This window comes from Artemia sp. Qi Xiang Cuo, chromosome 14 (genome assembly GCF_049724085.1).
Source record: "Artemia sp. Qi Xiang Cuo chromosome 14, ASM4972408v1, whole genome shotgun sequence".
Lineage (NCBI taxonomy): Eukaryota > Metazoa > Arthropoda > Branchiopoda > Anostraca > Artemiidae > Artemia > Artemia sp. Qi Xiang Cuo.
The window spans coordinates 67,879,561-67,950,267 of record NC_142807.1 but is presented as its reverse complement, the minus strand read 5'-3'; the positions used below and the strand labels follow the sequence as shown (position 1 = coordinate 67,950,267).

Below are 70,707 nucleotides of genomic sequence, written 5' to 3'. Positions count from 1 at the left end.
GTTTCTGTGTGTGTGTGTCTGTGTGTGTGTGTCTTTGTGTCTGTGTCTCCGTGTGTGTGTCTCTGTGTGTGTGTCTCGCTTTGTGTGTCTATCTGTCTGTGTCTCTGTGTGTTTTTCTATTCGTTTGTGTCTCCGTGTTTGTTTGTCTCTTTGGGTCTGGGGGTGGTTTGCTCTCTGTGTGTGTGTCTGGCTGTGTTTGTCTCTCTGTTTTGCTGTCTGTGTGTGTGTCTCTGTGTTTGTGTGTCTCTGTTTGTGTCTCTGTGTGTGAGTCTCTCGGTGTGTGTCTATATGGGTGTGTGTCGTCTCTATGCGTGTGTGTTTGTGTCTCTGCGTGTGTGTCTCTCTGTGTGTGTCTCTGTGTGTGTGTCTATGATGGTGTTTCTATGTGTGTGTGTCTCTTTTTTTGTGTCTCTGTGTGTGTGTCTGTGTGGGTGTGTCTCTGTGTGTGTGTCTCTGTGTTTGTGTCTCTCTGTGTGTGTCTCTCTGTGTGTTTCTCTGTGTGTGTGTCTCTCTGTGTTTGTATCTCTGTGTGTGTCTGTATGTGTGTGTGTCTCTCTGTGTGTGTGTCTGTGTGTGTGTGTCTCTGTGTGTGTGTCTCTGTGTGTTTGTCTTTGTTTGTGTGTCTGTGTGTGTGTGTCTGTGTTTGTGTGTCTCTCTGTGTGTGTCTCTGTGTGTGTGTGTGTCTCTGTGTGTGTGTCTCTGTGTGTGTGTCTCTGTGTGTGTGTCTCTGTGTCTGTGTCTCTGTGTATGTGTCTCTGTGTGTGTGTGTCTCTCTGTGTGTGTGTCTCTGTGTGTGTGTCTCTCTGTGTGTGTGTCTCTGTGTGCGTGTCTCTGTGTTTGTGTCTCTGTGTGTGTGTCTCTGTGTGTGTGTCTCTGTGTGTGTGTCTCTGTTTGTGTGTCTATGTGTGTGTGTCTCTGTGTGTGTGTCTCTGTGTGTCTCTGTGTGAGTGTCTCTGTGTGTGTGTCTCTGTATGTGTGTCTCTATGTGTATGTCTCTGTGTGTGTGTCTCTAAGTGTGTGTCTGTGTGTGTGTGTCTCTGTGTGTGTGTGTCTCTGTGTGTGTGTCTCTTTGTGTGTGTCTCTGTGTGTGTGTCTCTCTGTGTGTGTCTCTGTGTGTGTTTATGTGTGTGTGTGTCTGTGTGTTTGTGTGTGTGTCTGTGTTTGTGTGTCTCTGTGTGTGTGTGTCTGTTTGTGTGTGTCTGTGTGTGTGTGTCTGTGTGTGTGTGTGTCTCTGTGTGTGTGTCTCTGTTTGTGTGTCTCTGTGTGTGTGTCTCTGTGTGAGTGTCTGTGTGTGTGTCTCTGTGTGTGTGTCTCTGTGTGTGTGTGTGTGTCTCTGTGTCTGTGTCTCTGTGTGTGTCTCTGTGTGTGTCTCTGTGTGTGTGTCTCTGTGTGTGTGTCTCTGTGTGTGTGTCTCTGTGTGTCTGTCTCTGTGTCTGTCTCTGTGTGTCTCTGTGTGTGTGTGTGTCTGTGTGTTTCTCTCTGTGTGTGTGTGTCTGTGTGTGTGTCTCTGTGTGTGTGTCTCCGTGTGTGTGTCTCTGTGTCTGTGTCTCTGTGTATGTGTGTGGGTGTGTGTGTCTCTGTGTGTGTCTCTGCGTGTGTGTGTCTGTGTGTGTGTGTCTGTGTCTGTGTGTGTGTCTGTGTGTGTGTGTCTCTGTGTGTGTCTCTCTGTGTGTGTCTCTCTGTGTGTGTGTCTGTTTGTGTGTGTCTCTGTGTGTGTGTGTCTGTGTGTGTGTGTCTCTGTGTGTGTGTCTCTCTGTGTGTGTGTCTCTGTGTGTGTGTCTGTGTGTGTGTTTGTCTCTGTGTGTGTGTCTCTGTGTCTGTGTCTCTGTGTGTGTGTGTGTCTCTGTGTCTGTGTCTCTGTGTGTGTGTCTCTGTGTCTGTGTCTCTGTGTGTGTCTCTGCGTGTGTGTCTCTGTGTGTGTGTGTGTCTCTGTGTCTGTGTCTCTGTGTGTGTGTGTGTGTCTGTGTGTGTGTCTCTGTGTGTGTGTCTCTGTGTGTTTGTCTCTGTGTGTGTGTCTCTGTGTGTATGTCTCTGTGTGTGTGTCTCTGTGTGTGTGTCTCTCTGTGTGTGTGTCTCTGTGTGTGTTTCTGTGTGTGTGTGTGTCTCTGTGTGTGTGTCTCTGTGTGTGTGTCTCTGTGTGTGTGTCTCTGTGTGTGTGTCTCTGTGTGTGTGTCTCTGTGTGTGTGTGTCTGTGTGTGTGTGTCTATGTGTGTTTGTGTCTCTGTGTGTGTGTGTGTCTATGTGTGTGTGACTCTGTGTGTCTCTGTGTGAGTGTGTCAGTGTGTTTGTCTATTTATGTGTTTCTCTGTTTTTTTCTCTGTGTGTATGTGTCTCTGTGTGTTTGTCTGTGTGTGTGTCTCTATGTGTGTGTGTCTGTGTGTGTGTGTCTCTGTGTGTGTGTCTCTGTGTGTGTGTCTCTGTGTGTGTGTCTCTGTGTGTGTGTCTCTGTGTGTTTGTCTCTGTTTGTGTCTCTGTGTGTGTGTCTCTGTGTATGTGTCTCTTTGGGTGAAACAGTTTGAGGCATTTTAGGCGATGATTTTAGAAAACAAAAGCAGAACTTTTAAAATCACAACAACTGAAGGTCAGTAAATAATTCCTTTGTGGGGCCCGGGGATGGCATTTGGGGGTCTGGATGGGCCTTTGGGGCGCCGGTGGCCCTTTGGGAGCTTAGGGGGCCTTTGAGTGTCCAGGGGGGGGGGGCAGTTGGGGGCCTGGGGGACATTTGGGGACCGGTGGAGGGCCTTTGGGAGCTTGGGGGGCCTTTGAGGACCGGGGGCTTCCTTCGGGGTTGGGGTAGGAGGATTGGAACCCTCTGGGGTTGGGTTAGAGGACCTCACAACACTGTTCAAATGAAACTTGTGTATTATAACGACCACAGAGTTTCACCATTAAATTCTCTTCTAAAATCTCTTCAAAAATATTCTTTTAAAATGTCTCTATCTGTTTCGCCGAAATAGTTCCATAACCTGTCTAAAACGGTTTCGCCCAAATAATCCATAAACGCAAATTCAGCGTGTTCCTTTGTTATTGGCATCTCTGCGTTAACGCATTTCAAATTAATAGGAAACCTTTTCGCGCGCTAAAACAATTCATCGCTAAGACGTTTCTTGCCTAATTGTTTCCATGTCCTTTGGTTATTAATATCCTTTGGAGTTCGACCAGTAGAACTGTTCCCGAGGCAAAGACATTAATGATTTGGATCTATTCCTGGAGAAATGTTTCTAGGCGAAAATTTTTAAAGTCTGACAGATGATGTCATTGATTGATTGATCTGTCAAGACAGGGGAAATTAATGTGTTGTTTCTAAGGGGAATTATTGATTCACGATAGGTGAATTGAGGTCGACAGCACAGGTGTTCCAAGGTTGATGTTGTTGTTGTTGTAAGTGCACGCTCTCAGCGAACTTTATGTAAATCAAGTTCACAGGTGCTACTCGTGACAGGACCACGTGGTTTATGGTTTTCAAAGTGAGAAAGTTCTTGTTTTTCCAAGTGAGAAAATTCCTGTTTTTTCATTCTCAGTGAGAAAACCATATAACAGACATGAATTGCTGTTGACATCTATATATGTGACAAAGTTCCTGTTTTTCAAATTCTCACTGACAAAAACCATTAAACATCCATGAAAAACATCAAATAAATCGACCAACACACATAACCATCCAAGAAAACATACATAAATGTGACAAAGTTCCTGTTTTTCAAATTCTCACTGACAAAAACCATAAAAACAACCATAAATGTGACAAAATTCATGGTTTTTCAAGTGAGAAAATTCCTGTTTTTTCATTCTCACTTAGAAAACCATAAACCACGGGGTTCTGTTTGTACCTCATGACCCCTCTCTACTGCTGATATTTATTCCCTAAAATATTAATTAATTTTTGATTTCTTAAAGTTACAAAAGTGAAAATATTTCAAAGAATTATTTTCAGTAAAGCGCCAATGACGCAGTAGGTTTTAAGCTTCTGCAGTGAGACGATACATAAACTCTTGTTAGTAGTTATTTTTATTCGATTCAAACTTGATTTGCATATTCAATTTAAGTTTCACTCGTTTTAAAATTTATTTATTCATTTATATTAATATATATTGTATGTTTGTTTGCATTGATTGTTTATTTAATTTCTGTTCGTTTTAAGTTTCATTTATACTTCAATAGCAAAATATTTTTTTTCGTTTTAAGCTAGATTTTCATATTCAATCAAGCCTTACTCGCTTTAAGATCTATTTATTCATTTATATTATTAATTGTTGTATGTTTTTTCCTATGATTGTTTATTTAATTTCTGTTCGTTTTGGGTTTCATTTATTCTTTAATAGTAATTTCTGGTCGTTTTGAGTTTGAATTTTAACAGGTATTTGTATCACCTGAGCTTAAGTTTAAAATGGCCTTTACTTTTCTTTGAAAAACATATTTTTCGGAAAGTTTTTTTAACTAATATGTAAACAATGAACAAATTGCCTAACTTACAGCCCTTGCCCTGATAGCTGTGGAGGATTTGAAATTGCCAAAGGCATAATTGCTGGACCTTTCAACAATGCTGAACAAAACAGCTGTTTCAAAATTTTCATTGATTTGTTCAGGGGAATGATGAGCGTGGGGAGTGGGGGCTGTTTGCTTGTCATCAATTTTGACTCTTAAAAAAGGGCACTAGAACTTGAATTTCCAATCAAGTGAGCTCCATGTGAAGTTTATGTGACCACTCATTCCATAAAAAAAAACCTATATCCCCCGGACATAGCTTACAAACCTTGCCCCTGGGATCTGGGGGGGTGTCAACCCTGGAGGCATTATTATACGCTCTTTGGACTGTTTTGAACACAATAGCTATCTCATAATTACAATCAGATGCGTTTGGGGAAAAGCAGGCGTCGGAGAGGGACTAGTTGCTCTACGTCGCTTTTGACTCTTAAAAGAAAACTAGAACTTTCAATTTCCAATCATGTAAGCCTCCTCTAAAGTTTACACGACCACCCCTTCCATAATAACTTTGTATTCCCCTGGGGCATAACTTACAACCCTTGTCCTCAGGCTCTGGGGGTTTATTTTAATCCCGAAGGCCTTGTTATATGATCTTTGGACTATTTTGAATAAAATAGCTATCTCAAAACTACTACTAGATGCACCTGGGGAAAGGAAGGCGTGGGAGGGGGGCTAGTTGCCCCCCAATCACTTTTGACTCTTAAAAATGGCACTATAATTTCTGACTTCCAATTGAATGAGTCCTATCTGGAGTTTTAGCGAGATCCCCTTTCATAAAACCTTATATTTTACCAATGAGCAAATACTGTAACTTATAGCCCTTTTCTTGAGGGATATGGGGGGGGGGGGAGGATTTGTTATCCCCAAAGACATAATTACTGAACCCTTCAACTATGTTGAAAAAAAATGGTTATGTTTTTTTATTGGATATTTTTGTGGAATGATGGGCGTCGGGGGGGGGACTGGTTACCCACCTATCACTTCTGACTCTCAAAAAGGGCACTAGAAGTTTTGAATTTCAATCCAATGAACCCCTTTCCAAGTCAACACCTTCTATACAAAGTGCGTTGGTCCATAAAAAAAATAACAATACATTGTGCCCTCATCACTACTCATTTAGGCAGCATTGTTGCAGTGCCTGTGATATAGCCTATCATTACTTGCCACCAACCTCATGCGATTTTGCTGAAGCAATAGCAAAACCAGGTTTTGGTGATTTTTTTGCGGTTTGGGTGATTTTTAGTCGGGATGTTGGTGATCTCTTTTTTGATTGCATAGCAAGCCTGAGCCCATTGAGTAGATTTAATTATTCTATATTATTTTTACTCTCATTCCAATTAAAACCGGGAATTTTGCGCGGAGTACTTTTTCATTTACACGTTTTAGAGTTTCAAACATGAGATAAGATTAGAGTTGATGAGGCTCTAATTAGTAACAGGATATAGAAAGATGAGTGTTCTATTCTTTTCCTAAGACTATGATGTATCAGGTAAATTTTCAGTTTACAAGTCTGTTTAATGCTGTTGTGAAAGTGCTTTGGAATTTGACTGTTTTGTTGACCAAAATTGTTTTCGATCATCATGTCTCATTAGTCTACTTTATGAATTAGCGACGCTTCTTGCCTTCAAAGTTCCGGCACGAGGGAGCGCCTATTTTTTGGAAATCACGTGCACCAGGTGGCGCGTGCCTAGCGTATTGGAAGCATGCCAAACAGGGATAAAACTGTGCAAAGCGTGGCGGAACTGTATGGCACATGTGTAATGTGAGATTTACACAAGGGGGTGGAAAGTGGCCACACCTGGTCCTGCAACAGCTGAATTTCAGCCACAGGCATCAGATTGCCAAGCAGAGGTCAATCCAGTATACCACCACTGGCATTTTCTCCCACTCGTTTGTTACATTTCGGGCTTTTATAAAATTTGCGCTACCGTTTCTTTTGAAAATTGAAAAAATATGAAAAAAAAATAAAGCTCTAAATAAATTTGTCAATAAACTTTAAAACTTATTTCAAATTAAAGACAGATGTAGAATCCCATTTAAGGAATTTATGTAACTAAATAAAATGTAAGATTTATGTTATTTTGTGACTTTCTTAGGAATGATATGAAATTTTATAATTACAAAATACTGGTTTAAAGATGCTTGTTGTTGTTGATGAATTTCACCCACTCAATTACAACATCCTTATGACTATAGAAGTCTAGTCACCACTTCCTGTGGTAGCTAGTAGACTAATAAGTACTTTAAATACATTTTATGTGTTAATGAAGCTAATACAGATGAAAATATCTAGCAAAACTTGATGACTTACTGCATTTACACGCTTTTGGAGACTTGATGGAGATTCATGATTTTATCATTATTGGACTAGGCAAAGAGGCTAGTAAAAAAAAAAAAAAAAAAATGTAACATATACTATTAGGGGAGGACCACAAAAAATAGTTTGCACCTTCTACCTAAAATTACAAGTCCACTCAGCCGCCTTCTCCCTAAGAAAACTTTTCTGAAAGTTTCAACTCAACCCCTAGCCGCGAGACAAGACAAAGCACTTACTAGCAACGTTGACTTAGACAATAAAATTGTTATCTAGTGAAACCTGTCTACTGCCTGCAATTTATGCCGCCCCTCTCCCCATAATAAAAACCTTCCCTGAAAGTTTCAACTCATCTCCTGGCCGTGAGATAACACAAAGTGCTTACCAACTACTTTGACAAAGACGATTGTCATTTAATGAAACTTGTCTACTCCCTCATATTTATGCAATGTCGTATAGTCACTTACCTTTAGGCAAATCAAACAGTTCGAGATAATGAACTGTAAGTAAAGCGTGATTCGGGCTAATAGTAATTGAAACTGTGAAATAAACTAATAGATCAAAAGAAATGACTTTTTATAGTGACTCTGAATATATAAAATTCACCAAGTTTAAATCTACGCATCAAAAGCTACGAGCTTGAGAAAATTTACCTGATTTTCGAAAAAGGGGAAGCATCCCCAAAAAAGCAAGTGATTTTGATGAAAATTGCAACATTAGATTCAAAATATCAGAGAACCATAATTTTGAAGTTTTGACCTCCTATATACAAAAATGTGGAATGTTCCATTTTTTCAAAACATGAAAGATGACGGATGGTTGTTAATATGCGTTTTTTTAAGGGATGATCGTATTGAACCAAAAGCTCTAGAGTGTTGGTAGAGGGCTGATTCGAATGGAAATTAAAAGTGTTAGGGCCCTTTATGACTGACCAAAAATATTATGCAATGGAAAGTGGTGTGTTCTGCCATTTTGTGACACTTAACTACGATTTTTCCTCAAAGAGGACCATTTTGCTATCGATTGAAAATTCTGATATAGCCAATTGATTTAAAAGTATCAAAAACTTTATACTGAGCTTCCAAGTTGTAGAAGAAGTACTACCGCAGGACTGCACTTTCGTTCCTGAAAAGTCACGTAGTTCCCGAAAAGCTAATTCGTTAATAAGTAGTATCCCCTATTAAGGTTCCACAACATTCCTATCCCTGCTATAACAACATCCCTATCCTTGGGTTCCACGACAGCTCTCCTTTTAATAAACTCCCTATCCCTTGATTCCACGACAGCCAGCAGGTGTTAATTATGTCATAGGGAATGTTTTCTAAGAGATGCAGGTGCATGTTACGTCATAGTTTCTTATTAAAAGACCTAAGAAGGCTTCCTTACTCCAGGATTACCGTGGATGTTACGTAATAGAGAGTCTTTAAAAAACCTTCAAGGGCTTCTTTACCCCCAGGAATTCTAAGATTGTTATGTCATAGTTTCTCCGATTCTTAACAAAACCGCGAGGGCTAGGAGAAAACCTCCAGGATCCGAATGAAATTTGGATTATTTTGATTGCTACATAATAGTTTTTTGGATTCTTAAAAAAACTTCAGGGGGCCCACTAGTGCGGAACCTTCAAGACACCGGACCATATTGAGAAATTCCACCAGGCCCCTAGCAAGCATTTCAACCGGGTCGCTAGCAACCTTTTCCAAAGGGGCCCTAGCGGGCAGTTCCAACGGGGGCCTTAGCATCCAATTCCAACGGGGCCCTAGCGTTCAATCCCACCTGACCCCTAGCATTTAATCCAACCAGGGTCCTAGCATCCAATTCGAACAGGGCCCTTAGCAACCAATTCAAACGGGGACCCTAGTACCCATTCCCACCTGGGGCCCTAGCGATCAATTCCAGCAGGGGGCACTAAACTAACCACCAGGGGTCCTAGCATCCAATTCCAACGGGGCCCTAACAGTTTCAACCGCAGGCCCTAGAGATCAGTTCCAACGGGAGAGGCTTAACCAAACCACCGGGAGCCCTTGCATCCAATTCTGAAGGGGTCCCTAGTGACCAATTCCAGCGGTCCCCTAACATCCAATTCCATTGGGGCCCTTGCATCCATTTTCATAGAATCCCATAGCAACCAATTCGAACGTGGATCCCAAGCATCCAATTCTAATGGAAGCCCTTGCATCCAGTTTCACCGAACACCATAGAAACCAATTCCAAGGGGAGCCCTAGCGGTTAATTCTAACAGGGTCCCCTAAAAACAATTCCAGCTGGACCCTACGAAGCAGTTCCAACGGGGAGCCCTAGCATCCAATTCCATCGGGGGAGGGGGGAGGCTAGCAACAACTTTCACCGACTAGACATTTATAAAGATATTTTAAGATTTATTTGGATGTCATGTAATAGGGGATGTTTACTTTTGCTAAGGATGACGCACCCTCATGTGGAGATGCTAGAGTTGAGGCACCCGTGGGGGATCCTCGCTTGTAACTAAGGAGGGTTAACACGTGGGGTGTTAACTAATGACAATGCACACATGGGTACTTACTTAATACTTTAAGTGATTTTATTTTATTTCTAGACGTTTTATTCAGGGAACTTTTATATTCCAAAGATTTTGTGTCTGCATTAGGATTCGAAAGGGATTCCCACTCAATGGAATAAAGTATTAACCAGTTGGACTATCAAAGCCTTTCTAATATTTTGATTCGAGGAATATTCTCTCCGTTATAACCGATTGAACTCAAGGAGAATCCCCTATTCCACATACTAGAGTGATGAAATTGATTGCATGTTTCAAGCCCTTTCCACATTAGAGCGCAAAAGCATCAATACTATTGGTTTTTGCTCCATTAGATGCTCCTGCCTATTACAATCTTATTAATTTTCTACTGTGACCTAGACAGGTTAAGCTAGGTATGGAACCTATGAAATGCTACGTAGCATTGGGTTTAGATATTTCATTATCTAAATCATTACGTGTTGATAATTCGCCCTGGAACAAGAAATCCAAAAGGACACATACTTTTAATTGTAAACAAAAATCTTTATTAATAAAAAAGAATTATAAAATCATGAAATCACAGAAAGAGCAGTTGAAACTCAACAAATGGGGAAAAACATGAGAAATCTTATAAAGGATAAAATATAAGCAAAAAGAACTATGAAATCACAGAAAAAGCAGTTAAAACTCAACAAATGGAACAAAAACGTGAAAAAGCCTGATTGATAATGAAATATAAGCAAAACAAGCGTAATTTAAAGAGGGATGAGGGTCCTAACAAGTAATTCCAGGGAGGGAAGGGTGGAGGGTTGTTATTAGAGGCAAATTTAATACATATTAAGAGTTATTTCTGAGAAGTCTTAATGAAAATGCCACGTTTCCTTGAGTCAAGAAAATAAATAATCACACCACTGCGACAATATCTGGTTGGTCTACCCCCTAGCAAGCAAATCCAGGGAGGGAGAGGTGGAGGGTTTTTATTAGAGGTACATTTAAGCCACATTAAGAGGTATTTCCGAGAGGTATAATTGAAAATGGCACATTTCTTTGAGTCAAGACTATGAATATTCACGCCCCGTGACACTATTTTGTTGGCCCATCCCCTAAAAACCAATTCCAGACGGGGGGTTGTTATTAGAGGTAGATTTAAAACATATTAAGAGTTATTTCTGAGAGGTTTTAATGAAAATGCCACGTTTCTTTGAACCACGACTATGTATATTCACGTTACCGTGGCAATATGTGGCTAACCGACCCTAGCAAGCAATTCGAGAGGGGGAGGGTTGCCATTAGACATAAATTTAAGCCGTATTAAGAGTTATTTCTGAGATGTCTTCATGAAAGGTTCTCATTTCTATTGACTGGGTGTTATACTTCAGTCCCCCTCCACCAAAAAACTCTTTTAACTCCTCCCACCCGAACTTTAAATTGTAGAACATGTTAGTACAAGCAATTCACGTCACCATGTCACATTATGGATGGCACACAGCACCTTCTGGCACCCTCCATCATTCCAAAGGCATCTTTTCAGATACTTTCATTATAAAAATATGCTTTTATTCCAATGGTTCTTGTTTTTGCAAGCCAACCTCAACGTGATACACCATGTCAATTCACATCAGTGTGCCACACTATGACACCCTCTGACGCACACTACCACACCTAAAGCATTTTCAGACATTTTCCTACAAAAGTAACTTTATAAACTAAAAATTGCCATTGTTTTTATTTGAACAGTGGAAACTTGGCATTTCATTGTTATATTGCAATGTTCCATGGCAATTCCCAGTCTGTGGCACTCAAAGGCTAGCATATGGCCCCCTCTAGCGTGCATTATCACACCTAAGGCATTTTCTCAGATTTTCTTACAAAAATAACCGTTTACACTAGAATCAATCATTTAAACTGAAAGACAACCCCCAATAGCCATTCTTCTGATGAATCTCAGTAACTGACAAGCTGGTTTAAATGAACTTGTTACAAGTTGGTTTTTCTTCGTAACGTATGATGCATGCTGATTTTTGTTCGTGAAATTGAATTATTCTTGATATTTTTTTCGTGAAAATTGTTGTATGTTGATTTATTCTTTCGTGAGACTCTATTTACCATGGTATTTTTCTTCGTGAAGGTTGTTGCATTTTGGTTTTGTTTCGTGAAACATGAAACATGCTGATTTTTGTTCGTGAAACTTGTTGCATGTGGATTATTTCTTCAAGAAACATAATGTATATTGATTTACGTCTTCGAGTAACTTGTGATATTTGTATTTCTTCTTCATGAAACCTGTTGCATGTTGCTTTTTTCTTCGTAAAACTTGTAAATTGATTTTTATCCTCGTGAAACCATTTTTCTTCGTGGAACTTATTGCGTGCTAATTATGTTTTTGAAACTTAATGTATCTTAATTATGTCTCCGAGATACTTCTTATATTTGTATTTGTTCTTTATGAAACTTATTGCATGTTCATTTTTCTTCTCGAGAGATATGTACATTGATTTTTCTCCTCGTGAAAGCGGTTTGTTCGTGGAACTTGTTGCGTACTGATTTTGTTCGTGAAATCGTACTTATTTTAATATTTTTTTTTGTTAAACATGTTGTATGTGGATTTATTCTTTCGTGAGCCTTAGTTTACCGTGGCATTTTCTTCATAAAACTTGTTGCATGGTGGTTTTTCTTCGTAAAACATCCCGCATACTGATTTCGTTCGTGAAACTGTTTGCATGTGGATTATTTCTTCAAGAAACTTAATGTATCTTCATGTATGTGTTCGAGTAACTTGTTTAATTTTAATTTCTTCTAAATTTAGAAACTTATGGTAGGTTTTTTTAATTATTTCGTGAAACTTAATTTATCACGATATTTTTCTTCGTAAAGCATGTTGGTTTTTTCTACGTGAAATATTATGCATGTAGATTTTTCTTCACGAAACTTGTTTTATATAGATTATTTCTTCAAGAAACTTGATGTATCTTGATTTATGTCTTCGAAAAACTTTTTATATTTTTATTTCTTCATCATGAAACTTGTTGCATCTTGATTTTTCTCTTGGCGAGACTTGTACATGGAATTTTCTCCTCGTGAAACCGGTTTTGTCCGTGGAACTTGTTGCGTGCTGATTTTTGCTTGTGAAACTTAATTTATCTTGATTTTTTTGTTCGTAAAAAATGTTGTATGTTGATTCATTCTTTCGTGAAAATTAATTTACCATGACATTTTTGTTCGTGAAACTTGTTGCATGTTGATTTTCCTCGTGAGAAATGATGCTTGCTGATTTTTGTTCGTGAAAATTGGTGCAAGTGGATTATTTCTTCAAGAAACAATATATCTTGATTTATGTCTTTGAAATACTTACTATATTTATATTTATTTCTTTCAAAGTTGTTACATCTTATTTTTTCACTTCGTGAAACTTGTACATTTTTTTTTTAACAGTAACAGTAGCAATCGGTTTATTTTAAAAAAAAATATATACATCATCGATTCCCTGAAGCAATGCTTGTGCGGGATAAAACACTCCTAACAAATAAAAAAAAACAAGAAACCAAAAAAAGAGAGAAAAAAAAAGAAATACAAAAAAAACAACATAATTAGAGCTCAACTTATCGGACCCAAAAACCAACGAACCACCAAACAACACCCAACAAAATTATAATAATTATAATCATATTCAGCTGCAACTAAACCCTCCTCAAAAACAAAACTTAAGTGGCGTGGAATAATCCATTCAAAATATACACATCAAAACAATGGTTCTTTAGCGACTTACGAAAATCCTGCAAACCCCCAACATTCCTCAAATCCTCTGGCAAACTCTCCCAAACTAACGGAACAACATGGCGAATTGAAAACCTAGACCTAGACGTGACCATAGCTGGTCTTCGCACCAACTGAGAAGATCGTGTCAAATGATGGTGAATAGTAGACGCAAGACTAAACATTCCTGAAACACATGATGGTAACTCCGAAGCTAAATATTTAAACATAAACAGAGCATTATAGAATACACATATTCCTGCCAACGGTAGAATTTTATACTCGCGGTAAAGATGCTTTACCGATACAGATAGGTCAATTTGATTACCATAAAGAACTCTAATTGCCATATTCTGTGTTACGCAGAGCGGATGGAGGTGAGTTACGAATGTTTTCGACCAAACCATACAACAATAAATGAGATATGGGTGAACCATAGAAAAATACAACATTCTCAGAATTTCACACGGAAAAAGATACCTAAGTTTACGCATAATACCAATATTACGAGACAATTTGCTGTTAACAGATGCAATATGGTCTTTAAAACTTAGGCTTTCATCAATTATAACACGAAGGTATCTAGTACTAGTAGATCTTACAATAGTATGGTGCCCTACTTCTATACTATTAATCCATGGATAATGTCCATTAATTCTACCATAAATCAAAAAATTCGACTTATTGTGATTCAGTTTCAATTTATTTACTCGCATCCACTTTTCAATCAAAGAAATACCTTGTTTCAATATAGTCATCAACTTATTTTCAGTTCTAGCAGCTACAGTGAAATGGGCATCATCAACAAAACATGGTAAAATTCCTTTAGTACCGTAAGTATCAAGGTCTAAAGAACAAGACACATTACTTGAAGCTCTGCAAAGGTCATTAATATAAACCAAAAACAACAAAGGGCCCAAAACGGAACCCTGGGGTACTCCAATCGAAATATATTCAATTTTAGATGTAACTCCATCCATCACGACACACTGAGTCCTTCCACTAAGATAAATAACTATGACGTTTAAAAAATCACCACGTATACCACTACTATATAGCTTTTGAACTAGTATATCATGATCAACAGAGTCAAATGCTTTAGTAATATCCAAAAATATCGAAGCTATCTTCAGACCCTTGTCTAAAGCATCATTAATAAAATTTGTTAAAAACAAAACTCCATGCTCTGTAGAATGATGACTCCTAAACCCAAACTGACTTGAACTAAAAAATTGTCTTTTCTCGAAAAAACTTACCATCCTACTATTAATCAGCTTTTCAAACACTCTAGAAATAAATGGCAGTAAAGAAATCGGTCTATAATCACTAAAACAATTCTTATCCCCTCCTTTAAATATCGGGATAACATTCGCGCACTTTAGACAATCGGGAAATATTCCAGCTTTTAAACAATTAATTATCAGTCCTAAAAAAGACTAGATATAACAGGTAATATCGACTTCAAAACCTTCAACGAAATAAAATCGTCTCCTGATGCACCATTTTTCATATTATTTATAACATCAAATAATTCATCAATAGTTACAGATTTAAGGTACGCAGACACATCACAATCTTCAGGTAGGAACTGACGAAAATCTCCATCTTGATCAAATACTGGCACCGATGATGACACACGCTGCCCAATAGTAGCGAAGTGATTACACATCTCATCTGCAACATTATTATTCATTCCTATATTATCTGGACGGATCAAGACGCTACCAGGGCAAGTCACCAACTTAATCAATGTCCAAGTCTTACTCGGGTTACCCTCAACTTTTTTTAATTTAGCCTTATAATATTCTACCTTAGCCAGTCGGAGTTCAGCATTTAACCTACTATTATAAACTCTATATATTACTTTATCATGAGGATCATTGCTCCTTGTTGACAACTTATATAAAAAACGTCTTCTATTAATTGACTGTAACAAACTCTTTGTAATCCAAGGTTTATTCGGAGACACCCTTCTCTTCTGTATTCCTGACACTTCACAACATTCCAAAAACGTATCCTTAATCTTACCATACCAAAGGTCAAACTTCAAATTTAAATATGATTCTTCTTGTAAAAATTTAAAGTCTAACTGTTCTATCCTAAGCTTAAATCTTGAAATAGTATTTGAATCAACTAATAATTTCTTAGGCTTAGGGCAAGCATCACAATTAATATTAATATTCTTAAATATACCCGGAACTAATATTGCCAAACCAAAGTGATCCGAAACATCATTTAACACAACACTCGACGAATCATGGGGAACATTCAAAAATACATTATCAATTAGAGATGAAGATGACTCCGTCACTCTGGTACAAATATTTACAGCAGGATGCATCCCATAACCTAACATTAAATTCAAAAAATTCCGGGCTTTTAAATTAGATGCTAACAATTTCAAATCAATGTTAAAATCTCCACACACAAAACACGGCATGTTCTTACGAGTTAGAAGGTCCATTTGTTGCTCTAATAATTCTAAAAAACAATCTACACTAGCTGAAGGGGGGCGGTAACAAACAGCAATAAAAAATGGGCCACCATTCTTATCAACCTCCGTAACAAAACACTCAAAAATCATCTCTTTATTAACACACAAATCATCCCTAACCTTCACATTCAAATCAGTTCTAATATACAGGGCAAGTCCTCCATGCTGATGGTGAGTACGGTTCTTAACATACATATTATAATTTAAAATATCCAATAGTCCAGACTTATTATTCATTAACCATGTTTCAGTAAGTGCAAGAATATGAAAATCAGATAGCATACACAGCTCCGACAAATAATCCAATGTACTATTTAACCCCTGACAATTCAAATGAAAAATGCCAAGTTTATCCGGTGCCAGTCTAGTATGTAAATCAACTGGGCACTTATAATTAACCTTCGGAAAAACATCATCTACCCCCATATCAAAATCCCTGTGAAGTACCCCTAATCCTAAATCCGAAACACTCAATGGATTATTCTCAAGCCAATCCAAACGATCATTACAAACAATTACCATTTTTTATAAATATATATATATATATATATATATATATATATATATATATATATATATATATATATATATATATATATATATATATATATATATATATATATATATATATATATATATATATATATATATATAAAAGAAAAGGAGGGTAGTTGCAACCAAACCTAACCAACTGAATAACTTACTATAACTCGGAGGGTCGGTGGTCCCGTTTCCAACGTAATTGAAGCTCCAGAAAAAACACAAAATAACCTAAAAATAAAAAGAAACATATTAACAAAATTTTATAAATAAACAAACGAATACAAAAAAAGTGAAAAAATTGTCACTAACACTAGCCTGTCACAATACAGGTTTACTGTTTCCATTACTGAATTCCAGAAAATTATAATTGAAGAAAACACAATGCTCAACCTGTTTCTACCACTTACCCATTCTAACAAAAACTAAATAAATGAGAAAAAAGAACAACTTTTCTTTTTTTTCCATAAAAACAAATACAAAAAAAAAAAAAAAAAAATATCTTAACAAAATCTTAATTAACCATTCATGATATAACCATATATTGGTAACATAAATCAGGGATAGGCTCATCGTAACCAAATTTTGCCGCCACACCACCACGGTCGATCTGTATATATGGTGGAATTGTATTGGAAACCCATGATGAAACTCCTATAGCATTTAATCTAGATTTCTTTACATACAACTTCCTTCGAGCTTCACGAACTGATATTGGTACATCATCGCTAACAGATACATTTCTATGGTGTCTAATAACCTTACCTTTTAATTTCTTTCCGTTCTTAAGCACACTGACCTTCGCATCTCGAGAACCAACATCAACTTTAAAATACGGTTGCTCCTTATGGACCTTACCAACAACTCGAAACCTCGGGACCTTGGACAGACCTAGACCCTCCAAACCCAACTGGTAAAAAAACGTTTCGGCTTGGGTGGTATTTTCGCAGGGAGCATTCCAAACAATAAAATTCGTCTCTGTATGTCGATACTCAGATGCCATAAGCCGACGAGACAGATCTGCACTCCTAGTTTCATACTTTTTCGTTGCACTAGCGTAGCGATAATTGTCATTTGATTTCTTAAGCTTAGAACATCAGATTCAAGCTGTGTAACACGCAAACTCGTAGTATTAACTTCTGATTTTAGCTCAGACTGTGTATTTTCCACTGATACCATACGATTTTCTAACATTTTTATGATATTGTTTATAGAGTCTAGTTTTTTACCATTTTCAGTAATTATTGTTAGCATCTTAGCAAAATCATCCACCAGGGTCTTCAGTGAAGCGACATCGTTATTCCCTTCAGATGAAACGGTCGAATTCAACAAACTGTTCTCAGCAGACTGGGATCCTACTTGGACAGTTTTAGCAATCTTCCTTTTTCGCCCCATGGCAAGTGCAAATAAAATAAAATATGTAATCTCTCTTACCTATTTTGGCACCTATAATTTATCCACGTCGATGCGGACGTGCAGTTCGCTAAGCCACCGTTAATTTGGGCACGGCTAACACCCCTATCTCCTGCACCGACAATTTCCAACAGCGTTTGAATACCGACGCTACTTCAGGAATCACAACCAACTTTCAGGAATACTCTGTAGAGTTTTCAAAATTCAACTAATCAACTATTTGCATTTCATTCCACTCCTCAGGGCAAGCGGTAAAGACACCTGATCTACTACTCAATCAGAGCTTGATTCATTGTCTTTGGCCTATTTTCTTTTTTTGTCATAATTAAATGACGTAATCCAAGGTGTATAATCCCAAGCCAATTCAATGTTTCTCAATATCTTCACTGTCTAACAAATACACTTTTTACAAACCAATTAAATTCAAAGTTAAATCCAATTTGCGTCCTTTTTTATGTTGATTTATTCTTTCGTGAAACTTGATTTACCATGATATTTTTCTTCGTGAAACTTGTTGCTTGTTGTTTTTTCCTCGTGAAACATGATGCATGCTGATTTTTTTCGTAAAAATTCCTGCATGTGAATTATTTCTACACAAAAATTAATGAATCTTGATTTAAGTTTTCGAGAAACCCGTTATATTTTTTATCTCTTCTTCATGAAATTTGTTGCATGTAGATTTGGGCTTCATAAACTTGTACACCTTTTTTCTTACATGCTACTAGGTTAACCTCACCTAACCTAACCGACATAATATACACACTGTAGGTAAGGTTAGATGGTGAGCCATGGTGGCCGGTGTGTAGATTAGGTCGGTTAGGTTAACCTAACCTAGTAGCACGTAAGAAAAATGGCGTACAAGTTGCACGAAGAGAAAAATCGACAGTCAACAGGTTTCATGAAGAAGAAATAAAAAATATAACAAGTTTCTCGATAAACTAAATCCAATACATTAAGTTTCTTGAAGAAATAATCCACGTGCAACAAGTTTCATGAACAGAAATCCGCATGCATCATGTTTCACGAAAAAAATACCAACAAGCAACATGTTTTACGAAGAAAAAAATCATGATAAATTAAGTTTCACGAAAGAATAAATAATTATACAATAAGTTTCACAAAGAAAAATATCAAGATACATTAAAATTCAAGATAAAATCAGCACGCAATAGGTTCCATGAACAAAACTGGTTTCACGCGGAGATAAATCAATGTATATATCTCACGAAGAGAAATATCGACATGAAACAAGTTTTATAAAGAAGAAATAAAAATCTAACAAGCTTTTTGAAGACATACATCAAGATACATTAAGATTCTTGCAGAAATAAACCACATGCAACAAGTTTTGCGTACAAGAACCAGGATGCATCCAGTTTCACGAAGAAAGAACCACATACAACAAGTTTCACGAAGAAAAATATCATGATAAATTAATTTTCACGAAAGAATAAATCAACGTACAACATATTTCACGAAGAAAAATATTAAGGTAAAATTAAATTTCACGAACAACAATTAGATTGTAGCATGTTCCACGAGAAAAACCCGTTTCACGATGAGAAAAATCAATGTGCAAGTTTCACCAAAAGAAAAATCGACATGCAACAGGTTTTATTAAGAAGAAATAAAAACACAAAAAGTTTCTCGAAAACACAAATAATGATACACTCATTTTCGTGAACAAGAAATCCACATTTAGCAAGTTTCACGAACAAAAATTAGCATGCATCATGTTTCACGTAGAAAAAAATCAACACGCAACAAGATTTACGAAAAAAATACCATGATAAATTAAGTTTAACAAAAGAATAAATCAACATTAAATATGTTTTACGAAGACAAATATCAAGATAAATTAAGTTTCACGGACAAAAATCAGCCCGCAACTAGTTCCACGGACAAAAACGGTTTCACGAGGAGAAAAATCAATATACAAGTTTTACGAAGAAAAAAATCAGCACGCAACAAGTTTCATGAAAAAGAAATAAAAATATAAAAAGTTAGTCGAGAATATAAATCTAGATACATTAAGTTTTTTGAGGAAATTATCCACATGGAAAATGTTTTAGACACAAAAATCAGCCTGCACCATGTTACCTGAAGAAAAAATGAATAAGAAGCAAGTTTCACGATGAAAACTATCGTGATATATTAAGCTTCACGAAAGAATAAAACAGCATACGATAAGTTTCACGAAGAAAAACATCAAGATTAATTAAGTTTCATTCCAAAAAACCGGCAAGCAACAGGTTCCACGGAGAAAACCAGTTTCACAAGGTGAAAAATCAATGTACATATCTCATGAAGAGAAAAATCGACATGTAACAAGTTTTATAAAGAAGAAATAAAAAATAACAAGTTTCTAGAAGACATAAATCAAGATACATTAAGTTTCTTGAAGGAATAATCTTCACGCAACAAGTTTCCCGTACAAGAAGCAGCAAGCATCCAGTTTCACGAAGAAAAAACCAACATGCAACAAGTTTCACTAATAAAAATATCAGGATACATCAATTTTCACGAAAGAACAAATGAACTTACAAAAAGTTTCACGAGGAAAAAACTCAAGATAAAATTAAGCTTCACGAACAGAAATCAGCGCGCAACAAGTTCCAGAAACAAAACCGGTTTCACGAGGAGAGAAATCAATGTACAAGTTTCACGAAGAGAAAAATCAAGATGCAACAAGTTTCTTGATAAAGAAATAAAAATATAACAAGTTTCTCCAAGACATAAATCAAGATAAATTAAATTCCTTTAAGAAATAATCTACATTCAGTAAGTTTTATGAACAAACATCAGCATACATCATGTTTCACGAAGAAAAATATCATGACAAACTAAGTTTCACGAAAGAATATACGGACTAGCTTGAATTCCCCGGCTGTTCAGGAGCTGCAAATTACTCTTTGCTCAGAGATTGGTGAAAAAGTAACGTGAATTTGGATTTAAGATGCCGAGAAAAAGGAAGGTGGCAAAACAAAGTGAACAGAGTCATTCTGCTAACATTTCCGTTTCAGACTCCTCTGTTTCGAATTCTTCAATGGAGTCACAGAAAGTTAAAGAGGTCAGTATAAGATAACTAGCTGACAATGTATCGACGATTTTAACAGTGGTACAGTGTAATTCGATATCGTTACATGTCCCGAGTTCTTCTGTAAAAGCCATAGAATCTAGTCTCGGTATGCTAGAGGGGTCCTATAAAGAGCTGGCGGTATTGGGGCCGAGAATGAGTAAGACTGAAAAAGACACAAATACTGTAAAAAGTACAATATCCGCAATGCAGAAATATTGTGCCCAATTGTCAAAAGAGTTGAGTGGAGTATAGGTAAGCCTGATGAAAGTAGAAAGTAGGAAAAGGCAAAAGAACATTTTATTTGGAACATGGGAGTGAACGATGAAAAAGAAGCAAAAACGGGATTTGAGGAGTTAATAACGGATGGTATGGAAATGGCCCTGGACTTCAGATAGGATGTAAAATATATAAATAAAGGAAAATAAAATACACGGATGGAAAAAGAGAATTTGGAAAACAGAATAATGATTTTTAAAAACGCGAAAGATTAAAAAACAAAATACAAGTAATTTTTTGCGAAGGATTTCATAACTGATGATGCTCCGCAGGCAGTGAGGGAGGCGAGGAAAAAGCTTTTAACGAGAAAGAACGTTCTAATTAAAAATGGCGTCAAGCCAGTGGATATTTGGGTAACAAGATCAATACCCCCAGCCTTATAAACCAGATTTGAATATGTTGATATCCCGCAAAAAATTGCAAGTGAAACTCCAGGCAAAGAGGAGGTTAAGGCAGTGATTAAAAATTACTAAAAAGGATTGAAATGGGAACATAAAAACTATATGCTATACGATCAGCCATCTGGGCCAGGGACAAAAGTGAAAAGTTGGGGCTCGGGTTCTGGCAGTCGTTCGGAAGTAGATACATAGGATAAGTTGGGCCATGGATATAAAACGAACTTCAAAATAGTGCACTGGAACATTCAAGGGGTAAGCAGTGAAAAATGCGAACATTTATTAGCAAAACAAAAAGGAAAAATTGCTTGATTCAAGCAAGTTGATTCACTTAATTTTTAATATAATTATTTTCAGTGATGTCTAATAGCACATCAGCTATTATGGAGGATTGGCTGTAGATCATTGCGTAAGGGGTGGGGTGCAAGATGCCTAAAATATAGCATTTCAATGCCCACTTCTCTAACTCTTCTCTTCATGAGGGATGTGTGTGTGTGTGTGGGAGGGGGGGGGGGTAGAATTAATTTCTCATCTCCCTTCATGTAGACTAAGCTGAAAAAGGGTGTTAAGCGATAAGAGGTCACTTCGTATTGCCGAAAAATTTTTCTGAAGTTTATTTTAAAGCTTAATTTCAATAAATTAACGCGCTTGATATTTCATACAAACATATGCAGTGATGTATAAATACGCATAATATATTATGAAGGGAGGGCGCTTGGTCATTGTTTAGATGGGGTGGGGGGTATCCAGATGACTTAAAGAGTGTATTGTAAAGCCCAAATATCTTAGCTCTCATTGAATCTTCAGATAAATATAGAATGAGTGTTGGGGAGCAGGGGGAAGGGGTATCGTGTAAGAACTAATGTATAATCCCTCTTGACTCCGGGAATATTTTCGACTCAGCCTTTATTATTGTTGCGGGTTTTATTACAATTGCAAGTAGTACAAGTGAAGTTGCATTTGTAAGTAGCAATAAACGTAAGTAGCTGCTGTAGTTACTGTTGTATATAGTCGCAATCGCAGTTCCTATTAGTCGCAGTCACAAGTGGTTAAAGTCGCAATACAAGTAGTTAGAGTAATAATTAGTCAGAGTCACAAGTATTTGGAGTCGCAAGCAGTCACAGACGCAAGCATTAACAAGTACTGACAGTCACAAGTAGTCACAGATGAGCGTTATTATGAAATGAGGAACTGTGGCTGCTATCAACACAATTTATGCTACAATGAATTAGTAGGATGGTAGTCAATTAAAGCACTTTAAACAATCAGAGGGAAGGAATCTTCATCTCATCTTTCTTAAAATGAGGATACCCTAGTTTACTACAAATCCAACAAGAAATAAGGGTTGAAGTATTACACAGTGGTCTAGGTCCCAATGATGTTTTACATTGTCTCCTTTATCCCGAGGGATGGTTGGGATTTTCCCTTGTCGGTGTCTATGGCTACCCTCTCTTATTAGAGCTAGCTACCCTTACATTAGAGTCTTCATTTTAAGAAGAAAGAACAAAATCAGGGTGGGGTTATTACACATTGATCTAGCTCCCAAAATGAAGTTTTGCACCATCGCCTTTATCCTTTTGCACCATCTCCTTTATCCCGAGGAGTGGTTGGGATTTTCCCTTGTCGGTGTCTATGGCTATCTTGTCTTATTACAGCTAGCTACCCTTATATTAGAGTCTTTATTTAAAGAGGAAAGAGCAAAAACAGGGTGGGGGTATTAGAGGGTGGGTCTATGGCCCGAATTTAAGCTTTGCACCGTCTCTTTTATCCCGAGGGGTGGTTGCGATCTTCCCTTGTCGGTGTCTATGGCTACCATCTCTCATTAGAGCTAGCTACCCTTATATTAGAGTCTTTATTTAAAGAGGAAAGAACAAAAACAGGGTTGGGGAATTACACAGTGGTCTAGGTTCCAAAATGAAGTTTTGCATTGTCCCCCTTATCCTGAGGGGTGGTTGGGATCTTCCCTTGTCGTTATCTACGGCTACCATCTCTTATTAGAGCTAGCTACCCGTATATTAGAGTTTTTATTTAAAGAGGAAAGAGCAAAAACAGGGTGGGGGAATTACACAGTGGTGTAGGGCCCAAAATTAAGTTTTGCACCGTCTCCTTTATCCCGAGGGGTGGTTGGGATCTTCCCTTGTCAGTGTCTATGGCTACCATCTCTCATTAGAGCTAGCTACCCTTATATTACTCTTTATTTAAAGAGGAAAGAACAAAAACAGGGTGGGGGTATTACACAATGGTCTAGGTCCCAAAATGAAGTTTTGCATCGTCTCCTTTATCCCGAAGGATGATTGGGATTTTCCCTTGTCGATGTCAAGGGAAATATCAGAGTCTTTTAAATCAGAGTCTTTATTTAAAGAGGAAAGAACAAAAACAAGGTGGGGGTATTACAGGGCTGGTATAGGACCCAAAATTAAGTTTTGCATTGTCTCCTTTATTCCGACGGACGGTTGGGATTTTCCCTTGTCGGTGTCTATGGCTACCATCTCTTATTACAGCTAGCTACCCTTATATTAGTCTTTATTTTCCTCTATTTAAAGAGGAAAGAACAAAAACAGGGTGGGGGTATTACGCAGTGGTCGAGGTCCCAAAATACAGTTTTGCACCGTCTCCTTTGTCTCGAGGGGTGGTTGGGATTTTCTCTTGTCGGTGTCAATGGCTACCATCTCTTATTACAGCTAGCTACCCTTATATTAGTCTTTATTTAAAGAGCAAAGAACAAAAACAGGGTGGGAGTATTACATAGTGATCTAGGTCCCAAAATGAAGTTTTGCACCGTCTCCTTTATCCCGAGAGTGGTTGGGATCTTCCCTTGTCGGTGTCTATGGCTACCATCTCTTATTACAGCTAGCTAATTAGTCTTTATTTAAAGAGGAAAGAACAAAAACAGGGTGGGGGCATTAAAGGGTGGTCTAGGTCCCACAATGAAGTTTTGCATGGTTTCCTTTATCCCGAGAGGTGGTTGGGATTTTCCCTTGTCGGTGTCTATGGCTACCATCTCTTATTAGAGCTAGTTACCCTTATATTAGCGTCTTTATTTAAAGAGGAAAGAACAAAAACAGGGGTATAACCCAACGGTCAAGGTCCCAAAATGAAGTTTTGCATTGTCTCCTTTATTCCGAGGGTTCGGTGAGATTTTTCCTTGTTGGTGTCTATGGCTACCATCTCCTATTAGAGCTAGCTACCCCCTATATTAGGGTCTTCATTTACAGAGGAAGGAATAGCAAAAACGATAGTGAAATACTACACAGTGCAGTTATCAAATTGTGTTATCACGATTTTTTTGGATACAACATGATTCACAGTTCCATAGTTAATAAACTAACATTATTTCTGGATGCCAAAAAACCTTTTGTTGTCTCTGGTTCTTTTTCCTTCAAAGTTCTGAACAAATCTGATATATCCTTAGTATTTGTACTGTGTATTGAATAGACAAAAAAATGCTTTTTGTTTTGTCTGGTTGGAATAAACAAATCATGGTTGGCCTAGTAGGGGCCACCTAGTAAAGAACAAACCACTGCCCAAAATAAACAAAATTTTTAAAAAGCTTCAAAAAAACTGCCTGGTGAGAAAAATTCCCATTTACAGCTAGATCAGGAACAGCAAGTATTATTTCGATTATTCTTAACAGTAAAACGTTATTTTGAAAACAAACTTAAGGGAATTCCAAAAAATAGTCGGAAAACCCTCGAAAATGAACTTGGATGAAACGAAAAGTATACCATTGAAATCGCCATTGCCAAAAACCTCATACAGAAAACTTTAATCCCCCAAATCTTGAAATACAAGGAAATTCACTTATTTGCATGGATAGCACTGATGCGTCCTTTTTTTTCTTATTTTTTCTTCATTGCCAGTGGGGTTCTTGAACATTATAGAGATCTGTTTAATGAACAACAGTGATGTTAAAGTCACTTTCATGTTTGACACGTTCTGATTCCCGCTCACATCGATTATGAATACATGAATAAACATATTTTTAAAATTTTTGTTTTATAAATTCTTCTAAACCTGATTAAAAATCTAATTTCCTCGAGTCTTCACTTTCAATAGATATAATTGCTCAACCAATAAATCTATCCCAGTTCATGGTTGATAACAGATAGTTTTTTTATTGGTTTTAGCCAGGAAAATGATCTCTCTTCAAAATCACGCTTACTGGATTTTTAAAGAATAGGCTATTTCACAATGTCGAAAAAATTGTTCATTTTGATGCCAGGGCGGGGCCCCTTCCAACGCGAAGCCCGATCGGGCCCAATCGTTCCAATCGCCCTTTATCGAGCTCTGACCACTTGTCCAGGATTCTCATATATGCAGAATTTGATGAAGTAATCTTCATTTAGAGCACCATTATTCTTCGGAATGTCCCTTCTTTTCGCAAATTAAACAATTTTTTGAATATTAATACCTTCTGAGACAGCCTTAAAATTAATGGATTCTTTATATTTGGAATCGCTATAAAATGATTATCGCGATGGATACATTTACTTCTTGATTTATAACCTATTGTACAAGCAGTAAAAAAAGAGCAAATAATGTAACCAACTGGAGGAGTAACAAAAAGGAGAAAAAAGGAAAAAAGACACAAGGTAAGAACGAACATGCAGCCAAAACATATTATCGGTTATGAAAATAGAGCAATTGATACACAGGCTCACTAGAACTAATTATAATGGTTCTTCCAAACTATGCTGTGAAAATTTTTAACATAGCATAACTTAAAACTTTATATTACCTTATAATGTTTTAGAGGTAATTACTTGGCAAGAAAAAAAAAGAAAAAAAAAGATGTAATCTTACGGACCAAATTCTAGTTAGGATTTACATTACGCAAGTTTATGCTACACTTTTAGAAATTTCAACATAGCAGCAACGAAACGGAATTTCTGGATGAGCAAGTAATAGATTTTGAAAATAAATTGGTAAGATTTCCATGGGAAATCTTTCATGCTAGATCAGAGTTTGAATCACTATCTCCATGTTTCTATTTTTTGAATAGTTTCTTTATGTTGATTGTGATGATTTTATAAGATGGTTTTGATGATTTTATTACGTTGGCCCTAGTCTGATAGGGCGTGTTTAAGCATGAAAATTTGTACTTAATGTAACGTACCCTAGTCACTTAGCATAGAAAATTATGTACGGTTTTGTGAAACCAGCATAACTGTCACCTGATCAGGACAAATTTTCAGTATGAAATTCTTAAATTTATATTGTGCTACTGAAAAGCCAGGAACATATTGAAAAGATTATTTCGGGAAGAAATACAGAGCCACTTCAGCTTTTCAACGTGAAAAAAAGTGAAACAATTTGAAACCAGTGGATAAGATTTCTCTCGACTGGGTTCATTTGGAAAAATTTGCGTTAAAGTAGCAAGGACACTAAAATGAAACCTTTTTTTTGTCTTCTGGACCCACCTTAGATCTGTTAATACCCCAAAGCTGAGATTCTCGAAAAATTTTATATTAGTTGTTTCGAATTAATGAAGTATTGAACGCAGTTTCACATTTTCACTACTGTTGTCAAACTGAATCCACACTGAATCGTGAAAATGAATAAGCAAAATATACTAGTTAAAGTCAGAAAAGTTTCTTGTCCGTCAAAATACAAACATTAACAAGCAGTCGATCCTCCAAGGTAATAACACCTTCAAAGGAAAGCTACACCTTCTTAAGTTGTTTTGTGCTGTGTATTTTTCTTAACAATAGCACCTCCTCTCCTTTCAGTGTAAGTGTATTTATGTACCACCTACATGTAAAAACCAACAAATCTAAAATCTTTCAATTAATCTATAAGTTTTAGCGGATAAAAATTCAAAAGATATGATTTTTGAGCGTTTTACAACTAATTACCATTACTAATCAACTGCATAGCCGTCTTTAAGAGTGTTCTTCCGTCATGGGGCACCCCTTCCACGGTGGCACCAAAATTGCGAAAATACGTTTTACTCACTAAAAATCATCTGCTTACTTTGAATTCCCTCCCTCCCAATTTACTCAAAAATACAGTAAGTTCACCTAAGTGACCAACCTTGTCTTACACCATTTTGCACTAAAAGCTTTGTAATACCACGGACTTTTAGCTTTTTTTCACGCACGTTTTCTTGCTCTAAATTTAGGACCTGCTGCTACCAACAACTTCACAGCTGCGTATGGAGACCTTTTTCATAGAAAACTGAATTTTGGATTTTCTTAATTTTTAAAGATGTATACCATTGGGTAAATTTCCATGTAACCAGTTCAAACAATCATATTTTATTAAAGCTGAAACTAAGGTGGTTAAATATTTAGCCAACCAGAGTCAGTTCGTCTTACGAGCATAACGTTGTCAGCATAAGCTGGGTAACCTATTAAGATATTTTGAAAAAATAAATACATAATGAAGAGAAATGGAGGACACTAACGTACTTATAAAAATACTTCTACTTGTACTTGCAGCAAGACTAGGGTCTTCACCTCACCTGAAACCTGAAAAAAGCTTTACGTTCGAGTTTTCTACAAATCTTGCGTCAAATTTCAGCCAGTATTACTCCTAGCTGTGCTTGAATGTGGAGGCAACTCCAGCTGACTCCAGAACTTGTTTCACTAGCATCCACCCATTCCTTAATTGTCTTCGTTGTCTGGTTGGTTAAAATGTCATGCTGACAAAGGCTTGGCAAACATTATTTTTTTTAATGAAGCAGTCTTCTAGGTAATGTATGGCGAGTCTGTGGAATCAGTGGTGCCTGATGATGATAGACATTCTGTCGATGTTCTAGCTACATTGGCGAGCTTCAACATTCAAAATCTGATGGGATTGCGGGGTATGTGCGATTGAACAAAGATGATGGTATTCAAAGACTTCAGATGCTACCCCTGAGCTGCACTGAGGGGCCAAGGTTCGACACCAGACTTTGACTGACGTTACTAACGACTTGCACATGCTGAACTTTGTTCGCAAGCTAATTTCTCGACGAATCTACAGATACTTGCAGAGCTGAGCAATGACTGGTTGAGTGCTCTTGATCTGATCGCTCTTAGGAATCGACAAATTTATTGTAGACTAAGATTGGCTGAGAAGTGTGCCACTTCGTCAAGCATTCGCTAGGTTGTGTATGGTTTCAGCGCGACAAGATCTACATTGTCTGTATAATCTAAGTCCGTAAAGCTGATGTTTCTATCAACAACTAAACCTTCAGATATCCAGAAGGCGTGGTAAAGGATCCATTCGACACAGTAAGTGAAAAGAAACAGCGAGAGTATACAACTTTACTCCACACCCTCTTCTACATCAAACAAAGCTCTTTGCCATAGAATCTAATCCGAGATTCACAAATTTAGTAATAGGCTTTCAGAATGTCAACGAATTATCAAGCCTCTTCTGACCAATACTCAACCTCCCTAAAACTCGGCGTCGTACGCCTAATTTTCATATTTAATGCTATTGCAAGTATTTACATATGAAAAGAAAACACAAAAAAAGTAAACGTTAATTCACGTAAACTACTTATAAAGTGAAACTACTACTACTACTACTGCTACAACTGACAACTCACTGCAGCACCAAACCACCTGAGGTCAACGCTTCTGCGCACGCTCCTCCTACATCCCAATGTATTCAACTTTTCGCTCTTTAACCCACCAATGAAGTGCTAATTTCTCTTCTTATGACCTCTCCCAATCCGATTTCAGGACGACCTGCTTTTTACTTTGCCTAAGAAGGATGGCCCAAAAGAGCAATTTCTGGCAATCTATTCTCCTTTACCCATAATTAATTAAAAAAAACTTTTTCCACAAAAAAGTTTCCAAAAAAGTAAATAATTCAATTAAACCGAAAAAGAACAAAAAAAGAATCAATAAATAAATGAAACCCAAAAAGAACAGAAATTAAAATAAATAACAGAGTCAAACTCAAACCGATCAGAAATTTATATGAGTAGGGTTCAAAATCCCTATGCTTTCTAAAAGCCGGTATATAATTTGTACTTTACTGAAAAAAAATCAAATGAATGTGCATTGTCAGTTTAATATAAATAACTGATATTTATTCCTTAAAATCGTGATAATTTTTTGATTTATTAAAGTTAAAAAAGTTAAAACATTTAAAAGAATTTTTTTCAGTAAAGTAGCCTACAAATTAAGTTCTAGCTTTTATAAAACATAGGGGCTTAGAACCCTCCTCATATTAATTTCTGCTCGTTTTAAGTTTGATTCAGTTATTTATTTTAATTTCTGTTCGTCTTGGGTTTCATTTACTTATTGATACTGATTTGTTGTAGTTGTACGCTTGGTAGATTATTCGATTCTTTTTTTGTTCATTTTATGTTTAATGGAGTCCTTTACTTCTTTCTTGGAAAACTAATTTTGTGGAAAAAGCTTTTTTTTAATTAATTTCTGTTCGTTTTATACGGACATAGTCTTTTTCAGGGAAAGAGAAAATAGTTGTTTGAATCTTTCTGGTTTTCCTTAAAGAATTTATAGTTTGGCCTGCTGTTTATATGCTGGATAAACTTTTCAAGCAATTTTTACCAACATAAACTCATGATATTGAAAATCGCGACACAAAAATCAAAACCAAAAAGCCATTCTGTTCGAAATAGTTGAGCCTTATATTAAAAAGAGCGTCTTGTCATGGAACGTAAATGGTAATCTCAGTGCAAAAATCACCGTGGTGGAACAACTTTGCCTTACTAAAGAAATTATATGCTTACAGGAACATTTTCTCTCTGCTGATAATATGAAATTACTGGATTTAGTGTAATCACATGTACTCCACTTTGTAGCCGCAAAAAGGCCAAGGAAACGGGGCCTTCTCTCAGGTGGATTTTCCAAAATAAGAGATCGACATGCTAACTCCGAACTGTCTGCAGAATCTGACCATTTCGTTGCAATTAAAATGGGTGATACTGTCATTGTTAATGTATACCTGCCAACAGACTACAGAGACGAAAATTCTGAAACGGAGTTCGGAAAATTGGGTAAATGTTTGAGTCAAATCAGAACCTCGCACCTCCATTGTGTTCTGTTGGGGGACTTTAATTGTGACCTATTGAAAAGTGATAATCCACGTACGGCTCTGCTCCTTAGCCTGATTCCAAATGAAAGTGCTCTCTTACCAAAATCTGCTGATTTCACATATATACACCCCTCAGGATCAGTGTCGAACCATGATCATGTGCTGGTTTCCGGTAGTATTGCCAGTCGTGCAGTAAGTGTAAGCGTACTTAATGATTTTGTAGTATCTGACCATTTGCTGTTGTCTTTCAGTATTATGGCTCCATTTAACCATGCACGGGTAATCCAAGATTCTAAGTGGCGTACTGTGGTAAAATGGAATATTGATATACCCCAGTACCAGCATTGTATTGATAATATTCTCGCAAAGATAAAAATACCATTTGAGCTTCTCCAGAATTAGATTCCGTCTTCAATTAATGAAAATCGTATTAACTTAAATATATATGCGTCACTTATTTCACATGCTTTATTACAAGCAGAAAAGCAGTTTGCCCCTCGCTCTAAAATACGAGTCAGATTCCAAGTGAAGGGCTGGTTCCAGAATTCTTTACTTGTTGAGGCTTGTAATAGGGCCAAATTCTGGCTAAGTATCTGGATAGATTGCGACCGTCCCAGAACTGGTATCGTAAACCAGATCCGTTTATCCAGCAAACGCCTTTTTCAAAAGAGTTAGATAAACATAGAGCTACTATTCGTTCCAATTTTTCTGAAAAATTTTTTAATAACCCAGGACTTTTGTGGAAAAAATTTAACACATAAACAAAAGCTAAACCAGTCATTTAATATCCCTCCCGAACTATGGGAACATTTCTCCAGAGAGTTTCAGAACCAGATCCACTAATAGGAAATCCCTCCAAAGTTACACTCGAAAAGATACTTTCGATAGGGGACAAATCAATGTTTACTGTATCAGTTTCGGATGTTTATAATATAATTCGTAAAATTAAGAAACGTTTTTCAAGAGGTACAGATCACGTTTGCGCCAAACACCTCCTATATGGAACCCCTTTTCTTTTTTCCCACCTTGCCCTACTTTTCCAAATGGTGTTTACAAAAGGAATAGTTCCTGGCTCGGTTTCAACTGGCCGTCTTACTCTTGTCCCTAAAAAAAATAAACCCCTAAATGAGTGCTCATCATATCAGACAATAACGGTAGCTACAACTTTTTGTAAAATTTTTGAGAAGTTGACAATGCCTGAGCTGGTTGATAAATGTTATATGCCCCCACACCAATTTGGGTTCCAGAAAGGAATAGGGTGGGCTCATGCACTAACGGCACTGTCGTCGGTCTTGATTGATGCTGATAAATCTGTAGAGCCGCTTATTCTAGGGAGTCATGATGTCAGTCGTGCTTTTGATTCGATAATTCACGCGCATATCCTCACTGAATTGTATAAACGCGAGGTCAGTACCTGTGTTATTCGTGCTTTGTATGATATGTATAATGATTTAACTGTCACTGTGAATCTGCCTCATGGAATAATTACAAAGATAACCATAGCAGTTCGTCGCGGAGTAAGGCAAGACGCCCTTACATCCCCAATTGTGTTTAACAACTGTATTCTCGACGCACAATCTCAGGCAGTTTCTTCCTGTATTTTAGAAGGGATAGATGTGTCTCTTATTGCTTACGTGGACGATCTCCTTAACCCCAGCCGAACAGTATTGACGTTTGAGAAAAAATTTTTCCATTTTGAGTCGAGAGTATTCAAAAATAAATCTTAAATTTAACGCTGAAAAGTCAGAAGTGGTACAATTCAACTGGGGCCCAGTTCCCCAAAGATTTAATATTGATCTTAATGGAGCATTGGTTGCTCCTAAATTGGAAATGAATTATCCTGGCCTCCCAATCGGTAACTCCCTTAAAGCAACTAAAAAAGCTTCTCATTCACCATTTCCAGCGCCGGATGTCCAGTGCCTACGGTGGCATAGTTTCCAATAAACTTCGTTTTAATCGCCAGCTGCTAGCTAAATTATATAACTCAAATGCGCTCCCGAATTTTTTATACCTTGCACCTTTTTGGCATACCTTTTCGGCAACGGAATCAAAGCAACTCTGACGAATTTATTACGGTTATGCTAAATGTCGTCTCAGCCCCCCCCCCTGGGCATGTGATCCTTGAGCCGATAGGAAATATAGTTTAACTGACTCAAATGCTACCATTGGGCAGTGCATTGAAGCGGACAATATGGCAATTAATGGATACCCATGATATTCCATATTAAAAAAATATGCCTTTGACTTTCTCTGTTTTTGTGTTTATTATATAAGCTGTATCGGTGTCTGGTTTATTATTATGCTTACGTGCTTGTTCCATAGGTTTTATCTTTGTTCAGTTCTTGCTTGTCTATGTGCTTGTCACATTAGCTTGAGCTGTCATTTTCTGGTTTATTACTATGCTTGTGCGATTGTTTTATGAGTTTTAATTCCGTTTTATTTGTCATTATCCGTCTTTTTCTTTTGCTTTTGTTCTTCTTTTTTCTTATACTCCGTTCATCAATATATTTCAACAGGTTATAAATAAATTCCATTCAATTCAAATAGTAGTGTTTAATTAATAGTAGTTGACCTGATAAATAAAAGTTAATACCATTCCCAAAAAATTATAACTATGCTCTTTCACAGCCTGGATACAATCACACTCTTTTGATTTAGAAAAATTTTAAGAACAAAAGTAGTAATAGAAATAGCCCGGAAAATTTTAAATTAAACCCTCAGTCGTTCTAGGTATATTGCTAAGATCTCTTATTGGCAACCAGCATGCAAACAGTGTGTTTTGATTTAATTTTAAACCAACATTTATTTTTTAAGCATAATGGCCAAATTACATAACTGTAAGGGTTGGCCTACCCAATAACCCTAGAGATATAGTTACTAGACCATTCAGCTATGCTGAACAAAATGGGTGTCTTAAAATTTTGATTGGAAGGGTTTGGACAATTATGAGCTAAAGAAGAGGGCTGATAGCCCTCCAATCATTTTTTAATCTTCAAAGGGCACTATAACTTTTAATTTTCAATCAAATTAGCTCCTTTAAGCTATCAATGATATTACTAGCTATGATTGAGAATTGCTACCTGTGTCCTTATATGCTTTTTCAATACCTACATGCATATAGGTTTTTTGTTTATTGAAACTTCCCATAAACGTTCCCTAAAAGTTCCAACTTAATGCCATTAGTATCGTTAGTTACAGTTACCGTAGAAGCAGCATTAAATGAATAAACACAGTGTCTTCTGACTAGCTCAAAATCCACAACCTATGAAGGTGGAATTTTCAGAAGATATTTCTGTTGTACGGATGACAACCTGCCATCCGTATGCAGGTTGTCAAAAGGGCATATAAACAATATCTTAGGAACAGTGTGAAATTAAAACTTACAACGCTTGTTAGGGGGGATGTTGAACTAGCCAAAAGATAATATTTGCATCATAATACTAATGCTTCAACTCCTACAAATACTGCTACTATTGCTATTACTACTTGACCTCCATCACTATTGACTCTTAAAAGGGAACTAGAACTTCCAATTTCAACCAAATGAGCCACCTCTAAAGCTTATACAACCATCCCTTACATAAGAACCTTAAATACCCCAGGGGCATAACTTACAACCCTCGCCCTTAGGCTCTGGCGGTTTGTATCAACCTCAAAAGCATTGTATTTGGACTATTTTGCATAGAAAGACTGTCTCAAAATATCTATTGGATACATCTCAGGAAAACACGACGCGTTTGTGTGTGTGTGGGGTAGCTGCGCTCTGATTACTTTCACTCTTAAAAATGACCCTAGAACTTCTAACTACAAATCAAATGAGTCCCCTCCAAAGCATATACGGCCACCCTTTTCTATAAGAACCACACATGCCCCATGGGCATAACTTACAACTCTTTCCCGAGAGCTGTAGGGTGGGGGGAAGGGGTGTCTTCCTTACAGACATAATTTCCGAATCCTTCAACTACGATAAATAAAATTATTATCTCCAAATTTTGATTGGAGGTGTTAAGGCAAATGCTGAGAGTGGGGGGGCTGTTTGCTCTCAAATCACTTTGAACCTTAAATAGGTCACTATAACTTCCAATTTCAATTCAAATAAGCCCCATCTGATGTTTATACGACTGCCCATTCAATAAAAACCTTATATGCCTTAACAAAATAACTTACAACCCTATCCCCAGGGCGCTAGGGGGTCAGTTGCGTTTGGTAAAAGGAGGGGTTGTAAAAGAGGGGGGGGGGGGGCTAAAGTGCGTCCATCACTTTTGACACTTAAATAGGAACTAGAACTTCCAATTTTTAACCAAATGAGCCTCTTCGAAGGCTAAACAACTAACCTTCCATAAAAACCTTAAATACCCCCTGGGAATAACCTCCACCCTTGCCCCTGATATCTGGGGTTTGTTTCAACCCTAAAAACCTTGTTATATGATACAATTTCTGTTAGATGCATTTCGGGACAATATGACGTGTTTGGGGGTAGGGGGAGTAGCTGCCCTCCGATCACTTTGACTCTTAAAAAGAACACTAGAGCCTCTGATTACCAATCCAACGGCTATGTCAAAATTTTGATTGGAAGTGTTTGAGGAAATGATGGGCGTGGGGTCATTTGCTCTCTGATCACTCTTGACTTTAAAGTTTTGACTTTCAGGAAATTAGGCGCATTTCAAGGGTGATAGGTTTATTTTGTGATTCTAAATATCAAGACATTTTCATTTTTAAACGAAAAAGGATTAATTTTATCTCCATAAGTCTTTTTTTTTGAAAATGTTTTTCTAAAACCAATTGAAGCAATCTAACCTTTAAGTAAAATATGATTAGTTTTCATTGCCATTATAATTGAAACGTTAACTTGAAATTAGTTCTTTATAATTGGTATTATTAGTAAAAATAATTGCTATTCTGTACTGTCCTGAATACAACATTTACACTGATTTCAACTATTTAGTTAGAATTTTCGATGATTAGTTATTTTCTTTTTATTATTTAAGTATGTCGGCACGAAATTTTTGAAACTTTTTAAGAGCAAACTCCTACTCAGTCAGGATATTCTGATGGATTTTCGCTTGCGAAACATGGAAAATTCATTCTGAGTCAATAATTCGCATGCGTCTACGATCTTCAGATCCTGATAGAAATTGTCTTGAAGTTTCTTTTACGCGAGTAATTTTTCTATTTATATTGACGACTTTTACAATACATTAGTATTATAATCAAAAAATTAGCTTGAGAATGAGTTACCAGGAATAAAGCTAACAACTTCTAATTACTATTAATTAATAACTACGGTATAAAGCAAAATCATTTAGATTTTATTTTCGTTTTGATTCAGCTCTTACTGCTAATTTCAACTATCTAATCAATCTAATCAACTATCTAATCAATCAACTATCTAATCTTTCAACTATCTAATCAATCAATCTAATCTCCATCTAATTCTATCTATCTAAAGCAAAATAAAAATTATTTTTAATTGTTTTAAGCAGCGTTACCACTCGGTTCAGTCCAAGTATTTCGGTCAGTTTTTTGACTTTTCGATCGGAATCGACAAATTCACTTGCGTCAGCAAAACTTGGATTATGTAAGAAATAGTATTAAAGCTTTTTTTTTATGCCTTCCGGCCTTATTTATATATTATAAATAATACTTATTTTTATATCATCCGGTCTTAATTTCATTTATTTATATTCATAATTTGCACGTTTAATTAGTGCTGTAATCTGAAAACTAGCTAGAAAATTAGTTACCAAAAATAAAGCTAATTATTTCATAATTGATACTACTTAATAAGTATAAAAGTAAATCATTTACCTATATAATTTGTCTTTTAATTCAGTTCTTAACACTCATTTGAAATATCTAATTAGAACATACTTTTTTTTCTACGAATACCGAATAAACATTTTTCGATTCTTTTAAATAGGTGCGTTGCTTCAAATTCAAGCGAGTTACCACTCGTATCCAGTCAAATTTTTAGTTAAGTTATGCATGCGAATCATCAAATATTAAAACACAAATCTACAATTTTCTTAAATCTGTGAAGCTTGAATCATGTAAGAAACGGTCTTTAAGTTTTTTCTTTATGAGCATAATTTTGATTTATTTCCATTCTCAATTTTATAATACAGTGGTATTGTACATGAAAAATTTGTTTGTACCTTGATTACGAAAAATAAAGTTAAAGTTTCAACAAAAAAATTTATTTAATTAGCATTAAGTATAATTTCGTGTGCCAAATTAACCTATAATAAAAAAGGAATATAATGGAATTTAAATTTGAACTTGGGCACAGCTGGGATAGGAAAATTTCAACGATAGATTGAGAAAAAAATGACTTAATAGGCTAAGTCATTCCTAAGATATTACTGAACCCCCCTGAGACAACATGTTTGCACATAGTTTGTATTAATTTAGTTCAACTTTCCCGTCAATATTTCACCTTAATACCCTTAGCCTTAGTAGCAGTCACAATAGAAGTAGTAGTTGTAGTGAAGCTGGTAGTAGTAGCAGTAAAAGAAGCGTGCAAATATTGCCGTTTCGTCGATTGACCATTCCCTGAAAGTTCCAACGTAATACCCTGAGCCTTTCCTGAGATACGCCCTTTTGACAACCTGCATGCACAGAGTATGTTTTGATTTGGTTCAATATTCCCCTAAATGTGCCCTAGAATTTTTACCTTCATACCCTTAGCCTTAGTGGTAGTAGAAGTCTTGGTAGTAATAGTTGTATTTGTAGTAGCAGTAGTAGCAGGAGTGGTATGTCCATATTGCCTTTTGGTCAATGGGACATCCTAAGTTATTACTGATGTGCCCTTTTCATTCCAATATTATTGATTCAGACACCGCAAATAATTTCAGCTGTATTCAGTTCACAGTTTTTTTGGTGTTTGTATGAGTTTACTTCCTTGAATTTCAGTGCTAACTCTCCATTACTAATTCCAACTATGGAAATTGTCGTTTTAAAACCGCTAAGCAACTGGAAACTTACAGACGTAAAGAGGCCTATGGTAAGTGTTAAACTTGTATGATGATTTCCAATTCTGGGAAGGGAGGGGAGGGACTAGAGCCCCCCCCTTACCACGCCACTGACAAGGAAAAAGCTCAACCCGCAGTAGATTTTAAATATTCAGTATTTTAGGGTGGGGTTCAAATGAAGCTTGTAAGTCATTCCCCTCCCCCAGTATCCCTAGAAAGAGATTTCACGCCTGCTAGAATTCACAATATTACACCCTCCCAGTTTAGCTAGTGAGTATTTACCTTTAAAGGCCCCAACTATTTGCTTCATTTTTAAGCACGTCTATTACCCTGCGTTCAGTATTGTAAGTAAGTAGCTGTAAATACGTAATTATACGTACGTAATGTAAGTACGTAAGTGTAAGTACGCAATTGTAAGTACGTAATTGTAAATACTTATAGAATAAGTGCAATTATTATGCTCTATTTAACGCTGTCTAGATAGCAAAAATAATTTTACGAGAAAAATTCGAGAATTAAAAGAAATAACCAAAGTCTAATGGTCTAATATAATGAAAAAAGTTGAAACGAAAAAAAAATAATTAAGAGTAAAAAATGTTGGAGCTTAATAGCACTTTCTAAGAAAGGTTCTCACAGGAAATATTTTCGATTTATCCTGATAGAAAAATACAGTGAAACCTATTTTTATCTAGAAACAAACAAATAGCAGCTTCTAGAGTTCTAACAGACATATAATTAACTTAATAGGTTCCAATCGCCGCTACTGAACGCAATACATTAGTTGTAATTGCCTACTGAACAGACAAAATTAAAAAAGTTAATTGTAACAAGCTTATTAAAAATGGGAACTTAAGATCAAAATTAATTAAGTCTCCTTCTGATTCTTGTTCGTTCGAATTTTAATGGAGACACTTTCGCAAAATCTCATCACCGGAATCACATTCCTGGCCCCAACTGAGTTCGAGCTTCGAGTCCCATATTCCTAATCTCTAAAATAATTACACGAAAATATCCTATGTAACAAACTAACTCGTTAGCATAATATTATCACTGGTGAAAGGCTAAAAGACCGGGAAAACTAGATAGAAAGGAATTCAGTGCATAAAAGAAAGTCGAGAGGGAGAAAAGAGAGAGAAGGAAAGAAAGAGAAGGGAAGAGAGAGAGAGAAAAAACAAAGAGAAAGGAAGAAAGAGAGAGAGGAGAAAGAGATTATAGGCGCGCAATTAAAACTATGGAAATATGAAACAAAAAATATATTCAAACAACAGCAAGGCCAGAGACATGAGTAATGTCATGATAAACCTCAATAAAACTAGACAAAAGATTTTATTACTTTTATTCTTGTCCATCTGGTTTGCCCCTAGCTGTATCCTTATTTCCCTCCCCTTCATATCCCCAAGCTATTCCAGATTGACCTTGACTAGCACTTGTTACAGGGGTTTGCCCTAGCATTGGCTCTAGTCCTTTCCACGTTCTAGATATTAAATAGTCACTAGCACTTCCTGTGGACACTACATAATTATCACGGATGGTTAAATTTTGTGACACACTGTGATCAGGCGATTTTCCTTCTATTCCAATAGTCCTCATTTTGCCAGTAACAAGAGACAAATCCGAGTAAGGTTCAGAGATGGAGGTGGAATCAACATATTTAGCAGCACCTAAAAGGCAAAATATGTGATTAAATGTCTTGGAGGATAAATTGATAGCTCCCAAAGCAAATACACTGGAGCAAATTGAAATAGTTTGATTTGAGGACAGTTTAGTAATTATCTAGAGTAAGAAACAGCTGATGCTTTTTGTGTTTGCTCAATGTGCTCGGAAGTATGATTCAAAATCTCAATCATTTCTTAGTTCTATGACTATCTAACTTAGTTCTGCCCTAGGATGGACGATAGAATATCTATCAATAAGTGAAAATGACATCATTTTTATACAGATTCTGAAAAAGGCTTATGGCAGCTTCGCCTCTCACTCAGACTATTTGTCTTGGGTTTTTTAACTAGCCATGGTTTAAATTAAAATCAAGTTACCATCAAGCCATAGCTAACTGAAGAAAAAGCCAAGACAGATAGTCTGAGTGAGAGACAAAGCTGGCATAAGCCTTTTTCAGGATTGTATAAAAATGATGTAATTTTCACTTATTGATAGATATTCTATCGTCAATCCATCCATCCTAGGGCAGAACTAAGGTCGTAGAACCAGTCATAGAACCTAAGTCATAGAACCAGGGGCGTCCCGAGGGGGGGGGGGGAATTGAAAATGCAAGAAATTGGAAGTGAAAATACAAATAATATAGAAATTATAGAACCAGGGATGTCCCGAGGGGGGGGGAATTGAAAATGCAAGAAATTGAAAATGCAAATAATATACCGTTTCTAGATGGGTTAATTAATCGTAACAGTGATAAATTAGATTTTACTATTTACAGAAAGCCCACACAAAACAATAGATATCTTCATTTTAAATCTAATCACCCCCCACAAGTAAAAAGAGGTGTGGCTCCTCTAGTGGATCGTGTCCTGAACATTTGTTCTGAGTCTTATGTCGACACAGAATTGAATTTTATCACAGATGTACCTTCTGGAAATGGCTATCCCATTCCTATTATTAATAATATAATTAGCCGTAGAATAAAAAGACACTTACTTAAAATCAAATATTATTTATCATGTGAACCTCCTAGTGAACATTTAAATACAATCTACCTTCCGTACATTCAGAAAATTCATAAGAATTTAAAATAAGTTTGCACACGAAATAACATGCATGGGTTCGAGTCCTGGTGGCACTGGTTATTTGGTTTGGAACGGGGGTCGACGGTGTGACTCTGTAAGCTCAGCCAAAAGTCGACCCAGCTCCAAATGGGTACCTGGAAAAATCAGGGGGAAAAATACGAGAAGCGTCGGATGACTTGCCCCCAACCACGCATTGCGTTCCTGGCCGAAGGCATTGAATCAGGAGATCGGAACCTGCGCAACGCAGACCTGAAACAGGATTTATAATTCTTTTGATGCTGCTAAAAGCAGCGATGTTTTTGAAAACCCCAGCCATGAAATACTTTTTGAAAACACCTCCCTCATTAGCAATGATTTGGGAATTAAGCAAGTATCATGTGAGGTAATTGAAATTAAACTTTAGCTAAATAGTAATACTTATTTAAATAGGGATTTGTGGGAATATTCATTCAATGCTTTATACAAAAATTTAATTAAAAACGACTTAGTAAATTATATATAAAAAAAATGATCACCAATACCGATGAATCAGCTACAAAAAGACCTTTTAGGTTAGCCACCGAAAAGGCAAGATTATCATTAGAAATATGTTCATAATTTATGCCTGAATGAATTGCCTCGTTTCGTATGGTTTCACCTTCAGTGCTGGTTGAACGTTGTTGTAATAACTATTATGGGACTGTTTTAATTTTCCAATTTTAGTTTTAAAGATTCCATTTTGTTGTAAGTTGTATTTTATTTACATATGTAACTTGCTGAGGACGGCTCTTAGATACAGAGCCGAAATATTCTCAAGGTTAATTTATATATGTAGCTTGCTGAGGACGGCTCTTAGATACAGAACCGAAATATTCTCAAGGTTTATTTATATATGTAGCTTGCTGAGGACGGCTCTTTGATATAGAGCTGAAATATTCAGCTGAGAAATACAAGAGCTGAGTTTTTATTCAGCGCTCGTCTGATGAACATCGCCTCGGGGAGCGTTGCTTGCAAGTGATATACGAAATAGAATTTAGACTCTTGTGATAATGACTCTGGACTGGTATTTATATATGATTATTGATCGTGATTTGGATTACTGAAGCAGGAATACGTAAGGAGTGTGCATATGTCTTGAAATTTAAATCTGTAATAGAGGATTTTTATTTATATATTTTTTCATACGGATAACCTTGAAACCAGATACTTAACTATGCAATTGGTATTTAATGTGACATTTCGGAAATAAGTATGAATCATTTCGCTGAATGAAAATCAGTTTTCATTCAGAGTTGCTTGCAAGTGAAATACGAAGAATTTAGACTCTTGTGATAATGACTCTGGACTGTTATTTATACATAATTATTGATCATGATTTGGATTACTGAAGCAGGAATACGTAAGCAGTGGGTTGGAGGACTGAAATTTTAGAAAAATGAATAACTCAAACGGAGTGACTGTAGCTTTAACTGAGGCTATACCTGAAGATATAGCCAGTGCTCAGTTTATACACGAAATTAATTTCAATCTAGATCTGATACCATGATTAATTGAGGCTACTGAAAAGACTTTGCCGGAAGTTTTAGTGAAAGTTACATCAGTTGAAAGCCAGTTTTCTTCTTTGAACCAAAAACAATCTGACAATGTCAAAGCTTGTGAAGATATGAAAGGTGAAATTGAGATGCTTTGTAAGAATTTATGAGCAGCTACCATGCGGGCTGACGCATTTGGCGAAGAACTTAGAAGATGTAACGTTGTCTTATATAACTTCGAACCTATTAATCCTGCTATATATACGCTGAAGCAAGAAATAATTATGGTTCTTAATAAGTGTATACCAGATTTAAATCTGAACCGTTGTGACGTCAAAGACGTGTTCAGAATGCGTGCGGGGCCAGTCTTACTAAAGATGAACTCTGTTGAATTTCGCGGGTTAATTCTTAAGTCTAATCGACTTTTGAAAAGGAATGGACTTTTGGCTGCCCCTGATTATAGTGCCAGGCAAAGGGAAGCCCGTAAAAACCTTAAACCGGTCTAGAGTACGATGTGTCGAAACACCACCAAGCTAGGCTTAGGGGAGAAAAGTTATACATCAACGGCAGAGTGTTTGTTTATGACTTTCCTTCGGAATGTGTTAAGGAAGTAACCACCAGCTCCAGTGAAGTGAATTATCTGGGGCCTCCTCGAAAAGGTTCAGCAGAAACAAGAGAAGTCCAACTAGCTAAAGAACCGGCTAGCGAAAAAATGGACATTTCCGTCGCTGGCAGAGTGGTGTCTGAAAGCTCTGAGAGTGATAGTCAAGCCGAGAGTGATATCAAGACGGTGATCAAATTTAATATACGTGATCCGAAACTGCATTTTTCGAAGGGTGCTCCGCGTCCTGTCCGGAATTCTCAAATAGTTGCGAAAAACACTGAAAAGCGAAAAGCCTGGGAGGTCATAAGCCCGGATGATCAAAATCGTATTGATGCCCGTAATGTTGCAAGAAAAGACTCTAGATCTGGTGTCGGAGGAGCTAACTACAGAGGTTAGTCGAGGAGCTCCAGAGCTGCGTCATCAAAAGATTATTATAGACTTTCATACTTACCTGATGAGCCAGAAACACCCTTTGCCCTGCCTACACATGATCAGCTTGTTCAAAGTGAATAGGGACAGTGTGGCCATGTTCACCCTTTGCGTGTAATCACATGGAATGTCCAGGGTGAGAGAAATAATGTTGAACAAGTACTGAAGGACCTAGGTGGTGTTGATATTATTGCTCTTGTAGATCGTGGCATAGTGACGACACAGTGCCTTATTTTGAAGGATACTGGGTTGAAAATGTTGCGCGTAAACCAGCAAAGAATATGAGATATGATGGAGGTATTTTGCTGTTAATTAAGCAAGGTCGTTTCCGTAAACATTCTCGAATTTCTAGTGTATCGGAGAAGATTATATGGGTTTGGATTCATCTAGTTAGTGGTAAAAGTTTGATTTTAGGTGCGGTATATACTGCCCCCCAGAATAGTTCGTATGTAGTAGAAGTGACATGGGATTTATTAGAGGAGGAGCATAGGCATTTGCGATCACGTTTTGATAAGGATTATTTTTTGGTGGTGGGGAACTTTAATACTTATATGGGAATATGTAAGGAGATTAATCAAGTTTCATTTGTTGATACGCCGGACCTGATGCCTGATATTTATAAGACATCTAGAAGGGGCAAATATATTGAAATAAGGATTAATTTTTGGGGTAAAAGCCTTCTGGAACTCTGTTCAGATAATCCATTAGTGATTGGAAATAGAGGAGTCGGAAAGGATGGGGAGGAGGGTGAGTTTACCTGTCTGTCGGGGACAAACCCTAGTGTAATTGATTATGTTTACGGTTTAAGGAAAGGAGAAGGGAATATAATAGGCTAAAACGGAGGAAAAAATGGGAGAAAATTAGAGTGGAGCAGAAAGAGATAGAGAAAGCTTATATGGTAGGGGATACAAAGCAATTTTGGTCAGGAATAAGGCAGGAGAACAGACAAGGAAAAGGCCAATTACAAATCCCTGAAGCTGATACTTGGCCTAGTTTCTTGAGAGTATACATGAAGATTCTAGTGGCCTTGATAGTGAAGAATCAATTGTTGCTCCGCAGTTTCCGATGAAAGAAAAAGATTATGAGTTGGTGAAGGAGGTAACCTCAGATGAAGTTAGGAAAGTAGTTAAGAAGATGAAGGAAGGATCAGGGCCAGGAATAGATGGTATACCTGCAGTTTTGTTAAAGAGGTTTCTTCTTGGTGTTTTTTGCTAGTTTTAGTGAATATTTTAAATAGAATTATAAGTAGTAGTGTATGGCCTTCCCTATGGAAAGTACCGATTATGGTACCTCTATTTAAGAAAGGTAGTCCTAGTGGTCATGATAGCTATAGGTTGATAGCATTAGCGCCTGCATTTAGTAAAATTTTAGAAAAGATTTTGGACAATCGGTTGAATGAATGGTTGAAGGGTTATTGGGAAATTAAAGAGGAGTAGGGGGATTTCAGGAAAGGATATAGTACGTCGGATAGAGTATTTGTGTTAAGTGCATTGATAGAGAAGTATGAATCAGGTAGAAATAAACTGTATGCTGTGTTTCTAGACTTAAGAAAGGCATTCGACAATGTAGATACAGCTCTCCTTGAAAAGTGTTTAAGAGATGTAGGTCTACCTTTAAGTTTTATTCGTTTATTTGTTGGTATGTATTCTGGGACTAAATCTATGGTCAGGGTTGCAGGTTCGGGATTTTCCTGGTTATTTGACCTTAAGAAAGGAGTGAAGCAGGGCAGCGGCGTGTCCCCGAGACTGTTCGGTTTGTTTTTGAATGATATGGGGGAGTCTCTGGGAAAAAAAACGAGCTCCAAAGCTGTGTCTTGGAAAAATAAATTTTTCGGTGTTATTATTTGCGGATGACGCTGCATTGGTGACGAAGTCAACAAGGGAACTACAAATACTTCTTTATTTAATTGCGGAATATTTACAAAATGAAAAAGTTACAGCTGGATGTTATGAAAACTGAAGTGGTTATTTTTAGTACAAGGAAAGAAAAAAATAGATAATATATTTGTATTTGGAGGACAACAAATAGAAGTAGTTGAAAAAATAAAGTAAATAAAGTATGGTTATATTTTCCAAAGTAATGGTGGATGGAGTTCTCAAATTAAAGAAGTGTTAAATAGGGGAAGAGCACAACATTTTCACTTTTCAGGAATAAAATTAGTGGAATAAAGAATTTGTCTTTGCATAAGGTTTTTTTTTTTATCTAAGATTATGCCGATTCTCCATTACGGGGAAGAGATCTAGGGACATGAGAACGCTGCCCAGTTATAAAGCGTTCAGCTAGGTTACTTTAAGAGATTGTACGGGCTGCATAGAATGACCCATACCCAGTTTCTTAAAGGAGACCTCGGACTATGGTCTCTTAAAAGTTATAAAACGGTCCAAATGATAAAAATTTGGCTAAGGGTTGTACAGGTACCCAGTTATAAGCTACTGAAGGCTGCATTATGGTGAGTTGATTCAGCTACATAGGAAAATATTTCGGCCTTTTAAAGACAAAGAAGTACTGTATAAAACAGGTTTTTCTTTCGCATGGAATGGTGGTCTTGGACCAACTAGTCAACAATTACAGTGGACAAGGAAATCAAGCGGGTGCTGGAGGATCAGACGATACAGAAATGGGGTGAGGAGATTAAGAATTCGGAACCTTTAAGGTATTATAATGAGGTTAAGATAATTTATGGTCAGGAATTTTACTTTAAGTTAAATTTACCGTCTAGATACCTTACATATTGAATGCAGCTACGATCTAATTGCCTTCCGATTCGTTCGAGATTGAAAGTTTTTGAGAGGAGGAAAAGTGTCCCGGCCGGCAGGTTTGCTTGCCCTCTTTGCCAAGAAGAGAAGGAGAATTTGAAGCATTGTCTGAGTCGTTGTCGAGGTCTTTTGGGGGTAAGGGAAAATTTATTTGGGAATGATGGAGTGCTGCTTCCTGATGCCTTGAAAAGTACGTGGTCAGACTTTATTTGTCTAGTGGGAAGATATCTTGATGAGTTTTTTTGCAAAAAGAAGAGAGTAGTTTTTTTTTATTATTATTGCGTTGAGTGCTGTAATTTGTTAATCTTGTATGTTATATGTGTACATGGCCACATTTTGGCTTGAAATACACGTTATCTTATCCTATCTTATTCTCAAGGTTTAGAAAACTCCACTGTCTTAGGTACGTTCCTTGTTGTTGTTTTCATGGTACCCTTAATTTTGAAGAATTCCATGTAAGATATCCACATGAAACTCTGTCACAGAAACACAATTGTGGCCCACCTGTCGTGGCAACGATATGCTAGTCTCGAAGCAGTGTGACAGGATTTTTGAAGCCTTAGCTTAATCATAAGATTCCTTGAAGGAATGCTTATTATTGGATACTGGCTCAGAGAATACTGCTTCTCTACATACAAGTCCATCCTTGATTACTATATTTTGTTTAGAAGCTGTAAAAAAAAAGAATAAAATATAATACATGCTTAAACAGAGATAGCAACAATAAGAATAATATGATAATTTACAAAATTAGATTTTGTAATAAAGAACCTCTGATATCCCCCCCCCCCGCCGCGCAAGAAAAATACTTAACAGAATAAATACGCCAGTCAAAATATAATCGAGTTTAGGCTTTATATTTTGTTTTGCGAATTCTTATTTTTTAATTTATATTTTCCTTCTTTGACAGAAGGTGGCTGAGTGGAGGTCTTGTTCTATTTTCCGGCTTTAGCGAGCAAAATTATATTTTGTTTATATGTTCTAGCTTTTTTACATAACAAATAAACAATTTAGATACCTGGCAGAAGTTCTCTAAAGTCTGTCACATAGTCTCCAGTCCATTCTCTCGCTTGATTTAACGCAACTTCAATCTCAAATGGCTGCAGGATTGGTTTAAAAAAATCCTTTGAATCTAACATAGAATTCTCAGGACAAGCAACTAATACAAAAACGTCAATTTCCGGAAAATTTGCAAGTTTGGCTGGATTCACACGACCAACAGCGAATATATACGATTTTTTGCCAGCTTTTCGTATCAATTCCTTCAAATGATTAATTGCTTGCAAGTAGTCGGCCACAGCAAGCGTCCCGACAAGGATTCCGATCCTTTCCGCGTCGCGCGCTCGCTCGATTAAATAATATCGTCTCATCAGGACTTTGTTTACATTTAATGTTTCTAAACGTGCAGTCTTTCTCTTAGGAGAATACGTAATCAACTGACATTTATTGAAAGTAATTAGTAAGTTGTTTAAAGTGAGTCCTTCCTCTCCTATATAAAACACTAGATATTCTTCAAGGGGGGTGTTTAGGACAAATTTCCGTCCACATTTATGGACTTCACAGGGGGGCAATTCTCTATTTGATTCGGGAAAGTCCAGCTGAGAGACAACGAGGTTTGAATATTCTTTGCACATTTGAGATTCTAGTTCAGCTGAAAAAATAATAAGATTAAAGCCTAGATTAAAAGAAGAGTTAAACTATTTGAAATTTCAATTATATATCACACACTGTAAAACAATACACAACGGCGTTGTATCTGCGAAATAAGTTTGTTAAAAATGAGGGGTCACTCCCTTTCAAAAATGCGGACACAAAATGCCACGCACCAATCATAACGAAGATGTGTTTGTATTTGTGCCGCACAAAATCTGGAACGGAGAGGCTTAGCGTGACGCAATTGCAAGTTCGCTAATTACAGTTTTAGAAAATGAATGGCGTAAAATAATTTCGTTAAGTACATATTCATTAATGACATACCCGAATAGAAGGAATTATTTCGCTGTACAAGGAGTCGCCAAACATTGTTTCACGGGGTGGCACAAACAACGCACAGTAGAGGTGTCATGCATGTCTTCTGCTAGTATTCTACCAACTTTCGACAATGACCATCGTCAATCCTTAGTTATCTTTGAACACAAAACAAAGTACAAAATTGGTGGGCAGGGTGTGGGTGGAATCTCACAGCTTATATTTTCGAATTTTTCCGATGGGTAGTAATTTTCCAGGGGAATCCTTCTTACCTGATACCCTAGTAATCTTGTACCCATTAGCCTCTACTACCCATTATCTTAAATAATTTCTTAGATTACAAACAGGTAAAACTTTTAGTCAAAACAGTGAATAAAATAAACCAAAAAAACGCTGAATAGGCTGACCGATTTGAACCCTTTTTCAACAGAAAAAGAAGATGAAAAAACTGGACTAAACAGCTATATATAAAAAAAGAACTACAAGAAAAGATAAAAAACTACATACTAAGCAAAAAAAACAACAACAATGAAATTTGGTTGCTCTTCAAAACTCAGAATAACTTATTATAATAACTCCCTGTATTTTGGAGCAACAATAATTAACAGGTATGATTAGTATGATGTTCTAACAAATGAAATGATTTTATGATGTTTTAACATGAGTATTTTTAAGCATAAAACATGTTGATATAATTAAAATAAACTAAAATAAAACTAAATGTCTTATGCGTTACTTACATATGCCTATCTTCACTTTATTTATAAATGGAAAGCTAGTCTGGTCAAAGAAATTAATTTAAATGATCCTAATTTAAAAAAAAAGGTTTTATTCTAATTATTTTACCTTAAAATACATTGTTACTTTTCCCAACAACTGCTGTCAAGTAGAGGTAAGAATTTCCTATTTAATGGAAAAGAACATTAGAAGAAAACAGACAATAAATGCTGTATTATGCCTAAACAACACAAGACAATAAGAATTCAATAAACCATTTTTTTTTCTTGGGCTTTTGATAAATAAAAAGGTAATTTCTTATTTCATGAGAACTAATGAGCCATGGCGTCTTTTCAAAATTCCTCCATCTTTCCGTGGAGGAATTTTTCGTGGGGGAAGGAAATTTTCCATGGAAGGAGAGCCGGAATTCCCACCATTACTTAAAAAACGATCAGAAATTACATAAAAAAACAGTTTTTTTTTACCTGAAAGTAAGGAGCAACATCAAAACTTAAAAAGAATAGAAATTATTATGTATATGAGGGGGGTCACCTCTCCTTACCTCGCACTTTACGCTACTTCAATTTCTCTTTTTTTTCTCTTTAATTTGTTACTATTTTCTCAATTTTTAGTAACATTTCCAATAATTCACTTTATTTGTGCATCAAAAAAAAAAAAAAAAATCTTGTTTCCTCCAAGTATCGAGCTGCTTTTAAAGTAAATTAACGCATAATTATCAGCCGGGAGGTTTGGAAGCTCTAGATCTGGCCTGAAATGTCCATTTTTTTACAACTAAGAGAAATTACACTCAAAATAAAAAAAAAGGAAGATTATGTCTGGAGAATCATCTACAGATTTTTACGGGAAAAGTACCTTTATTCGATACCAAAAAGGTAGATTTTAGATCGATGGTTTGCAGTAAATGAATAGTTTGCAGTTTTCTCAAGATTTCTTAAATAAAAAAGCAAAATGAGCAAAAAAAACATTTGGCAATCAAAAGGTTTTTTTCACCTCTTGGACCAAACTTGATCTATAAAATAGGTAAATTTTATCATATTAAAATTATTCCCTGTCCAACTCTAATAATTGGAAACAGACAGGGCCATCACGTCACTTATAATCAACCTTTTTGAGAACTTTCCCTCTAATTTTTGACTTTATCCTCCTTTAACCTAGAATTCTCCTTGGGAGACCTAAGTACACTTTTCACATCTGTGCTTAAAAGAGCCAAACTGTAAACAGGAAGACAATGAAAAACTTACAATGAAACTTAAACCTAAACAAGCACGAAGATATCAATATTAAGCGAAACTTTAGTGCAGAGAGAGGGAGGTTAAGGAGATGACAACCCTCCTCATATATAGAACAATTAACATCATATTTCACTTTAACGCCAGCTACTGATTTAATTTGAAAAAAAAAAAAATTGTTCTTCAGTTTAATTTCAGAGCGTCTTTAATGCCATGTTCTACTTGAGCGTAGATCACTGGATTCACTGGATTACGTAAGCGTGAATCACTGGATATATATATATATATATATATATATATATATATATATATATATATATATATATATATATATATATATATATATATATATATATGTTACCGTGAATGCCCCAAATCTGGTTAATGTCAACATTCAACAGTGAATGTCCGAAATTCCTTTTTCTCTGCTTGGATTTAATTAGCTTTGTGAGTCAGCTTTTTCAGTTGCAAGCTATGATGGTAAAAGTCAAAGCTAGGTTAGATTATGTTAGTTTAGGTTAGGTTAAATTTGGTTCTAAATATCAGAAATGGGTTGAGAACCTAACCTAAGCTAACTTAACCCAACCTAACCTGTCATCGTCAAACCTTGCATTAAATTGAAAAAGTTGACTGTTACGCTGACTAAATCCAAAGAGAAAAAAAGGTATTTCAGACATTCAGTGGTGGATTTCGACATTTACCAATTTGCTAGATTCACGGTTCCCGGTGCTAATTGGGAAGCTTGATCGGGATTGGACAAATTTTGTTTTTATTTTATTCGTGTATTTTTGCTACCCCACTGGATAAATTTTGACTTCATAGGGTGGACAGTTTCCCACTTCATGGGATGGAGATTAGACTAGTGTTGTCATTTTGTTTGTAATATTAAAGAAAATTCTCTTTCGTTGACTTTACCTATATAACTGTGGTATCGGACGTCATATACAAGCAGTATATGGGCATCTTTAGCTTCTACGGCTTTTTTGAAGGCATCAGCTGCTGCTTCAGTATCAAAAGGAAGCCGAGTAAATATATACAGAACTGGCAGTCGTTTGGTAGGGCTGAGGCATGAGGTACCAAAATGAACTAGGGAATCTGCATTGACATGTTCAGCAGCTATTTCATCAACACAACAGCTGAAACAAATTTAATTTATTTAGATTATTTTTCAAATAAACTAGTTATAGAAAATAACCAAATAAAACAAAACGTATTCGTAAATTAAGTAAAAAAAAATGTATCATCCTTAGAATGTTGATTAATTGTTTAGTAGGGGTGGGAGAGGAGAGGAGGAGTCAGGGAATATTATTTCCCCGAGGAAGTGTATTAGTGTATAAGTAGTTGAAGTGTTCCTTTTTCTGGGTCATCCCAAACACGCTAATATGCGTCGGGACCTATTTTGATATTGTTGGTATTACATGCAGTTTTGTTTTGTTAGCATTATATGGAGATTTGTATGTTGCTTTTTTTGTGACCCATTTGTTAATAATAAAAAAAAAGAGGGCCGGACTTAAAGTAAAACTGACAACTTCCATAAATTTCAGTTTTTACAAGTTGAAGTTTAATTGTCCTATATTGGTTCTGAACTTAAAGACTTTTCATTAACTTAGTCTCAGTGAATTGGGGATTCTATATTGGCGTGTTCAGCACCAATTTCATTGTCACAATAGCCGAAAGTTGTTTCTTATGAATTAACTACATAATTAGTCAAGTAAGAACATACGTATTTATGGCTTAGGTAAAAGAGTGCACGGCTTGAAGAAAAGATGGATGATTTCCATTAATTTCAGTTTTTTTTTTCAGATTCAGGTTATTTTATCTTAAGTTTATTCTGTGCTTTCAAATTGAACTAACTTTCCCTAATTCATCATTTTTAAACAAACTAGGGAATATACGTTCGCTTGTTCAGCAACACTTTCATTGACGCAACAATAAATGCTCGCAACAATAAATGACGCAACAATAAACCAAATATGATCAATGACTTTATAGCTTAGGTATATGAAGGCGGGCTTTAACAAAGACCAATAATTTATAACGTCTGTCTTTCCGGATTAAACTTTATCTAAGCTTGTTCTGAGCTTTTGCGCTAAATTTATTTTCCTTAATGTCTTTTTTCTCATGTAACCTCAGTAGCGGTTCTAAGCCTGGGCAGGGAGGGCAACTAGCCCTCTAGTTTTTCTGACAGTAATTTCCTTTAATTTTATATTTTTACACTCTTATTAACACACCATACTTTGCACCTTGCACCACCCCATATTATCAGGCCTAAAACCGCTACTGTGTAGCTGGCTGATTTCCTCAACTGTCACGTCTGGAGCGGATAGTTTCTTCCAAAGCTCATCCTCTGGGATCTTAGGGAGAAACTTTGCAGAGCTGCTAGAAATCTACTCGGGGTACTGTTAAGACTGATTTTTGTCTTGATATCTTCTTCTATCTTTTTGTGCTATCTTAGTTTTATAGCATTTCATATTTGCAAACATTCAATGACTTCTTGTGCGACCAATTTTAAGCCTTTCTTTAGTGTCAGATTAACCTGCTTGTGGGCCCTATGTCGTCAATAATCAGCACAGTCCCCAGATCTATTCTGAACATTTTTGTATTTCAACATAATTCATGAATTTGTATACTAGTCTATTTACCAGGCCTGTAGCTCACTGGCAGTGACCTTAGTAGCTGTGCAAGATTAGCGGTCATAATGGCAACTTTATTCGCAACAATACGAAGTTGTTGAATTAATGATAATCACAATACTTAAATGAATAGTGCTAGAAATTCTTGTTTTCACCCAACGTTGTGACTGAAAAAAAACCCTGGATATTTTCGTCACATATACACGGTTCATTTTAAACTATTTACTGTACATTTGCAGTACGATCGAAGTTAGGTTTTTCAGTCCTCTTTTGTAGAAGGAATGCTTGAACATAAGCAGTTTTTTGTTCCTTTTTTTTATAGATGTCGTCCATCAGGCTCTTTGGCTAGCTACAACATTAAAGCAGATAAGCCCTAGCTGATAGCATGATGGTATTTAGTCCTTTATGATAAATAATTTAGAATAAATTAGCATGGTATCCATATATCTACAGATAGATATACATATACTCCATTCTATATAATCTACTGAAGATAAAAAGAAAATCTCTACCAGTGATCTATTGGTAGAAGCATTTTGAGTAAGTTAACACTGTTTCTTTTACAGAAAAAAGAAAAAGATCCGAAAGAAATGCAAGGATTGAATGTCCTTGCTTCCGGAAAAGAAATTAGCGTTATTTCATTGAAGCAATGTCCAATAGATGTCAAATTTTATTTAGACAAATTAAATGTTTTATAGTACTGTGTTATTATAATCATGATTAAATGTGTTAAATTATTTTCTAGTGTATTCAAAATAAGGATCGTTCATTTTAAACTTCTTCTTTGAGTTGTTATTATTGTTTTTGCACCTTCTGGCTTGCCTTGATGTTTCTTTTTAGTGTTATATTTGTTTTGTGTATATAAAATCAAGCAGTTTGTTTCATACTGAATGTACAAATAAATATCAGAGTTTACTATATTTTTTTTTTACAATAAGAAAAAGTACCTTCCATACGAAGTATCTCCAAGTATAAAAACATCTATGTCTGTAATTGTTTTCTCAATTTGCAATGCCACATCAGGCGCATCAACTAGTAAGTCATCCGGAAATTGAAGAGCAACCTGAAATAAATATCAACTTTAAATTAATTTAATTCATTCTACTTTTCATAAAATCTTAAGGGATAAAGCTAATATCCTGAGTGCTACCATATTGTTTCCCTGAGTTGAAGAAAATTTTCTTGACTGTCAACTACATATCGTAAAATTGGTCTTTTGTCTAATGAGAGTAAAAGTGAAATAATTGTGTTTGATTTATTTTCTCTAGCCTTTTTCTGCTTCTGATCAGCGTGATAATCAAGTTTGTAGTGCTTCTGGTACTATCTTATTTGGGCTTTCTGGTTGCATCAAATCTCAAATCGACTTGGTTAGCTCTTGTTCAGCATTTTCCAGAGAATGTCCATTGTAGTTATGGACTCCTTATTAGCTGTAAATTGTCGATTAACCGTTTTTACTTGCATGCTTTTATTGTGTATTTGTTATTTTGCACATTAAGATAAGAATTATTAATCCAACAAAGAGCATCAAGCACCAACTATCACCTCCCCTACACAATCTGACTCAATAACCAGGAATGCAAGAAGAGAATAAAAAGACACCAGACAAAAGCAAAAGAGAAGAAAAAAAAAACATTAATTTACTAATTAGTAAAATACCTATCAACAGCCAACTGATTAATTGACAAAAACCAAGCTGGAGCAAAGTGTCTTGCCCAATAAAAAAAACACAATCCAAAAAGATCAATCACACATGAGCATTAAATAATAATAATATTAATTACTTTGACAACTTAAGACTGAAATACAATATGAAAGAAATTTTTTACAGCCAAAAGAGGAAAAAGGTGTTTAAGCATTTCGAAAAACCTTGCTATCTTCATTTTAATTTGCATAACATAAATGCATAAAGAAGAAGTTCTAATAAATGAGAATACCCAAGAATCAAATACAACGTCCACTTGGTGAGCTTTTTGGACATCCACAAACATATTGGCAGGAATCATATCAGAATCAAGAGCGAAATGTAGGAAATTTAAAAGAGCAGCACAAGCATGCTCATTTGAGTACTTTGCTTAGAAGCCAAATTAAAAGCCCTGAAAAAATTTCAAGGCTTTTTGTTGGGGAGAGATAATTGAAGGAAGAATGAATTTCACTACCTTGATAGTTATACAATTAAGACCAGAAGGAGCTGAACCATTTGATCCATTGACAAGTCCACTTATATCAACCTCAGAAACTGGCTCCAGGGCCAGCAACCTCAAGCAGGTTGCAGCAAGATAAGGCTTAGAAAGCAGGGAACTTACTGAAGAAGCAGTTGTTTTCCAATATTTGTGAAATAAGAGTAAAATAATCTAGAACCTTCAGTCCAAATTAAACAACTGCGCCATCAACCATCGAACTTGGAGGGATACAAGAAGGTAGAGACAAAGATTTGAGGAATTAATCAATTATCAATTTTTTCAAATATTCTTTCTGCAATTTGAGAATTCCTGAAAATAATAAGAGCGTTAAGCCTTCTGAATTAAAAATTATAAATACTCCTATAGTTTTTAAGCACTGAATTCAAGCAGAAGCTGCATTTGACAACAACTTTACTGACTGATAAGATTTCCAAAGGTTATTTTTTTCTTCTCATGCTTCTGAGAAGACCAGGGGTCATCCATGGATTCAACGGAAAAAGCTTTTAGATCTGAAACTACAATATAGTACATACATTGACAATAGAAATTTTGACAGATTCATAAAAAAGAGACAAACTGCGAGCAAGAATCCATACCTCTGTCAAGCATATCCCATGGCATCTCTACTAAACAGCCGAGTTAAAAAAAAAAGGGTCTTGTGATTCATCATCTTCTTAGCACTGAATAAATAAGAGACAGGAAAATGGTCCAATAGACCATTAACTAGGACACAATTCTGCACCAAATTAAGAGAGGACTAAAGGAAGGTCCATCAGGACGTTGTGGTCATAGTTACAAATGTCAAGATGCAAACTGTTGGTGAGGTTCTAGCTATGAGCACAGCTGACAGTATACTTCTGTCAATGAAGGTGCAAGATCAAATACGTTATGGTTGAATGCTCTCATTATTGTAAGCTCACATGGACAAGTTCATGTTGTCTCCAAAAGCTTATCAAAGGTCTGAAGAAATGATGGGAAAGATCAACCTGGAGAATGGTGGGGATTATCAATAATAATTATGACTTAATTTCAACAAATGTGGATTCAAAGATCCCTCTTGGTTCCTTGATACATCACTTCTAACAATGTGCAGAAAGTCCTGGATATATAGAAAGCAAGATAACTTCTAGCAATCCTCTGCCAATTTAGTTGTTCCATCTTATCAGGGGGGTTTATTTATTTATTTTGGCCCCCCCCCCGTTCTGGACCAGCTTTTCCGAAGTCCAAATTCGGCCCTTTGTGGGCTTGTGATAGTGATCTTTTTGAAATAAATATCTTATCTTATCTCCAGCTGCATGTCATTACTTACATCCAGATGTCATTACTTGTATCTAGGTTACTATTCGCCTCAACTGTTCAACCAAAGAACAAATACCCTGAAAATTAAGTTGAAGGACCAATAAATTGTCATCACATTTGGAATGCCCCTTTAAATACAAAATATATTGGCTAATAACTGAGGGAGAAAAATTTGGAGTATTTTTTAAATCTTGATTTACAGAATTATTTAGAATACTAAACATACCTACTGGGTTGTTTGAATCTAAAGAAGAAGCCCATCAAAGTAGCAGAAGCCCCAGAACCAGAGTTAGAAAAATTTCTTTCACTTACCATCATGATGAATTAAATTAGCACAGCACCTACCTCAGCTTAGAATTATTGAAATAAATTTGGCAATCAACATTTTTGAGAATAATAATAAAAATAATGTAAGCACAAAAAGAAAGAGAAAAAAAAGTGACAAAACAATAATACAGTAGAAAAAAATAGCAACAAGAAACAACAGAAATACTAAGTTGAGAATCTATCATATTTGTCTTGAGAAGTAAACTTCTCAAGACTCTGCATTTTAGTAGGGAATATGACTTCCTCCACAATTGGCACCCTTAGGAGCAACTGAGCATGGGCTCTCTGAGATGTTCTTGTAAGTCCGAATAGGGAAGGAACATTTTGGCAATTCGAGAGAACATGGGTATCTGGTCATAGAGTGATCTACCTCACTTACCATTGGAAACAAGAACATGGTAATATTTTATAGATTCTAGCATGGGAATACCCATACCTGAGTCACAGACCATATTTAATTGTATTTTTCAGTGGTAGCTGATCCTGAAATTCCAAACAAAAACATTTGGAAGTCTTATTTTTATAGCACATGCTAATTCCAGCATGATTTTCATTAGAGATAATTCTGGTATATATTCCGGAATATCCCAAACAATACCCAGTGCTTTTTTTTATCAAGGACCTTAGTTTGAACGTTAGAGGCTGAAGAAGCAAGGAATACGCCTGATTATCAATCTCAAGTAACTACAATCGAATTTTTATTCTGATTATCATGTTTTAAACTTGAAATTCATTCATGTTCTTCATTCATATTAAGTTTATCTTCTTACCAACCAGGAGCACTTAAATTCCTAAAAAAAAATTCACAATGACTGTATATGTAGGTTTATTACCAACTGAAATGGGAGCAGTGTTGGGGGGGGGGGAATTTGAAACTTTTCTGCCAATGTGCGTAATTCATTAAAACAACCATCAAACCTTGTCAGTAAGCATGGAATAAGCTTAATTAGGGATTATTTGGAAATCTCTTCTGTTTTATATGACAAAATTGGGCACATTTATATGTTTGGCATCACATCTTTCTAACCCTGCTATGATGTCAGCAACAATATTGTGTTAGGTTTTGTTGTCAACTCACCTAGGTGGAACTTCCCTTGAAAATGATTTCAAAAGGAAAAGCTTTGTTGCATCAAGCACATCAGCAGCTGAAAAAACGATCCAAAGCACAGTCATTGATCAATTATGGGAAACCACTTGTTTGAATTGTTTTTGTATGAAATTCAACACTGAATCATAGAAAAGTCAAGCTTAACTGCTAAAATTCTGGCATCTGCCATTTTTATTTACAGAAATATATTCCATAAGTCACAATCACATAATTAGCCTATGAATCAATTTGCTTAAACTATCAAGTCTGTAAACCAGGAGCTATAAGAATGCCCATATTTGTTAATCTTTCGGTCAAATTTAATAGGATAAATTATCACTTACTATAGATTAAATTCATCTGACTTCTAATTTGCAATTTCTGTCATATATTCAATCCACTTTAAATGTAGCAACACCCTCCCTTATAGCCCATCCTATTAAAAGGTGACAAAGGAGCTCTCTGCTCTTGCTATGATAAGCATTGTAATATTGTGACCATCTTGATCTCCTGCATTAGACTATAAATTCAAACAGAAAATATAGTAACAGGAAACTATCAAGCTACTGATCATCTTATCACCATTATTAAAAGAAAAATATATTTACAAGTTTACTTGATCCAAACCATTATTTTTACACCTTATTTTCTGAAAGTTTAATCTATCATTATTGTCTTAGTTGATTTGCTGGGAGTTCTTAGTCAGTTGTACAATTAGTATAAGCTATTAGCTTCTTTTGTTAATATTTCATCAGGAAAATATTCCTTATTTTGGTTATGGCTGACAGGTTTTTATGCAAAAACTGCATAATAAATAATGTTACACTTGGGGTTTAATTGTATGATAGTGGATTGGGTAGGGTAAACATAAATTGAGAGTATTTCTCCAACTGAAAAAGTATGTTTTATAGCTTTGACTGAGCAGTATCAAAGATATTTGCCATTGTCCATAACCCTAAGTCATCAGCATATTGTATATTTGTATGAGAAAGGTTTACCCCTCAGAGGAAAAGTGAGAATAAGAGACAACTCAGGACTACGCCCTACTAAATACCTTTGGTATTTAGGTTTCTGGGGAGGAAGCAGCACAAATCTGAGCAATTAAATATCTAATTTCAATAAAAAATTTGATAAATGACAGTAGCTTAAGGGGTTTCATAGAAAGCCTCTTTCTTGGAAAAGTTTTCAATTACAGATTTTGTTATAGAAACAAAAGCATTCATGGATGATTAGTGCTTCCTGACACCAGTCTGAGAGAAAGGTTCTGTGTCATTTCTCTCCTCAAACCATACAGGTCAAATAGGGATCATTTTCTCAAGTACCTTACCCAGCACCAGAGTTATTATAATTGACCTGTAGGATGTAGGCTCAGTTGTTTTCTCTTTAGAACAGGTAGGATAGACAAGTTTTGTTTTTCAAGGTTCAGTGATGGTTCCCATGCCAGATTAAAATCAGATTAAGACCTGCTGTTCATATAATGATGTAAGGCTTTTAATCCATATTGAATGTATATTATCATTACTGGTTGCAGGTTTAGCATTAGTGAAATATATTGCAGTGTTCAGCTTATTTATTGTGAAAGGAAGGCAAATATACTCTGATCATGGGTGACATTGATAAATGGTTTATGGTTAGTATAATGGCCTATTATGTTAGCTTTTGAGACAAAACTTCAGCAGATAAAGTTGCCATTCCTTTACCATAATAGGCTAAATGGCTAGAGCGAGGGGCTAGATGAATATACAGCTAAAGAAATAATCAAGTAGTCAATTGTGTTCATTTTTAACAATAACTTATTCATGTAATTCCTGAGCTTGTTTTCTCACATTCATTTGGAATTTCAATACCAGTGGATTTGCATTTTTCTCCAAAAGGCTGGAAATAAAAAGATCACAACAATCCGCAAACAGATACTGTCTTCTCCAGAACTCAGTAACTTATATGGGGACTAAGGATATTTCTAAACAAAATTTCACTGCAATTTATTATTCTTCTGGAAAACAATAGCAAGAATGAGGATTTGTAGAAATGTCTATTAAAAGAGGTTGTTTCTTCTAAGGATTAGGCATATCTTGGCATCTTAGGCATAATTTGCTATGGGAAAGAGGGCAGTTGCCCCTCCTAGACCTCAGTTTGCATCCCTCCCCTCTCTAGCTGAAATTTAGTCCCTTTTAAAATCTTATAAAAACTGAGATAAGCCTTCATAATACAAGTATCCACAGAAATGGGTTGATTTTCTTTAGTACATCTTTACCTTTATGGTAGGCTACTAAACAGCTCATTTTTCAGTTTTCACAGTCATGTTCCTTTGATTTGGGAAAAATTGGCTCTAAATTTTTAATGCTATTGAGAAGGAAACATGTTAAGAAAATAATCCTTACTTCATAACATAGAAAAATTGTAGTTAACAAATTTTGAAAACAGTTCTTATATACTTTACCCCCCCCCCCCCTCCTAATGTGCAAATATATAGCCTAGCCCAAATTGTAAATTTCTATGTGCTTTTCTATTTCTTGATTTCCTCAGTATTGATGGAGTTTACAAGTACACAGATTGAGACAAGAGTGACACATGGAAAATGCTTCAGGAAACATATAAGTTGATCAACATATTTTTATATTAAGGGGGGGGGGGGGTAGAGTATAGTGGAATTACTTTCAAAATTTGTTAACTAGCCTACCATTTTTATGCATATTACAAAGTAAAAATTGTTTTCTCTCTATATTTCCTTCACAATAGTCCTAATTATGTGCTTACACCTCAAATTTTCTTAGGATTTCATTTAAACATGCCCTTGATCGGATATCCACTCTTTGACTATTAGAAAAAATTAGTTTATAAGCTTATATCGAATGGTACTATCCAATCTCCTTATAATTAAAAACATTTTAGTCATCTAGTTGGAAAATTTGGCCCATCTGTATAGGAAAAATCTAAATTTGCCAACTAGTTGACAATAAATGTTGCCCTAGCAAAACTTTCATTTTCCAACTAGTTGACTAATAACTTCTCCCCAGCAAAACTTAATTTTCCCAACTAGTTGACTAATAACTTCTCCCCAGAAATGCTTAAATTTGCCAACTAGTTGACAATAAATGTTGCCCCAGCAAAACTTTCCTTCTCCAACTAGATGACTAATAACTTCTCCCCAGCAAAACTTAATTTTTCCAACTAGTTGACTAATAACTTTTCCCCAGAAAAACTTAATTTTACCAACTAGCTGGAAAGAAACATTGCCCAGAAAACAATTCATTTTCCAACTAGTTGACTAATAATAGTTAGAATTTATTCTAAATAGCATAAAATATGTTAACAATATATTTTTTCAAATTTCATTATCACTATTGTTACTATTGTGTTACAACTTCTGTCTCTCTCCCTGTCTCCCTCTTAATGGGAGATATATTTTGAGTTACATATTGGGCTTTCAAGCCAGGGATTTTTTTGTTTTGATTCCCAGAATAATTAGTCTTATACCTGGTCCCAAAAGTGAGATTGAACTTGTCAAAGCTTGGAGGGTTATTCCTCCTGTCTGTTTAAGGAAAACAGATGCATATTTTAAGTTTTGTTCATTTCTATCTTACATTTAATGGACATAAATTGTGTCTCTTCCTCCATTTATCTGTCTTTGTTTCTTTTTTGGAGGAATGTTTTTGTTTCATTTTTAGAATTTTTAATTAACTTTCCAACTGGCTGACTAATAACTTCTCCTCAGGAAAACTTAATTTTCCCAACTAGTTGACTAATAACTTCTCTGCAGCAACACTTAAATTTGTCAACTAGTTGACAATAAATGTTGCCCCAGCAAAACTTTCCTTTTCCAACAAGTTGACTAATAATTTCTCCCCAGCAAAACTTAATTTTACCAGCTAGCTGGAAAGACGCATTGCCCCAGAAAAACAATTCATATTCCAACTTGTTGACTAATAGCATTTCCCTATCAAAATTTAATTTTCCTATTTAGTTGACTGATAACTTTTCCCAAACAACACTAATTTTTCCAACTAGCTAGAAACATGCATTATCCCAGAAAATAGTTTATTTTTGAATTAGTTGACTGAGAACTTTTCCCCAGCATTACTTTCTTTATCCAACTAGTCAGAAACAAACTTACCCTATAAAAACTTTTGTTAGCCATCTATTTGGCAAGTAACTTTTCCTCAGAAAAATTTCTTAGCTAATGAGGTGACATAAAGAGAAAACAAAAAACATACTATTCCTGGTCCAACAAAGATTGGCAGTATGTGAATTTAATCAATGCACTACAGCTAAGGTAAATCAAACAAACTGAATTCAGGAGTAAATAGTCTAGAAGCCACAGAACTAAAAGTCTTCTTCTATAAGTGTGCTTTCTAATCTTAGGCAACACTCTGCAAGATAGTATTACCCCAGGTTCACAGACATGCAATTTCACATAATTGCATATATATATATATATATATATATATATATATATATATATATATATATATATATATATATATATATATATATATATATATATATATATATATATATATATATATATATATATATATATATATATATATATATATATATATATATATATATATATATATATATATATATTCACTTATAAAAGGAGAAGACTTTTAGTTTTGTGGCTTAAAGACTATTTACTCCTGAATGCAGTTAGTTTGATTTACCTTAGCTGTAGCACATTTGTCAAAAGCACATACTGCCAATTTTTGTTGGACCAGGAATAGTATTGTTTTTTTTTCTCTTCATGTCACATCATTAGCTAAGAAATTATTCTGAGGAAAAGTTACTTGCAAAATAGATGGCTAACAAAAGTGTTTATAGGGTAAGTTTGTTTCTAGCTAGTTGGATAAAGAGAGTATTGCTAGGGAAAAGTTGCAAGTCAACTAGTTCAAAAATAAATTGTTTTCTCAGGCAATCTTTGTTTCCAGCTAGTTAGCAAAATTAAGTTTTGCTGGGGAGAAGTTATTAGTCAACTAGTTGGAAAAATAAAGTTTTGATGGGGCAAAATTTGTTGTCAACTAGCTGGCAAATTTAAGTGTTACTAGGGAGAAGCTATTAGTCAAATATATGGGAAAATTAATTACAAATTCTAAAAATGAGACAAAAATATTCCTCCAGAAAAGAAACAAAGACAGATAAATGAAGGAACATACACAATTTATGTCCAATAAATGCAAGACAGAAATGAACAAAACTTCAAATATGCATCTGTTTTCTTTAAACAGACAGGAGGAATAATCCTCCAAGCTTTGACAAATTCAATCTCACTTTTGGGACCAGGTATAAGACTAAATATCATGGGAATTAAAACAAAAAATCCCTGGCTTCAAAGCCCAATAAATAACTTAAAATAAATCTCCCATTAATAGGGAGACAGGGAGAAACATGGAAGTGGAAACACAATAGTGATAATTAAATTTGAAAGATCCCTATATTATTAACATATTTTATGCTATACAGAATAAATTCTAACTATTATTCAACTAGTTGGAAAATGAATTCTTTTTTTTTGGAGCAATGTTTCTTTCCAGCTAGTTGGCAAAATTAAGTTTTGCTGGGGAAAAGATATTAGTCAACTAGTTGGAAAAATTAAGTTTTGCTAGGGGGAAGTTATTAGTCAATTAGTTGGAAAAGGAAAGTTTTGGTGGGGCAAAATTTATTGTCAACTAGTTGGAAAATTTAAGTTTTTCTGGGGAGAAGTTATTAGTCAACTAGTTGGAAAATTTAAGCTTTTCTGGGGAGAAATTATTAGTCAACTAGTTGGCAAATCTGTATTTTTTCTATACAGATGAGCCAAATTTTACAATTTGATGACTGAAATGTTTTAATTATAAGGAGACTGGAGATAGGGGAGGGGGGCTGAAATTCATTTCTGATAGAAATGCTTATTATATTCATAAACAGCATAAAAAAAGGAATTGAATGGTGTATTCACTTTTGCTGGGGAGAAGTTATTAGTCAACTAGTTGGCAAATTTAGATTTTTCCTATACAGATGGGCCAAATTTTCCAACTTGATGACTAAAATGTTTTTAATTATAAGGAGATAGGGGGGGGGGGGGGCTGAAATTCAATTCAGATAGAAATTCTTATTATATTCGTAACCAGCATAAAAAAAGGAATTGAATTGTGTATTCACTTTACTCCTAACTCAATAATATGATTTTGTAGAACTTTACCTATATGGAGGGGGGGCTGAAATTCATTTCCAATAGAAATGATTATCATATTCATAATCAGCATAAAAAAGGCATCGAATGGTGTATTCACTTTATTCCTAACTCAATAATATGATTTGGTAGATCTTTACCAAAATTATTGTATTTTGAAATGTTATTGAATGGAGAATTGAATAGCAGATGTGTTTTTTTCTTATCTGATTTCTGGAAAATTCTAAAGACTAGGCCTACTGATAAAGGCCTGTATGTGATAGTGACTGTCTTATTAGAAAATCAACAAAAATGATTAGAACACTGTTGTCGGTTTAAATGCAGAATGTTCCTTCAAGACTACCTAAATTCTACATCTAGGCTAGTTAAAATAGGCTAAGAACCTTTTTATAATTGTTATCTTTGATCCATCCTATAATTTTGGAAATTTCGTATTCTTCATCAATGTTTTCTTCTAAATCATGCTCATTTCTTTGAAAATCATTTGCTTCACGTAGCATCTCATGACTAGAATCAGAACTTAATGCAACTGCCATGATAAAGACGCAAAACAAACCCAACTTCTGCGTTCTTAGAATTCAAATCTAGGCGGCGGAATAATGGCAGTACTGCATGTTGACTGTCATCATCGAATAGTGCCGGCCGAATGAAAAAGTGGTGTTTTCGCTGTATTCTTCCTACCAAAATGGGGAGACATTTCCGGTGAATTTTGATGCCTGTACCATGACTACATCATCCTGTTTGGAAATAAATTGCTTTTTTAAAGCAACTAATGTCTTGTGGTATATTTTACACTGAAATTTGCGAAAAAAAGGTGAAAAAGAGCAAGGAATAGCAACACTCCCGAAACTGTCCACCCAAATACAAAAGAAAAATATGGTTCTTAATGCAAAATTTATATTTTATTTGTTGTTTTTGAAATTTTTATCTGTTCTTTCCTACTAACAGATGTTTTAAACTCCGTTTTCTTGAAAACTGGGAAAGGTGGTTAGAAGCAGAAAAATCTATTATTTTCTGCTATAAACAATATTTAAAGTTTATCAATTGCTTTTTCCCTCGTTTTTCTGGCACTTTTTCCAAAAAAATAGAGCATGCTGTAGTTTTTGTTGAATTTTTGTTTGTTTTGCCGATGCTATGCCGATGACACACTGAATGTCAGTCGGACGCTTAACCGCCTTTCAGAAATATTCTCATGTCTGCAGTCCAACTACGAGAAAGTCGGTCTGAGATTTAACTCCCAAAAGTCGAAAGTTTTGCTTTATAATTGGAAGAATGACCCTCCTACTAATATCACACTAGGTGATTGCTCAGCAAAACCAGTTGATAAAATAGTATATCTGGGGCTTCCAATAGGTTCCTCATTACAGCATACCCGTTCCCTCCTGATCTCACATCTTGAACGGCGAATATCCAACTCCTATGCTTTGATTGTTAAATCCACTCTGAGATTTAACCGTCCACTACTGGCAAGTATTTACAACGCTACCGCTCTGCCACATATATTATATGTGACCCCTTTCTGGAATTTATTGGCAAACCGTGAAAAGTCTAAAATCCGCTCTATTTTTTTCCGTTTTGCAAAGTACCTACTAAAATTGCAACCTTGGACAAAAAATAGTTTTCTGATTCGGCGCTATAACCTAGCGGACCCAAATCTAGCTGTTGAGACACTTATTAGCCGGCAAAAAACAAAACCAGCAATTCTAAAGCACGAATGGGCAAGTTTGCTTGTTTAATTTTCCCTCTTGTTTCCCTTTTTTTTTTTTATTTTTTTTTTTATTTTTTTTTTATTTTTTTTTTCTCCTTTCAAAAGTTGTTGTCTTTGTTGCTATTTTAGAAGTAGTTGTTGTTTATGTTGTAATCTTTGAGTATGCTATGTTTCAGTTTCCACTTTTCGTACTTTTTTGTATACTATTTAAGAAGTTGTTGCTTTTGTTGTTATTATTATCGTTTTGTTTCCTCTTTTCGTATTTTTGTATACTCTGTCATTGTACATTTATTGTATACGACGGGTTTTCAATATATATTATATTACTATTATTATTACCGATTTTGAAAACAAAAAAGAAACAGAAGTGTTGGTCTATATTCTTATTTTTCCCTCCCAATATTCAAGAAAAATGATAGTCTGGATGTACTCTAAAAGATCAAAATGCTAGACTTAAAAACTGCTGCCACCTCAGCAAATATGGAAAATTCCAGTCCCTAATACCATATTTTTGTCTTTTTCTTAATTTTAGACTTTTTGTGCCACAGTAGTAGTTTTTACACCACTCACCCTTCAAATTAGGTTTCATAGAGGGCAGTACAAAAAATACTGTAATTTGCAGGGATAATTTTCATACAGGAGTACACCATTTGCTAGGTAAAAAATATATATTTGCATGGTTTCTATTGGTTCTCAACCCCCGTCACAAATGAAAAGAAAAGCAAAGCCCTTGTTTACAACTACATGTACCCAAAACACAAGTTTTAACTTTATTTCCTGATGGAGCCCCTGCCCCTTTCAAAGCATGACTTCACTATTTCAGGTTAGAATAGCTGAAGCATGAATAGAAACTAAATACTGAAGATCTTAAATGTCAAGATTTTACAAGATACAAGGGCCTTGAAATGCAGCGGTCTGTGGAAATTTAGACGGAAGAACAAAAAATGAAATGGATAGCGAAAAATGGTTAATATAACCTTGAATAAGTTTCTATGAGAATCATCGCAATGAATATAGTAAAAAGTTGAAATGAACCATTCTGATTGACTGGCAAAGGTCAATCGGAATCAGACAGAGTATTAGGAAATTCACTTATTCCTACGTTGGCTCTGTTTTACATACTATTTTGGTCCATAGTTGAGCCGTTATTCAAATGCATCGACTATTACTTAAAGGAGACGCTCAATAAGTCCCGGTTCTAGCTCCATCTTCCCACGACAACACCAACCTTTTAGTGGACATTGCAGGTCTCATTTGATTTTTCATCTCGGCAAAAGATGAGAGTTGTAGTAGTAGCTGCAGTGTAGTTAAGGGCGAACCATGGCCCATAGTAGCCAAGATTAAAAATGCATTTGAAAATAAACTGGCAAGTGGGAGAAAATTGTTATTACTTGCAGATTCAAGAATTATAACTTTAATCTAGATTAATCTTAACAGTAAAACGTTAGTTTAAAAAAAATTAAAGGGCTTTCGAAAAATAGCCTAAAACTCTTTAAAAATGTCGTCGTATTGGGACGAAAAGTGCACCATTGGAATAGGCATGGCCAAAAACTCTTGAGGGAACTTAAAATTACCTGGCCTGAACGAGAAAAAATGATATTTTGTCCTCTGATCGTCCACTATGTCCACTTATGTGTCCTCTTTTTTCCCACAGCTAGCGGAGCACTGGAACATCATAAAGAGCTCTTTATTGGCTTATTTTAAATAAAATTACTACATCTACTTGCTTTTGTAGTTAAAAAAAACATAATGTTAAAAAGGAAATTTTTTCCACGGTGCCTTTTGATTTAGTTTTAAGGCATAATGAGCCAATATCATAATTGTGGGGGGATGACATACCCAACATCCTTTAAGACATAACTGCTGGACTGTTATACTATGCTGAACAAAATGTCTGTCTCAAAATTTGGATTGGATGTGTTTAGAAAATAAATGGCCTGGGAGGAAGGCTGCTTTCCATCCAATCTCTTTTTACTCTTAAAAACGGCACTAGAACTTTTAATCTTGAATGCAATTAGCTCCTTTAAAAGTATCAATGATATTTTTAGTTATTATAGAGCAGCACTTCTTTTGATATTGCCTATATGCCCTTTTGAAAACCTGCATGCACATAGTTCTTTCGTTTAATTGAAACTCAAGCTAAACGTTCCTTAAAATATCCGCTTTAATACTCTTAGTGTCATTAGTTACAGTAACTGTAGTGGTAGCATTAATAGTACATATATTGCCTTTTGGTGATTTGAACATCAATCTCCTCAAGTTCTGGAAGTTTCAACTTAATATAATTAACCGTTGCTATGACATTACTGATATATTCTTTTGATAACCTGTATATTTATATTCTTCTGTGATTTTCATCTTAATGCTCTTAGCCTTGCTAGTAGTTGCAATAAGGGTAGCAGTTGAAGTAGCAGTAGCAGTAGTAGAACTAGTAAATGTAGCAGCGGTAGTAGCATTAGTAGTAGCACGCACATGTTGCCGTTTGGTCAGTTGATTTTCCCTTTAAGCATTTTCTGAAAGTTCCAACTTATTACTCAAATCCATTCTTGAGATACGCTCTTTTGACAATGTGCATGCACATAGTGTCTTTTGATTTAGTTCAAATTTCTCATAAACATTTGAAATGTAGTAGTGTGGTTATAGTAGTAGTAGTGGCAGCAGTAGTAGTGATGGTAGTAGTAGTAGTAGTAGCTTATAAATATTACCTTTTTAGTCAATTGATCATCTCCCTTATCATTTCCTGAAAGTTCCAAATTAATATATTCAGTCATTCCTAATTTATGCCCTTTTGACAGCCCATATACACATTATGTGTTTTGATTTAGTTCAACAATCCCCTCAACCTTCTCTGAAAGGCTCACCTGAACGCCCTTTGTCTTTTTGGAAAGTAAAGGTCAAACATGCATACCTTTATCAGTAACATATACTATATGTAAACAGTGAACGAAATGCCTTACTTATTGCCCTTGTTCTGGGGGCCGTGAGGGATTTGATGTCCCCAGAGGCATGCTGAAGAAGGTAGTCGTTTCAAAATTTTGATTGGATGTTTGTTTTGGAAAATGATGGTCGTGCAAAGGGGGACAAGGGAGGGAGCACTTTAGCTTCGAATTTCCAATCAAATGAGCCCTGTCCTAAGTTAAACGACCACCCATTCCATATAAACCTTATATGCCTTTGGGGCATAAGTTACAACCTTTGTCCCCAGGTTCTGAGAGGCTACTTCAACCCCAAAGGCATTTTTATATTACCTTTAGATTATTTTGAATAAAATCTCTACCTCAAAATTTCTATCGGATGCATTTGAGGAAAAGGAAGCGTGGGTTGGGCTAGTTACCCTCCTATCACTTTTATAAAGTCCACTAGAACTTCTGATTTCCAATTGAATGAGCCACAACCAAAGTTTGCATGACCACCCTTTCCATATAAAACCTTAAATATTAATAACGGGCAACTAAATAACTTAGAGCCCTTGCCCTACGGGCTGGGGGGGGGGGGTTGTCATCCCCTAATAACCACGAACCTTTCAAATATGTTAACGAAATAGCTATCTCAAAATTTTTATTGGATGTGTTTGGGGAAATGATGGGGCAGGGGAGAGGTGCTGGTTGTCCTCCAATAACTTTCGACTATTAGAAAGCGAACTAGAACTTTCAATTTCCAATTCAATTGGCACCCTCAAAACTTTATGTAACCACTTTTTTCATAAGAACCTTATATACCCCCAGAACATAGCTTACAACCCTTGCCTTGAGGTTCTGGGGGAGGGTTTAATTTTCAAAGACATAATTACTGTTTCAACTACTCGGAAAAAACGGATATCTCAAAATTTTGATTAGATGAATTTGGGGAATGATGGGCGTGAGGGAGCGGGGGACTGGTTGCCCTTCATTCACTTTCGATGATTAGAAAAGGCAATAGAAATTTCAATTTCCGATCGAATGAGCCCCTTTGGAAGTTTCTAGGATAGCTCCTTCTATACGAAGTGCCCTGGTCTTAAAAATAAAATATATTTTGCCCAAACTACTCTTTACTTTGGCAGCAAAATTGCACTGCCTATGATGTTGGGATTATTTTTTTTTTTAGCAAATGGTTATCCCTAAATTTCTATCAGATGCATTTTGGGAAAATACGACGTGTGGGGAAGGGGATAGCTGCCCTTCAATCACTTTGACTCTTAAAAAAGGGAATTAGAACTTCTGATTACCAGTCCAATAAGCCCCCTTTGAGGTTTATTCGACCACCCTTTCTAAAATAAAATAAAAATACATAGTGCCCATATCGCTCTTTATTTGGAAGTGCTATTGCACTGCCCTAAATCTTTGAACCGTTTTGAACAAAATGGCGAGCTCAAAATTTCTATCAAAGGCATTTCGGGAAAATACGACCTGGGGAGGGGGTACTGTCGTTCGATCACTTTGAATCTTAAAAAGGGCAATGGAACTTCTGATTACCAATCCAACGACCCCGCTCAGATCTTTATACGACCACTCTTTCTATAAAAACCTTATATGACCCTAGGACATAACTTGTAACCCTTGCTCTGACGGCTCTGGGGGGTTGTCATCCTTAAAGACATATTTTTTGGACCTTTCAACTACATTGAACAAAATGGCTATCTTGAATTTTTGATTAGATGTGTTTGGGAAAACTATAGGCGTGGGAGGGGGCTGTTTGCCCTCAAAACAATTCCAACTATCAAAAATCGTACTAGCCCTTTCAATTTCCAATCAAATGGGCCTCTTTCGAAGTTTCTACGACAGCCCCTTCTATACGAAGTGCCCTGGTCTAAAGAAACAAAAAAAAAAATGAATAAATAATACATTGTGCCCACATCGCTCTTTACTTAGGCAGCACTATTGCGCTGCCTGTGATAACATTATTAGTATATATTATTGATGCAGTGAAGATGTTAGAAGTACATTTGCCAATTCCCAGTTTTTTTTTCACTATTGAAAAAAGTTTGGAATAATAAAAAACAAGTTTGCAAACCAAAATTAGAATATCAGACGCTTCAGTGAAGACAGTAGTCAAATGTAATTGTGAAATTTGGGTGCTCTGAAAGACGGAGAAGGATTTGTTAGATGCTTTCGAGACGAAGTATCTAAGGATTCTTTCGGGTACCCGTATAACTAACCGTATTTCAAACTCTAAAATCTACGATAAATGTGGTTGTGTCCCTTTTTTTTAGGGCTAGAATAACAAAAAGGCTAAGAGGGCTAGAACATGTTCTGCAGTTCAATGATGAAAGATTACCAAAAAATCGGCCTTTTCGGCCAACCATTTAGGCCCGAACGAAAAATAGGTCATCCCTGAATGGGTTGGGAGGAATGAATATAGAAACCTTTATATATGAGCATAACTGATTACACATGACAGACATGCTTTTCAGCTTGAACGTATTATTTAGTCTGTATCATAGAAAATGTTTTGACGAAAACAAATGGTTTCGCACATTGTGTAAAAGCACCTTTAAACTTTAGAATAGCGTAGAGTTCAAAATTGTTCGTAAACTTGTCAATATCTTAGGAAAGCTTTCTATATATAGACTTGAGAAACGGAGGTACTGCATTTGCTTACAAGAAAAAAAATCTGATTTATGATTATTTTTTGTATCAATGGTTTACATTTCTCCTTTAGCGTGCCTCTAGTGATTTGCTGGCCAAAATCCTTGTTTTATGACATGCCGTTTGTGGTGCCATGCTGGGAATTCAAAGCTTGAGATCAAGAAGGCACGCAACCTTTTTGAAGCCCAACGGTTTATAGTCTGTGAAAAATAGAAAAAGATACGTAAAACTATTGTTAGTGAGTCATTCCCTTCTACTCTAAAGAAATCATTGATTAGTCTGAAAAATTTATGAGGCAAAACAAAGTATGGTGACCAGTACCATTTTATGTTATATTAGTGCTCATTTACCCGTTGAATTGCCACAGCAGAAATACTATATTTGATGTTATCAAAAATAAAGACACGACTCAGAAATAAAATATCAACAAGTAATCCTGTTATGCATTTTCAGTAGTAATTGACGAAGTCAGGTGGAGATATATAGGATTAGGGATCTTTTTAAAAGTGCAAAAAAACTTTTCAGAATGTCCCAAAAACGAAACAATTACTCT

The 70,707-nt window shown here is 35.8% G+C and overlaps 1 protein-coding gene across 1 annotated transcript; it reads right to left on the bottom strand.

Moving 5' to 3' along the window:
* Nucleotides 1-34,580: 34,580 nt before the first annotated feature.
* On the bottom strand, nucleotides 34,581-63,454 carry Dph2 (Diphthamide biosynthesis 2). The gene is made up of 5 exons (XM_089100242.1): nucleotides 63,266-63,454; nucleotides 52,765-52,880; nucleotides 50,100-50,320; nucleotides 46,268-46,900; nucleotides 34,581-38,872 (listed from the first exon to the last, which is right to left on the bottom strand). Exons 1-5 carry the CDS (start codon nucleotides 63,416-63,418, stop codon nucleotides 38,547-38,549), a joined length of 1,449 nt encoding a protein of 482 aa, XP_088956368.1. The 5' UTR covers nucleotides 63,419-63,454; the 3' UTR covers nucleotides 34,581-38,546.
* Nucleotides 63,455-70,707: the final 7,253 nt, after the last annotated feature.

Bases quoted from the DNA above. Each gene is read 5' to 3' on its own strand.
- Dph2 (XM_089100242.1), bottom strand. From the start codon at position 63,418: ATGGCAGTTGCATTAAGTTCTGATTCTAGTCATGAGATGCTACGTGAA. The intron at 52,881-63,265 runs GTTCTTAGCCTA...TATTTATTTCAG, and splicing joins AAGATAACAATTATAAAAAG to GTTGCTCTTCAATTTCCGGA. The intron at 38,873-46,267 runs GTATCTAAATTG...TTTGCCTTTTAG, and splicing joins CTTTAGAGAACTTCTGCCAG to GTGCTGCTAAATATGTTGAT.